This window comes from Sardina pilchardus, chromosome 6 (genome assembly GCF_963854185.1).
Source record: "Sardina pilchardus chromosome 6, fSarPil1.1, whole genome shotgun sequence".
Taxonomy (NCBI): domain Eukaryota; kingdom Metazoa; phylum Chordata; class Actinopteri; order Clupeiformes; family Clupeidae; genus Sardina; species Sardina pilchardus.
In genome coordinates, this window is record NC_084999.1 from 3,801,550 (window position 1) to 3,871,282 (window position 69,733).

The 69,733-nt window shown below is 44.6% G+C and overlaps 6 protein-coding genes across 7 annotated transcripts; 5 read left to right on the plus strand and 1 right to left on the minus strand.

Moving 5' to 3' along the window:
- Positions 1-3,921: 3,921 nt before the first annotated feature.
- On the minus strand, positions 3,922-20,115 carry rbfox1l (RNA binding fox-1 homolog 1, like). Of its 2 annotated transcripts, XM_062538165.1 has the most exons (13): positions 19,688-20,115; positions 14,366-14,602; positions 11,163-11,342; positions 10,730-10,783; positions 10,524-10,616; positions 9,992-10,049; positions 9,724-9,816; positions 9,504-9,572; positions 7,526-7,664; positions 6,433-6,472; positions 6,002-6,075; positions 5,792-5,873; positions 3,922-5,471 (listed from the first exon to the last, which is right to left on the minus strand). In XM_062538165.1, exons 1-13 carry the CDS (start codon positions 19,772-19,774, stop codon positions 5,427-5,429), a joined length of 1,251 nt encoding a protein of 416 aa, XP_062394149.1. In that variant the 5' UTR covers positions 19,775-20,115; the 3' UTR covers positions 3,922-5,426. The 2 variants fall into 2 exon arrangements, with proteins under 2 accessions (XP_062394149.1, XP_062394150.1); XM_062538166.1 differs by lacking the exon at positions 9,724-9,816.
- Positions 20,116-21,778: 1,663 nt separating this feature from the next.
- Positions 21,779-24,278, plus strand: rps9 (ribosomal protein S9). The gene is made up of 5 exons (XM_062538167.1): positions 21,779-21,815; positions 22,380-22,492; positions 22,575-22,697; positions 23,241-23,427; positions 24,013-24,278. Exons 2-5 carry the CDS (start codon positions 22,396-22,398, stop codon positions 24,188-24,190), a joined length of 585 nt encoding a protein of 194 aa, XP_062394151.1. The 5' UTR covers positions 21,779-21,815; positions 22,380-22,395; the 3' UTR covers positions 24,191-24,278.
- Positions 24,279-25,080: 802 nt separating this feature from the next.
- mboat7 (membrane bound O-acyltransferase domain containing 7) lies at positions 25,081-34,889 on the plus strand. The gene is made up of 9 exons (XM_062538168.1): positions 25,081-25,178; positions 26,034-26,140; positions 26,262-26,391; positions 27,375-27,501; positions 28,727-28,883; positions 29,716-29,911; positions 30,545-30,697; positions 31,071-31,247; positions 32,012-34,889. Exons 2-9 carry the CDS (start codon positions 26,065-26,067, stop codon positions 32,439-32,441), a joined length of 1,446 nt encoding a protein of 481 aa, XP_062394152.1. The 5' UTR covers positions 25,081-25,178; positions 26,034-26,064; the 3' UTR covers positions 32,442-34,889.
- Positions 34,890-35,243: 354 nt separating this feature from the next.
- tmc4 (transmembrane channel-like 4) lies at positions 35,244-47,805 on the plus strand. The gene is made up of 16 exons (XM_062538169.1): positions 35,244-35,427; positions 35,954-36,155; positions 37,085-37,221; positions 37,549-37,710; positions 38,570-38,655; positions 39,088-39,233; positions 40,394-40,541; positions 40,949-41,107; positions 41,520-41,677; positions 42,799-42,919; positions 43,535-43,632; positions 44,017-44,200; positions 44,459-44,589; positions 44,837-44,992; positions 45,986-46,064; positions 46,452-47,805. Exons 1-16 carry the CDS (start codon positions 35,385-35,387, stop codon positions 46,614-46,616), a joined length of 2,175 nt encoding a protein of 724 aa, XP_062394153.1. The 5' UTR covers positions 35,244-35,384; the 3' UTR covers positions 46,617-47,805.
- A 214-nt stretch (positions 47,806-48,019) lies between these two features.
- leng1 (leukocyte receptor cluster (LRC) member 1) lies at positions 48,020-51,745 on the plus strand. Its single transcript, XM_062538170.1, has 4 exons — positions 48,020-48,585; positions 48,982-49,200; positions 49,864-50,198; positions 51,328-51,745. The coding sequence occupies exons 1-4, from the start codon at positions 48,454-48,456 to the stop codon at positions 51,545-51,547; spliced, it is 906 nt and encodes a 301-aa protein (XP_062394154.1). The 5' UTR covers positions 48,020-48,453; the 3' UTR covers positions 51,548-51,745.
- Positions 51,746-57,914: 6,169 nt separating this feature from the next.
- On the plus strand, positions 57,915-65,888 carry LOC134082263 (serine/threonine-protein kinase LMTK3-like). The gene is made up of 11 exons (XM_062537912.1): positions 57,915-58,118; positions 58,999-59,146; positions 60,046-60,119; positions 60,889-61,007; positions 61,835-61,922; positions 62,281-62,429; positions 63,176-63,260; positions 63,770-63,891; positions 64,295-64,444; positions 64,864-65,722; positions 65,862-65,888. Exons 1-11 carry the CDS (start codon positions 57,915-57,917, stop codon positions 65,886-65,888), a joined length of 2,025 nt encoding a protein of 674 aa, XP_062393896.1.
- Positions 65,889-69,733: the final 3,845 nt, after the last annotated feature.

Genomic DNA, 69,733 nt, shown 5'->3' on the forward strand with positions numbered 1-69,733 from the left:
CTAATGCTACAATCACTTATGGGGAGCCATAAAGTCAATTCATGAAAGCAATTAATTACAGCCTCAGAGAATAACAAAGCAGCAAAAGCAAGGATGGGCAAAGGCTTAGCGATGGAAGAAGGGAGCAGACTGGAAACCTAGATAAATGCAAACATATTACGGAAGACAGGAAAGACAAGAAGAAGAGGAAGGAGGAGGAAGACAGAACTGAAAGGAAAAAGAGAAGAGGAAAAAGAAGTAGAAAAGGAAAATATGAGAATACAAAAGTAAGATAAACAAAGGAAGCGTCGTTAGAAAAGAAGACTGAGAAAGCTGAAAGACAGTAAGAAAGACAGAAACAGAGATGTGTGTTAATTAATAAAGGATAGGGACCTGTGTGTTAATTGATAAATATTCTATTGTGAAGTATAAGAGTTAAAAGAAAAGCAAGGTGACAAAGCAGTGGTGTAATCAACAACACCTTTTCTATTAGGCTACACGAGGAACCGAGATGAATAAATTGCCTCATGGTAATTATGATAAAACGCAATCGATAATACATTTACTCTCTTGTTTTCTAAAAGGACATGAATGAATGTTTGATAAGATAGTTGGACTCCACATTCACATCCAACGGTGAGATTTAAGAGAAAATAAAAGTCACAAAGATCAACAGCAATGTCAAACCATGCAGGAAAAGAAGTGAGAAAGACTGATAAAGCCTGCTAGATAGACACACAGAACAAATAAAGCATCAGCCAAGAAAGACGAGTATCGCCATGCAGCAGGAGTAAATGTAGGAAATAGCAGTAAGTGAAGGACAGAGAGAGGAGCCAAAGGAAAATAGCAGCATAAAAAGAAGAGAAGAATGGGCCTTCAGGGTCTAGAGAGAGAAGCAGGCAAACGGCAGGCTCATGAGAGGCCACAGAGTCTGTAGCACAGACAACAACTCCTCCTGTTTTGACTGCACAGTTCAGACCTTGCCCAGTCTCAAACCTGCAAACTTGCTGCATCTCGGACTGGGAGGCTGGTGTGCTAGCATGGAGGCTAAAACTAATAATGAGGGCTAGTGCCTGTGCTAGCACATCTCTTAAGGTGTTGGGAGGGAGGTTTAGGCCCTTACTGCACAGCTGTACCAGCTGGCTATACATGGTTAATGGCAGGTGTGCCAGCTGCCACCTTTTAATGGCGGGAGCTGATTGTAAGATAAATCTGGCCCGGATCAGCACAACATCACTAGACCCTAATGGATGGAAAAGCAAGAGGCCAGAAGGCAAGCAATAAGAAAAACAGAATAAAAGCAAAAGGAATAGCAGAAAGCAAAGCTGAGGGAAAAGAATAAAAAGTCAAGCTGAGAGGAAAACACACAGAAAAAGCAGAGAGAAAAGCAAAAGAAATGCAGGAAAATCTGAGGAAAAAGAAAAGCGAAGAGAAAACTGAGGCAAAGGCAAAAAGAAAAGCAGGAAGTAAAGCTGAAGGAAAAGCAAAAAGGAAAAGCAAAGAGAAAAGCAAGAAGAACAGCAGAGAGAAAGCTAAGGGAAAAGCAAAAAGAAAAACACAGAGAAAAGCAAAAAAGAGCAGAAAGCAAAGCTGAGGGAAAAGAAAAAAGTCGAGCTGAAGGAAAAGCACAAGGAAAATCTGAGAGAAAAGCAAAAAGAACAGCACAGAGAAAATAAGAGGGAAAAGCAAAAGGGAAAACAGAAAGAAAAGCAAAGGGAAAGGCAAAAAGAAAAGCTTAGAGAATGGCAAAAATAAAAGTTTAGAGAATAGCAAAAAAAGAGCACAAAGAAAAAGCAGACAGAAAAGCAAAAAGAACAGCCAAGAGAAAAGATGAGGGGAAAGCAAAAGGGAAAACAGAGAAAAGCAAAGGGAAAGGCAAAAAGAAAAGCTGAGGGGAAAGCGAAAAAAGAGCACAAAGTAAAGCTGAAGGAAAAGCACAAAGAAAAAGCAGAGAGAAAAGCAAAAAGAACAGCAGAGAGAAAAGCTAAAGGAAAAGCAAAAGAGAAAGCAGAGAGAAAAGCAAAAAGAACAGCAGACAGAAAAGATGAAGGAAAAGCGGAGAGTAAAGCTGAACTCTGCAGGACACTGGGGTTTTGTTTCACTATAATGATAAGAGCGTCATTGTATCATTTATAATTAAACTGTTTAATGCAAAACTATGCAAGCTCAAGTTTCTGGTAACATGTGGCAGCTACGTAGCTGATTGACATAAGAATAATTAAGAAGCGATAAGAAATAAGTAATACAGCAGTCCTGTGGCACAGCTTAGGAAGCAAAGAGAGATGAACAGCCAAGCATGCATGGAAAGAGTAGAGGAACAGAAAGCCAAGAGTAGAGAGTAATTAAGATCAGCAGAGAGGGCAGGCGTAGGAGGGAGACTAAGAGACACACAGAGAAAGATCAAAACATGCAAATAACATGCAGAGAGGGAGAAACAGGTGGCGATTAAAGTCAGAAGTCAGACGTGTAAAAATAGAGATTTGTTTGTGAGAGATATCTGAAGAAGCAAGTGTGTAAGGAGAGGGTAAGGGCACTGGACAGAGGTGGTGTAGATAGATTAAAGAGATTATTTGGATCTCTCTAACAGATGGTTTGGTAGGCTATAGGTGAATGACAATATTGGAGAGTGGACTGTACCATCAGACCATAAGCTTTTGAAAGTATCACATCCAATTCAACTGTGTTTGTAGCTTCTGAAGAACTTCTGGATTGCTGATTTTGTAGACTTGCACTAGTTGGTCATTTTGGCAGAACCTGGTTAAAAGCATGGAAATGCAAGGGGTTGTACCGCACCGCAGCCATTAGAAGCATGGAGCCTGGAGCCATGAGGAGAGATTTTAGACAATGTAGAGACAGCCAGGAGACAAGGGAAGAGAAGAGAAGAGAGGAGAGGAGAGGAGAAGAGAGAAGGGAAGAGAGAAGAGAGGAGAGGAGAGGAAAAGAGAGAAGGGAAGAGGGAAAAGAGGAGCTGAAGGACAGTACTAATATAGGGAGAAGGAAGTAAACAAAGCAAAATGCTGAAGATTATAATAGTTGACAATGGGGAGAGTAATAATAGGAAGGAAAGAAGGAAGAAGAAAGAAAAAAGAGAGAAAGCAAGAAAGAAAGAAGAGAAGTCAAATATACAGTATATACAAAGGATAGAGAGAAAAAGAAAAAGCACAGCACTCAGATCACCGAAGTTGGATAAAAAAAGAGGGAAAGTATAGGGATACCTATATAAGTATAGGTCTACCACAAGAAATGAGCAAAAAGTAGAGATTAACTGAGGGAGAAGCTAAACAGAAAGCGACCGAGACAAGACGAAGCCATGGAGAAGTGACGAGGACAACATGTGCTGCAATGTTTAAGCTTGAGCACTGAATAACTTGATTTCTATCATGTATCAAGTCAGGTCATTGTTATCTTCTCGACATGATTACATACAAGCATAATAGCTATGCTAATGAATCCATCCAAATAAAATATGTAAAATATTACATATTCAGATTATTAATCAAAATGCACATTCATTAAGTAATGATACAATCCAATATTATGTTTTGCTTAAATATTATCAAGAAATTACTAAATTGTATGGAAATGTAATAATGTTACCATATTTTAATGTTAATCTAATAATAATAATAAAATCTCTATAAATGCTAATCTGTTAGCCGACCGATGAAACCTGGCGAATCACTTCTTTTCCAGCCAGAGAGATGCAAGCTCAGAGACCTGCTCAGGGAGAATGATGCAGGAGAGCAGACTAGAACAGTGAGGGACTACCATAGACACTAGAACAGTGAGGGACTACCATAGACACTAGAACAGAAGGAGGACTGAGGAGTAGTTACCATAGACACTAGAACAGAAGGAGGAGTTACCATAGACACTAGAACAGAAGAGGAGTGACTACCATAGACACCAGGAAAGAAGGAAAAGAAAAGAAAAGAAAGGAGATAGGATGACAAAAGGAGGTTTTATTGAGAGAAATAAACAGCAGAGTCAAACACATTGAAGTATGTACAGTGTCCAAACAGCAGTCAGCTACAGAACAGATACGGGTTCAGCTGACCCAGCATGGACATACCATACCGCCAGCAGAGGTGTGCTCAGAGTTTATATAATGAGGCAAATGTGTTTTGTTTTCATTTTTCATATTTCTTTTGAAAAATGTCTTCACATTTTTGTGTGAATATTTCAAATTTTTTGTTAGTTTAAACTGTAACCATTCGTCCGGCTTCAATGTTTGTTCATCGAGAACTATCTCCTCAGATCATTTGTGTTGTTTGTAATGGTCGCAGTAAACTCAAAGCAAGGGAAGCCATGTTTGAAAATAAGGTTGAATGATTGCTATTTATAATGATTGCTATTTGGAACTGAACCTCATCTGTTCCTGCATCAACTGCTATTTGGAGAGAAAAAGGGGGATGAAGTATGACAAAGCAGAAAGAAGTGCACAGAAGGAAAGAAAGAATTAAAGAAAAATAAACAGAAATAGAAATAAACGATAGCAGTATAGTCTTGACACCAACGAGAAAAGTTAGTGACATTTGCTTGGCACCCAACAGCCATTTAAAATATTGCACTTAGGAACCCACAGCCTCTCAGCATATTTTTAAAAGCTTGTTGCTTGGCTGAACTACAAATACAAGATGAGTGTAAAAACAGCACTATGTTGAGGCGTGAACAACAACAGTTTAAATCAGAGGTAGATTTACAGAGTTCGTCTGAGGTGTGTGTTTCACACACTTCCTCTGCACCTGTGCAGTTGCTGTATCTCACAGTTTGTCATTTTCTGAGCGCTTTGTCATTTCACACACAAACACACAATCACACACACACACACACACACACTCACACACACACACACACACACACACACAATGACAACAAACCCACCCGTATAACACACAAACAGTGCCCTAAACATGTCAAAAGAAAGACAATCATCAAAAATAACTTGATCTTTTAAGGTTGTATAAAATGCATTATCCTATAGTGTTTGGCTCTTGGAGGGGAGAACTGTGTCTTAAAAACAAACTGTACAAAATGAAGCCCTGTCAGGTTGTGTCTACCTAATGCCTGTAGAGAAGTAGAGCTTGCCCCTCAGCTTGAGCCAAACAGTGATCTACGGGCTATGGAGGGATTGGAGTATTTAGGACGCCCCTATCAAACACAGATCTTCCAAAGTTCTGTTTTAATTAAATAATTATCCTTAGTCATAAATAATGTCATCACCCTTTCTTTGGTACTACAATAAATACTTTTCAATTTCCCTACAGTATGTACAGTCACATTAGAGTCTTTTTTTTTTTTTTTTGAGGGGAGGGGAGGGGAGGGGAGGGGGGGGGGGGTTACAGAGGCAAATACACCGCCATTTCCAGCACACACTTTCAGCACCTGTTGTTGGTTGCGCCGCGACATAAAGGCAGGCCTAAACGCGCGCGGGGCTGCCTGGGCACTCAGTAGGGAGTGAAACGGTTGTAGCCTCCTCTGTACAGGCTTGCCTGTCAACATAACAGATTAAAAACCACAAGATGGACATTACTACTCTGTAAAAAAAAAAATCAAGAGACAAGATTTGAAACATTCACACACAGATATTAATCCTCACATGACTGATTGACATATGGTACCAACAGGAGAGAAAAAAAAAACTAACTCTGAAGGTCAATTTGCTGTCTTATTGCTTGTTGCTATGGTTACAAAGGGTCTCAGCTGTGGCCTCCCGCAGACCAGTGAGTGTGAAATGCAGAGACGCCTGTGCAAACTGATTAAGTAGATAAATAAATAAATAAAGATGAAAAATACAACTCTAAAATCGCACCATGGTTCCAACTCCATAAGTTGCTGTTGGTCCGACTGAATGGTGATAGGGGTCTGTGGTTGAGGCGTACACACGTCCATACCTGCAGTGGGAAATGGTAGGGGCATTCATTTATTTGTGTGAAAACAAATGGTTTTAAAACACTTGTGTTGTTGATCCCAACGTGAGGGAGAGTCTTTCTGTGCTGATGAGGACAGTAAGCATCCTTACCCATCACTGTAGGCAGCTGTGGTGGCTGCAGAGGCAGATTGAGCCACTCTGTATGCTGCAGCAGGATAGCCTCCCTAGAGAGATGGAGACAAGGGAAAACAGAGAGAGAGAGAGAGAGAGAGAGAGAGAGAAGGGAGGGGGTGAGAGAGAGAGAGAGAGAGCGAGAGAAGGGAGGGGGTGAGAGAGAGAGGGAGAGACAGAGGGAGGGGAAAAGAAAAATGGTAGAGAGAGAAAGAGAGTGAGTCAGAGGGAGAAAGAGTTAACAAGATGTGGAGAGAGCGAGAGGGAGAGAGAAAAAAAGAGAGAGAGAGCGAGAGGGAGAGAGAGAGAAGTCAGAAGATGGAGGGGAATGATAAGAGAGATGCTGGTCCACAGCTAGTTGTTGGAATGAGTGAGGTGTTGCCATGGCAGTAGCTGTTTCATTGACTTACATAAACTTCGGTTCCATACAGCCCGTCCTGATACACTACCCTGGAGAACAGATGGAGGAGAGAGCATCACATCACAGCACAGCACAGCACTCACTCAAATCAAACACATCAAATATGTAGCCAAAACAAAACCTCACAGGCAGCACAGGCTTTAAAGGTATAGTCTACAATCCTGTTACCTATCAAAGGCAGCACAGGCTTTAAAGGTATAGTCTACAATCCTGTTACCTATCAAAGGCAGCAGAGGCTTTAAAGGTATAGTCTACAATCCTGTTACCTATCAAAGGCAGCACAGGCTTTAAAGGTATAGTCTACAATCCTGTTACCTATCAAAGACAGCAGAGGCTTTAAAGGTATAGTCTACAATCCTGTTACCTATCAAAGACAGCAGAGGCTTTAAAGGTATAGTCTACAATCCTGTTACCTATCAAAGGCAGCAGAGGCTTTAAAGATATAGTCTACAATCCTGTTACCTATCAAAGGCAGCACAGGCTTTAAAGATACAGTCTACAATCCTGTTACCTATCAAAGACAGCACAGGCTTTAAAGGTATAGTCTACAATCCTGTTACCTATCAAAGGCAGCAGAGGCTTTAAAGGTATAGTCTACAATCCTGTTACCTATCAAAGGCAGCAGAGGCTTTAAAGATATAGTCTACAATCCTGTTACCTATCAAAGGCAGCAGAGGCTTTAAAGGTATAGTCTACAATCCTGTTACCTATCAAAGATAGCAGAGGCTTTAAAGGTATAGTCTACAATCCTGTTACCTATCAAAGGCAGCAGAGGCTTTAAAGGCATAGTCTATAATCCTGTTACCTATCAAAGATAGCAGAGGCTTTAAAGGTATACAATCCTGTTATTTATATAGCCAGGAGTGTGTGTGTGTGTGTGTGTGTGTGTGTGTGTGTGTGTGTGTGTGTGTGTGTGTGTGTGTGTGTGTATATATATATATATTTGTGCACACTGAATGTACAGGTAGAAGACAATGGGCTTGACAATAAGTGAATTGTACACTCATACATCCACTTCAGCCACTGATACTCTATCCATCAAACTCTATAAATGACTTCCAGTGGAGCTGCTATGAACTTACCCTGGATAGCCTGGCACAGCAGTGGGTGTGGCTGCCGCAGCTGAGCGAATGGTGTTGTAGACCGCTCGGCCGCGGCCCCTTAGGGTGGGGCCTCTGTATGCCAAAGTGGGTGTGGGCACGGGGTAGGGGAAACTGGCAACTACGGAGAGAGAGAGGGGTCATGAGTGTGGGCACGGGATAGGGGAAACTGGCAACTACGGAGAGAGAGAGGGGTCATGAGTGTGGGCACGGGATAGGGGAAACTGGCAACTACGGAGAGAGAGAGGGGTCATGAGTGTGGGCACGGGATAGGGGAAACTGGCAACTACGGAGAGAGAGAGGGGTCATGAGACAAGGGAGGATGTGACAGGGTACAGTAAGATACATCACATATTACATGCAAACAGAAACGCAGTGACAAAGGTTTCATAACACAAGGCATCGCTCAGCGTTTAGGGCAAGACTACGAGGCAATCCACTGCGTGTCCAGTTATGTTTAAGCCACAAGGGTCACTAGGGTGTCTGGGTCAGCTGTAGAGAAGTGCGGTCCAGAAATGCAGAATGGGTAATAATAGAATATCCCTTTCATGCACGCATTATGAAAAAAAGTGTCTAGATTTTTTTAGTATTGATTTTATTACTCTATATGAGCCCAATATTGAAAATCAGTTGGAATTTTTTAAAAATATGCTTTTATAAAGAAGTTATGTTATTGTCCACGTATGTGGACAGTGTGCAACAAAGGGGTAAAAAAGAATAAAATGTAATGACAGAAAATGTGGAAACTATGGCCCTCTACTTCCTCCATACTACCCACCCAGCCCTCTACTACCCCCATACTACCCACCCACCTCTCTACTACCTCTATACTACCCGCCCAACCCCTCTACTACCCCATTATTGCTCACCGACCCTCACCCACCCCTCTACTACCCCCATATTACCCACCTCTACTACCACCACTACCAAACCACCCCTCTACTACATCCCTACTACCCACCCCTCTACTACTAATCCACCCACCCCTCTAGTACTCTCATACCCACCCCTCTACTACCCACCCACCCCTCTACTACCCCCATATTACCATACCACCTTGGCATTACCACATGTAATTAGGTCATTATTTATAAATATGTTCACCAAATGTTTGTTTCTTTGTAATTTAAAGCAATTAAAATCATATTTGAAAAAAAAAAAAAAAAAAAAGTCCTAATTACAAAATCTAATTTTTGGCCATTTAACTCCTCTATTGCGCAACGTCCACATACGTGGACAGTTGCTTTTTAGGGTCTACAAACTCCATTTTACATCCGATTTAATTTCTGAAAACATAGAGTTGTTCAACACACTCTCCTGTACAGCATAATATTTTTTTTACATGATTTTGCCTTCTTGAGTACTAGCTTTTTACAGATATGCCTGGAGCATTCAGCATATGGCCATTACTGTCACTCATGTTGAATTGATGATGTCATCACGCAGTCAATATTCCAAATATAAGATGATACATATTGTTAATATATTGCCAAGGACCTACTAAAACTGCCCTGAAGTGGATTGGTGTATATCAACATGATAAATAAGTAGAAAACAGAGTTAAAGTTACTGTCCACGCATGTGGACGTTGCGTATACTATAGAATATACTTTTATTGTCCCGAAGGAAATTTGTCTTGGACTACATTGCTACTGTACATGCTGCTAACATAAAAGTAACAAACATACACATATGACATACCTGCATACACGTACACATACATGCACACATACCTACACATAATATGCAGAAAATAAATTAATAAGTAAAATAAGATAAAAACAGACAAACAGACAACCACCATGATGGACCATCCTTAACCTTATTGCACAACACCTTTGGCCTTAGAAGCATTCAGAACTCTGACTGAAGTTGGGAAAAGTGAATTTTTAAAGCAGTTAAGCCTGCAGTGGGGCACTCTATAGCGTTTGTCTGATGGTAAAAGGGTAGACTGACTGACCTGTGTAGAGCTCTGGGCCACCCATCCCATACATGGCTCCCATCATCGGGTTGATCTTCCAGCCCGTGGCTGAGGGAAGAGGGGCGAGGGGAGGGGAGGGGAGGGGAGGGGAAGGAGAGAGAGAGAGAGAGAGTGTGTGTGAGAGTCATCAAGACAGCACGAGAGTGGGTTGGGGGGCGGGGAGGCGCTGTGGCGCAGTGGCTGGTGGCAGCGCCCGTACCATATTCGGGTCCACATGCCCACGGGGACCCGGGTTCAAGTCCAGCCTGGGTCATATCCTGCTCCCACCCTGGCACTCTCTCGTCTGGCCTGTCTGATTAGAGTATAACAGCCCCAACAAGATATTTACACAAAAAAGATAGCAAGAGAGTGAGAGACTCTCACTCTGGTGTAGAGAGTCCATGCCTGTTGTCTGTTTGCATGTGTGTGTGTGTGTATGTGTTAGTGCGCGTGTGTGTATGTGTTAACACATCAGAGTGCACCCTTACCATTCACCATTGGAGTCTGGGGCTTCTTGGTGACAACTCTGGCTGTAGCGTTGTTCACCTGCATGAGCAAGACACAAAAGAACAAAACACTCTCAGGCAATTGAGAATAAGACATAAAAACACTCTCAGGCAATTGAGAATAAGACATAAAAACACTCTCAGGCAATTGAGAATAAGACACAATAAAACTCCCAGGCAATTGAGAATAAGACACAATAAAACTCTCAGGCAATTGAGAATAAGACATAAAAACACTCTCAGGCAATTGAATATAAGCCACGTTAAGACTTCATGATAATCAGGACAGCAGAGGCCATGAGTGTAAGAGCTATCTACAGTAATTTACAGTATTAGCCGCGGCTTATACATTGGTTTTGCAACATTTCTTCAGCTATGAGGTTAATACACGGGGGCAGTTAATATGTTATTAATGTGGTTTTGGTGTTTTTAACTTGCATAAAACACTGTCCTGCGGCTTATACACAACGCGGCTAATACACAGGAAATTGCTGTACGCTTCTCTGCCTCTCACCTCGATCTTCCGCCCCTCAACGATGGTTCCGTTGAGTTTCTCCCGCGCTCGATCTGCTTCCATAGCGCTCTCAAAGGTCACAAACCCAAAGCCCTGCGTGGGAGGAAAAAAAAGGGGGGGGGGGGGTGAGATACACAGAGATGAGGAGGAGAGGAAGAGAAAGATGAGGTGAAGTGAAAAAATGGCGACTGTCGCTTCTTGTTCACCTTGGATCCTCTCTCGTTAAAGATGATCTCCACATCCAGGATTTTGCCAAATTGCTGAAAGACATCAAGCCATCACGTCCTGTTAATGATTGCTAACTGTGGTGTGTTACTAATAACAGCGATGTAAGGGATCTCTGTGTGTGTCTACGGAGGCCATCACGTCCTGTTAATCATTCCTAACTGTGGTGTGTGGTAATAACAGATAGATAGATAGATAGATAGATAGATAGATAGATAGATAGATAGATAGATAGATAGATAGATAGATAGATAGATAGATTGCCCTTTATTAATCCCCAAGGGGGAAATTAATTTGCTACCTGGCAACCACACTACAACAACACATCCATGGTGTGCACAGACAGACACAGGCACTGAGAGGCCAGTGTTGTGAGGGACTCTGTGTGTGTCTACGGAGGCCTGGGTCTCCTACCCCAAACATCTGGCGCAGGTCCGGGTCGCGGAAGCGGAAGGGGATGTTGGAGACGTGCAGCCGTTTGGGCTGGGCTTTGCCAGACCCCTCCTCCTCACTCCCACTTCCTGCTCCGCCCCCCGATGACACGGACACGCTCAGAGACTGAGGGTCAGAGGTCACTGGAGCCAAGGAGTCATCCTGGCGGAAGGAGGGATGGATGGAAGAGAGGCGGAGGGAGGGATGGAGCGAGAGAGGGAGTGGAAGAGCGAAGAAGTGGAGGGATAGAGTGAGGTAGCAGAAAGAGGGAAAAAGGGGAGACCAGTTAGAGGGAGAGAGTGAAAAGAGAGTTAATGCATTTTACCATTGCCACACTGCAGAAAACAACATGTTCTAGTTTTTGCACTACTTTCAAAAAATAACTTTAGACTTTTTTGACTAGACATTCACAATAAAAGTTTCAGCATAGCATCGCACTGGTAGTGCACCATCTGAGAGTGATCACAAACAAGTCCAACAGAGCATTCCCCATCCAGTGCTCCCTCTCAAGCAACGTGAGGAGGCGTCAACAAGTCTCCATTTTAGTGAGGCGTCCACATACATGCCCGTTAGAAAAGAATGACCTGGACAAATTCAGCTCAGAAGTGATCTTTACACTTGATATTCAGAGTGTGTCGTTATTTCTATTGTTTTACAGTGTGTGTCTAATCCACTCACTTCAACCTAATTCACAAATCAGTGGCGTGTACGCCACAGCCTCACCAACACAGACCAAGGGGGGAACTGCAACTCATTGCTATATTGTAAATATTTACAATATAATCAGTGATATCAGGAAGCATTCCCTGGAATAGGAACTTTTTTTGTGTGAAACTAAAACACCAGTAAAATGTCCTCATGCAAATCAACCCGTATGAAGGTAACGTGTGCGTCACACCCAACACATCCCATAATGCATCACGATGCCAGTGTGTGTCACAACCTATGTCATCAAACTCCACATAACTGTTACGCCGTCAAAATACAGGAGATTAAAGAAACCCAGAGAGAAAGATGGAAAATGTAGTAAAACATTGGTGAGCGTGAGCAGAAAAAAAAAACGAAGTCCAAAAAAAAGGAAAAGAAAGGGAAAAACAAGAAAAAGGCAAAAAAAAAAAGAAATCTCCTCAAGGAGGGCAGGCTGGACAGAGTGAGGTGAATTAGCTGCTTGAGGAACAGACCCTTTATGCAGAAAAGACCCAAACTTTTATTAGCTTAGCCTACAGTGAGGGGAGAGCAGTGAGAAAGGAGAGGAGGAGAGAACAGATCGAATGATAGAAAAGAAAAAGAGAGAGAGAGAGAGAGAGAGAGGAGGGTGCAGAGACAGAAAGAAAGAGCATGAATGAGTTGATGTTTAGTGCTTGCTCTTTGATAGCCTGCAGAACTTTGTGTTGATTACCATAGCTGCTCAATGAATTCCACCACAAGTCTGCACCCCTGACGCGCCTGTCTGCATCAGTGAGGGCGTTTCTGCTGTGGTGGGATTCATTCGGAGCGGATGGTGAACACGGCAAAGTCTATGCAACACGGAGACCAAAGGCGAAGTACTTAAACCCAGCTGAGTCACACTCAAGGAGACAACCAGAGGAGTGCAGAGGAGAAAAATCAAATGAAATCAAATGAAATGAGTGACACAGGAAGTGATCGGCTGCGCAGGCAGACAGTTGCGCAAAAAGCTGAGAGGTGGGTGGGCTGGGGTGATAGTTCAAAGGTCAGTCTAGGGTCACGGTGCTGCTTTTCTGGCAGAGGTTAAAGTTAATTACCCAAGATTCCGAAGGAGGGGGACTTGTATTAATAGGGACAGGAAACACAGCAGGGTAGACACACACATACTGCATCATGTACACACACACACACACACACACACACGCCGCACGCACACATACACATACACATAAACACACTGCGTTTATAACACGTAGGCTTGCCATGGCCATCTACAGTGGTTGAATAGGCTAATGTCACACAAACACTATCGAAACCTTGACCTCACACACGCAAAAACGCAGACACAATCTTAAGTGGCAGGGCTGGATTTGGGGGTGGGGGGGTGACACAGGAAAAGGGGGGTGGGGGTGTTGGAGGGAGGGTGGGGGGAGGGAGAGAGACAGTGGGGGGGGGGGGGGGGGGGGGTTCAGTTGGGTGGTGCTATCATGTCACGATGCAAAGTGTTTTCTGAACCTGGGCGATATTTCGGAAGGAGGGGTCTTCTGGTCTGCCGCCCCCCTCCTGGGCGACGTCTCAATGTCCGAAAATCAGGAGCAAGTAATTCTGGCAGTCTAGTGGTGGGATATATAATACATTTGACTATAACATATCAGTCTAGTGGTGGGATATATAATACATTTGACTATAAAATATCAGCAGTGAGGAGGCGTCACAGCTATGCTATCTGCTTCAGACGCCCACTTACTGTTTACAATGAAAATGCCATTTAAAACAAACAGAAAAAGAAAACAAAAAAACAACAACAGAGAACATGAGTTTGCTTAAAGCACACATTATGTGAAGACGTGTGGTGAAAAGTTTGGCTGTGTGGGAGAGAAAGCTTTTGGACACAACTCTCAAAAAATAAAAATTTCATTCAAATAAAAGTTTTAAAAATGCCAGAGTAAAAAAAAAAAAGAAATCTCATACAAATGTTACATGAGCCCTTACTTGTCTCAACAGAGACCCTTGTTTTCCTGAGATATAACATGTGGTGAGTTCACCTGTTGTGTCTATGTTCTGCCCTGTATTTATACAATGGCCTCTGTTGACAGCTGTTGCTTTGTATCAGATTATTTCCCAGCGCTGGACTCTTTATAAAAAACCTTGCCCTGCGTCTCTCCTCTCCTCTCCTCTCCTGTCCTGTCCTCTCTCAACGCCAGCTGGGATTGCCTTACATGGCCGCCACGGGGAAGGTGGTGTGCTATAAATAGCTCACACGGGACCCGACAGGGTGGTCTCAGCTACCCCAGATAGAGGCCGGCTCAGAACAGATAAGGCCCGGATCTGGCACGACCCCCTGAACTGGAGCTGGTCCAGGCGTCTGGCCTGAGCCTGGCTCAGATCCGGTGCCCATCCTGTTCCGATGTCAGCTGCTATGTGGGGTGTGTGTCCGTACGTACGTACACCCCTCCCCGACTCCCTCCCACCCCCAACCTTCTGATTGGTCAGAGACATGCCGGGTGGCTTCTTCTTACCGCGCCATTGGCTGAGAGTGAGTCTGGGACCTCGTGCTGGGAGCTCTGGAACACGCGGAGCTGGTGGTGCTCCTGGTAGTCCGCGCTGGGGTGGGCGGGACTAAAGTCCAGGGGCGGGAGCCTGCCAGCAGGAGTGGGTGGAGCCTGTCCAGGAGGAGGGTAGGATGGGGGCGGAGCATACACCTGGGGGAGGGTGGGGTCACCACTGGTTGGACCCACCTCCTGGGTGGGGGTACCCTAGGGAGAGGAAGAGGAAGAGGAATAGTATGGTGACAATCTGTGACTGACAAAAAAAAATGATGAAAACCTATCTGCGTTTGTTTGTCAACAAGATGAAGAATGACTGGGTTCTAACCTTTGAGCTGTATGCTACAGGCCACTCACTCAAGAGCGGAACATAGTTTGAGAACATTCTAATCTTGTGTGAGCTGGGCCGAGTTGACATACAAGTCAAATCATGTAGAGACCCTGACACTCAGTTGATCATTTAATTAAGTGGTATTTCGTGCTAGGATAAAGAAAAATGCAATTATATGAGTTAAATATGCCAAACAATAGCATTACAACATCATTATCATGGTCTCTCAATTTCAATAAAATTTAATTTCAATACAACCTCCAAACTACCTTTTTTGTGTTTGATTTCAGAGGAGAACAGTTCGACACAAAATACAAGAGAGTATACCAGCATGAACAAAACACTCCAAAGAATCATTCTACAACCAGAGCAATCCAAAGTAATGTCTAAATTAACCATCACCCTGACATTCTTCTCTGAACCTTAACATTCTTAAGTAATTACCAGACATATCAGATATTTACAGATAGTCACAGACTTCCAAATGACTCCTAAAACAAATGAGACCTTTTGTCTCTAGTATTGGGACTTCAGTGGAGTTTAAGCTTAACTTCTGAATCACGCGTTCATCTCCATGTTCATTCAGCTGCCTGGCAAGTGCAGGTACACAGTTAAATACAGCACAGGTGAACAGGTGAGGGAATGACTATTCTCTCTACAGCAACCAAAGTACGCAGGTGAGCAGAAGAAAACATGTTGTACACAACTACAACACCAAAGATGACAAAAGAACAGAGCCTAAAAGACTAAAAGATGAAGATCTTACCCCCTTACAGCATTCCACTCTGTGTCAGACCCAACAGCAGCTGACGCGTGCTTTAATGCTCGTCCCCCCTCCCGCCCTGCACAGCATAAGCCCCCCCCAGTGACCAATCACAGGCCTGTGTGGTCGGGAACAGAGAGGGTTTCTCGCCAGCTGCGGGCAGCTGTGCCTGTCAATTATCCTCCCTCCCCCAGACAAAGGCTGGGAGCCCGAGAGTGGACGGACGGGATGCAGACCTCTAAGACTTCACCCATCTTTAATCTAATCTCAATAAGGTGACATGAACGCCAGACAAGAGAGCAACCAAAAGGTATTTATAAACAATTTAACAGCACTGTTGTCATTTGAATATGACAACAAGATGCCCAGGCCCCAGTTAGAGGGCCTACTCATGTTTCCTATGGGACAAGCACAATTTACCATTATGGGGTGGTATGCCTCAAAGACAACTTCATAGCTACTAAAAACACAGGCTACATCTCTCTTCCCAAGTATTCCTTATATTTTTGTCTTCCAACTCTGGAATAGGTGTGTCTAGGTGAATCTGTTCTGGAATCCGCCACATTTAGACGTTTATCATATTGTTTCATAATAGCACATTATAATAGCTACACAATTATATAGTTAAACTTTTAATATCGTCCAAAGATGATGGAATTGGCACATAGTTTTAGTATAGTGCACACATGGTGCCTCTGTTTCGGTGTCAACCCAAAAGCCTTTAAAAAAGACCCTTGAAAGTCTAAAACTGTGGACTCATTCAACACTTGGGTCACAGGAAATAAGACCTGTGGCCTAAAGATGTTAGCTTGTAAAAATCCAGACTAAGTGAATAGATTCTGGTGACTCTTAATTGGGAAACGTTTGCAACACTTGCATCAACACGGACACTAACTTGATATCATTGGTCCAGCCTTACCAGTCACATTGACCAGAGAGTCCTGACAGCTTCCTACTTTGCCTGAACTTTACAAACTGACCATAAGCAGCACCAACAGCCAAGAAACAATGTATGTGAGGTCACCTCTATGGAGAGAATGTACGAGGGCCCGGTCCACTCTAAATAAATGTCTGCATTTTTCCAACTGCATTTTTTGATGTTTGCAGGTGTTGCTGCTTCTGTTTATCACAATAAGTTTTGGTTTCGTCCTCCTCCCTTGTCACCAATTGGTTTGACAATGTTCTTGTCTGAGAGAAACGGTTATGAACTATGGTGATCCAGACTAGATCTCCCTGCTGTCTGAGAGAAACGGTTATGAACTATGGTGATCCAGACTAGATCTCCCTGCTGTCTGAGAGAAACGGTTATGAACTATGGTGATCCAGACTAGATCTCCCTGCTGTCTGAGAGAAACGGTTATGAACTATGGTGATCCAGACTAGATCTCCCTGAAAGAAGATCTAGGTGAACAGGGCCTGATATAGATGTGGCCTAGTCTTGGAAAATCAACGCACAACACACTTGACTGACTCCACCTTGTGTTGCTCTCTCCCCACATGTGTTCTATAGCTGATGATATTTACATGTGACATGCAGAGACAGGCTGCCCTTTTGGTGTTGACGAGAAGGCTCAGCTAAATCACACTGGAGTAGGCCAAATAACTGGGACATGTATATGTGGATGGGGACATAGGACACACACATGGACAATTGCACATGTGTACACACACACACACACACACACACACACACACACACACACACACGCATGCACGCTCACACGCACGCACACATACACACACACACACTGAATACTACATCTATAGGTATAGAAAATGCACACCTGAAACACCATCATTCCCTCTTGCTCCTTCTGAAAATACACAAGTTCACAGACATACAGACTCAAACACTCCCCTTCTCCACACATGCGCACACACACGCGCACACACACACACACACACACACACACACACACACACACACACACACACACACACACACACACACACACACACACACACACACACACACACACACACACACACACACACACACACACACACACACACACACACTGTATTGTTGCCACCCCCTCTCCACCTTTTTAGACCCTCACCATACAAGGAGCTCGACAGAATGGTTGTGCTAGATAACCAAGACCAAATACCTCTCTCTCACACATACAGTAACAAACAAACACAGAAACACACACACACACACACACACACACACACACACTTTATTTATTTTAGCACATTTACATTCACACTTTCTTCTCCTCTCTTGACACAACGCCAACACACTCAATCATCTCTAGGTGTTGGGTATCTTTTCCTCCTTCTAGATGGCCATTTGGTGCCCCCTTCCCCTTCCCAAGTCCCCGTCAGCTGTCAGTGCGGGGGTCAGAGGTCAGTGGCAGCCTGCCAGGTGCATGCTGGGACAGCTGGAGGGGGTTACGCTGCTCAACAAGCGCTGTCACACTGGCCTTTAGAACAGGTTCACGTTACTCACAACAGCCTCACGCATACGAACATGCTGACAACCACACTCACACACACTCTCACACATTCTCTGCTCTTCACTACACCTAATTTAAACTCATGTATCTAGTGACACCTATGGATTACAAGAGGATATCCCTGTAAAACACCCAACCCTGGCATGAAAATACATCCAACACATTTTAAACATGTCCCTCTGACATACGCTGAAAATGTTGTTTCATTGTTACACATACAGTGCCACAATGTTCATTGGAAAACTCAACTATACAGTATTATACATTTCACAAAGGAAAAGTGATGCAGAAAAGTTTGAAACAGATCTCCATATACAAATCATATTCAACGTGTCCCTTGCCCTTGTTAAAGATCTCACTGAGATGTCCCAAATGTATTATCCTGTGCAATGAATTTGTATCTTGCATGTGTGTGTGTGTGTGTGTGTGGGGGTATGTGTGTGTGTGTGTGTGTGTGTGTGTGTGTGTGTGTGTGTGTGTGTGTGTGTGTGTGTGTGTGTGTGTGTGTGTGTGTGTGTGTGTGTGTGTGTGTGTGTGTGTGTGTGTGTGTGTGTGTGTGTGTGTCTGCACCCTGCCCTTGCCATAATCATGTCCTGGTGCCGGTGTGTGATGCAGGCCAGAGCTCTGATAGTGCTAATCTATGTGGAGTGGCGCTGGCTATAAATATGGCCACTATCAGAGAACATCGGGAGGGGGAGGGGGGGGGGGGGAGGGCACCCACTAGACCCCCAGACCTGGAATTCACTGACGGGACACACACACACACACACACACACACACTATTCACACCAGCACCCGGCTCCTACGCCACCGACCTACCACCCCCCTGGAAACAAACCTGTCTATAAGCCCCAAGCAGCGCACCCCACCCAGGCCCTCACCCCCCTACCTGACCAGCCAAATATAAACTGACACAGAGACAGTGTGTCCTTGCCACACACAACCCCCCCAGCCCCCCCCCCCCATTTCGCAATGTTGCAATGTTGATAAGTTTTGTGTGAGTCCAATATCGTATCATTCACCCTGTTCCAATGAAGTGAATGGTCTATTCCATGTTACCCATAGAACATGTTCAACTTCAATGTTGACGCAGAATTCTACAAAACTATGCAGCACTGTGCTGTATGAATAATATTGTGCATGCGGCGCTGTCACTTTAGCTTCTGCCTGGGGCTAGACTTTTCCACAGGGACCTTGTGAACTGTCTGATCAACAGTCAGGTTTGAGGTGTCATCATAGTACACAGGCTACTTTTTCTCATCTATGTAAAGGGCTAGTGGTCAGTGTCTTTTAATCAACCATAAATAACTGTTTAAAAGCCACATGTGCATTATCCCATGGATAGTGTATGTACGTGCTTATGAAAAGACACCACGAAGTAAATGCTGTATTTGACTATATTTCAGTTTTGGCAGCAGTGCAAATGAAAGGCAGAGTTGTACTGTAGCCCTTAAGTATTCTGCACAATCATTCCCCTCATGACTGAGGGGTCAGCAGCCAGAGCAAACAGCACTTTCAGCGGACGCAGGAACAGCATGAAGGCTAATGCCACTGGTCAATAGACAAAATAGAGCACAAAAAGAAAGCACTGTAACAGGGTATAGGAAAGAAACTGAGAGAAGAATTAAAAAAACGGGAAGTCAGAGAGTATTATGTGAAGAAAGAGAGAGAGTTAGAGAAGGGGGAGAGAGTTAGAGAAGGGGGAGAGAGAGAGAGGGAGAGAGAGAGAGGGGGATTACCTGTACAATGCCTGGGTAGCAGGAGGCCGTCTGAGGGTAGACGGGGAGTCCATACGGCTGAAGAATCACAGTAGGGGAGGAGAGCATAGTGCATAGCCAGACGCAGCAGAAAAGAGAAGAGGAACAAAGGAGGGGAAAAAAGATGGAAGGGAGAAGGAGAGGGTGGAATGCAGACCGAAAAGAGAGGTGAACCGGGCAAAAGGAGCAGGGCACTTAGAATCCAAGCAGGAGGGAAAAAGGGGGAAAGAAACAGAAGTCCGAGAATCTGAGGAACAGGAAAGGAAGGAGCTGCTTTCGGGTCAAAAAAAGTAATAATAAAACTGGAGTTCCATAGGGAAGCACACGGAGGAGCAGACAGAGACAGCCTGCCTTGTTGAAAGAGCAGGATATCGCCAAACTGACTGGGCTCTGGAGAGCTAGCTGGTGTGTGTGTGTGTGTGTGTGTGTGTGTGTGAGTGTGAGTGTGTGAGTGTGTGTCCATCTGTCATGCAGTTACTCTGACATACTGGAACACATGTAGAGAGTCCTGTTTCAAGGCTGTATTAATAGGCCCTCTTCTGCCTCCTCTGCATGCGAGTCTGAGGTTGTGCTCTTGCACTCTCTGTTCTCTGAAGGTCTGTCTCTGCTACAGAGAAAAACAATGGTGAACTGGTTAATCCTATACAATCCTATACACTTTCTTGAGTGTCAAAATGTGGCAATTAGGGATTTGCCCCCCTAGTTTTGGCAAATCCCCTTAGCCTTATTGATAGTAGCCTAACCTACATTGTGTTTTAACACCTCCACATGCAGGTAATTTGATCCTGGCTGTTACTTCAGACTGGTTGGCAAGCATAGAATCATGTTCTAGGGTAAAGAGCCAAAAACAAGCAGATAAACTAGTGTATTGACAAACTTTGACACGGCATAAGGCACTTATGAGGGCATCGATCTTAGCCAGTTGAGCTTAACAAGTTTGTATTACGTAGAAATAATGCATAGCTGTCCTTGAGTCCCTATAAATAGGCTATAAATTATCCAAGTGGATGTTGATGAAAATGATCAGAGAAAGATTGGATGTAGACCTATAGATAATGTGTAGCTAAGGTTTTACTAGCAGAGGTTCTCGACCTGTTTAGGGCTAAGGCATACAAAAGGTCCAACCAAAACGCCAAGGCACACCAGCTTAATATGTTTACTGATTATAAATTATATTGCACACATTATTATATGCTTATATCACAGGGATGTTCATTTCCAAGCCCATGTTTGTTTCTATACAAAGTGTCCATAAGCTGAGACCACGACACCACGTAAGCATAATAGGCATATGATTTTAAATAAGAAGCTGTACTGATGCATTTAAAAATAGCCTTTTAGTCTATTTCATGGATAAAGACATTGTGTTCCTCAAAATCCAATGGCACACCAGTGAGAACCACTTAGGCTTCAGCAAGGATAACAGGAAAGCAGACAGAATGGCCTATCCCTCCAATGCCAAATCTGCTACACTATTCTAAAACTGACTTAAATGGGGTTAACAAATGAACATAACAATGATCATCCCACACATACTGATATAGGCTACTGTAAATGTTTCTTCAAATAACACGTTCTGTTTTGGACAAAGGTTTTCAAACCACTCACTATTAGGTGTCTTAAGCTAACCAGCAGAGGGCAGCAAACTTGGTTTTTGAAGATCAGCTGCCTGACAGCTCCACAAAATAATTTAACCCACCGAAAATTGTTTTGTCATCAACTACAACTTCTTATACCTTGTCATTAAATGACAGGCCTTAAAAACTGCTCAAAATAATGCTATTGAGTGTTGTTTAAGTGTGAAAAGAAGCAAACAATTAAGATAGAACTGTCGTCTATCTATTTTAGATCATAGTGATAAAAGTTGTCATTTTGAGTCAGAGGCATATAAAAACTCTGTGCAAACCAAATGCGGTATATAAATAAATATATAAAAGCGAATTAGCCTACTTACAAAAGGAAAGAAGCAGATGTTGCCCTCCAAGTAGTCGCATGTTCATGACGGTCTTGTCGCGAGGGTTTATGGGAAATGTAGTTTCTTGTATCAATTATATAAAGGCGGTGAATCCTTCCATGCGGTCTCTTTACTGTTCGAGCCTGAGGAAGACAGGTAATGGCGGATTTTGCTACAGTTAAATTGTCCTTTCTGTAAAAACATGTGCTTCTCAACTAAATTACCGCAAGCGGATGTGTCTTTCCAAAACACTGATAGTTCTTTAGCGTTGAAAATTGATAGCTTTCGGTGTGTTTATCTAAAACTTTATGCATGTAATGGACAACGTGGTTTGATAGCTAACTTGGGCTAACGCAAAGCATGAGATGGCGCCTCTGCGGCCTTCTAGATTTACCAGGCGCCACCATGCCTTGTATTTTGTCTATACTTGTTATTTGTAATGAAATATACAACAACGCACGCATTGTGGTAGGCGAACCCTTGAAATAAGTTAACTAATTCGGCCGGTTAAATGACATGAATACCGTGCAGTGACTAGCAGCTACCGTAACGTTGACGTTAGACTAATGTAGCAGCTAGCTTGCTAATGTTAGCATCCAAGTTGAACCAATAACTGCTACATTAACGCCATGCTGAGCCTTGCCATCAGTCATTTGTTTTAGAAGTATGTGCCATAACTGAAGTGTTGAATTATATTAAGAGTGAATTCTGATTTTCCAGGCGTAAGTAACCCACCATGCCCGTTGCCAGGAGTTGGGTTTGTCGCAAGACATACGTTACCCCCCGCCGTCCCTTCGAGAAGTCCCGTCTCGACCAGGAGTTGAAACTCATTGGTAAGACTGACTTGACTGCTTTAAATGTCTAACTAGGGTATTAGTGTTTCCTTTGTGTACTAATTTTGTTTAATGTCCTCAGGTGAGTATGGACTGAGGAACAAGAGAGAAGTGTGGAGGGTAAAGTTCACTCTTGCCAAGATCCGCAAAGCTGCCAGAGAGCTGCTCACCCTGGATGAGAAGGATGCCAAGCGTCTCTTTGAAGGTAACAGGAGTCAAGGAGGCACCGAGTTGTGATTGCCAGGTTTTGTTTGTTTACAGGAGTTGTACATTATAGGTCACAGTTTATCTTTTTATCTTGCCATGCTTGAGAAACTCTTGGCTTACTGGTTTGGGTAGATTCAGTCATTGCACCACTGGTGTCATGAATTCATGCTAGTTCCATTCATTCTCAATTGAATTTGATTAGGGATCAGTTTACTCAGTTTTATTGTAGATAATTGTTCTTTGCCAGACCAATGATATGAAATACATTTGTCAGACTCCACCATGGTGTCAAGAATTCCTCGTGAATGAGGTCTGTCAAGAACACTCAGCTCTTAGCTTACATGATCTGATATTCAGATTCAGAAGTGAACTTTTGATATTCATGCAGGAAAGATGCTACATCACAAAATGAGGATACTTGTAATTTTTTTAATTGTCATTGTCAGTGGGGGGAAATGAGTATATGTACACTTGGAACCATTCATTCTGGAGGTTGACTGTCACTTTAGCGCCATTGACCTTTTTTTGTTTTGTCTCCTAGGTAACGCCCTGCTCAGGCGTCTGGTGAGGATCGGTGTGCTGGACGAGGGCAAGATGAAGCTGGATTACATCCTGGGCCTGAAGGTCGAGGATTTCCTGGAGAGGAGGCTGCAGACTCAGGTGTTCAAGCTGGGGTTGGCCAAGAGCATCCACCACGCCCGTGTGCTGATCCGCCAGAGGCACATCCGGTAAGCGCTGGGGAAGGTGCCTATGAGCTGGGCCGTGTGTGGCGGGAGGTTCCCCCTGTATGCTACGCTAGTTGGGGAATGCTGAAGTCTTCTGAGCTCTTCCTCAATGATGATGCTGTGACTTGCTGTGGGTCTTCATTGCCATTATCCTTCCTGTTTCTCGGTAGTGGCCCAAGCTTTGCCCCTTGCTGAGCGGGGGAATTAAAAGTATTTCCGCAAGGTCAATTCAGCAATTAAGCTGTATACCTTGTCAGTAAGACTGCCCAGACCCAAAGCAGATGACCGAAACTTGGGGGCTATAATGCCATCATGGCTTTTGGGCTGTCAGGTAAGGTATACTGGTCATCTCATGTGTTCCCCTCTGGAGTGGATGTTGAGTTTTTATTTTGTAGATAATTGTTCTTTGGCAGACCGATGATATGAAAAAAATAAGTCAGACTCCACCATGGTGTCAAGAATTCCTCGTGAATGAGGTCTGTCAAGAACAGTCAGCTTTTGACTTGCATGACTTAATGTCTCAGAAGTGAGCTTTGGTGTGGATGCTGGTGAGATGCCCCTGCTCATCCTTGTCTTTTCTCCCCTCAGTGTGCGCAAGCAGGTGGTGAACATCCCATCCTTTGTGGTGAGGCTGGACAGCCAGAAGCACATCGACTTCTCCCTGCGTTCTCCATACGGCGGCGGCCGCCCTGGTCGCGTCAAGAGAAAGAACGCCAAGAAGGGCCAGGGTGGAGCCGGAGGTGCTGACGACGAGGAGGAGGACTAAGCTGGAGCTGGGGGAGGGGACTGAACAGCTGGACATTCCTGCCTTTCAGAATCCTCAATTTTCAATAAAAAAAGAAAAAACTTTGAGATTTCTGTTTTGAGTCTGTTTCTTCCACAAATAGATTTCTGGTTAAAGTTTAGTAGTGGTCATGAATCAGTGTTTGGGTTGCTGTAACACTGCCTGCACAGGCCTGGGCTGGTGCAAAGCATTCCATATCTAAAAGCCTGTAAATGTGGGTAAAGTGAATGCATGAAAGTTCGAAGTCCAAGCAGCTTATGTATAAAGCAAGGTAGAAATCTGGAATTTGTATTCTGGTTGTTGAGGGAATGATCATGGCTGTGTTGGAATGTAAACCCATTGAGCTATGAGCATGGCTATGAGCCATTATAGACTTTACATGTACAAAGTTGGGTAATGCCAATGATTGCATGTTTCTCAGTAGGCAACTAAATTGAGAGTTCTACTGATGATGCAAGGCTAAACTTATGCATGTTTTCATAATGCTGTTCTCAATCTGCTCAGAATGAAGCAACCTACAGGCCTTAGAGTTCAGGCGTGGTGCCTGAATTCAGGCTTGAGCTTGGCCATGTACTATGTCAAAGGCTATTCTCTATATTGTCTGAATGTATTTGATCAATCCAGGCAGAAATAATTTCCTGTTTTATCATCCATGCACTTATTCCATGAATGAACCATGACGTTCTCATGCTCTCTTAAAAGCTTATTTCCCTGCTATTTCGTGTTATGATAACTTGCGTAGGCATGTGTCTGAAGTTGCATTGTATAACTACATATTAATGCAGGAGGAGATGGATATTGTCAAATGTGAAAGGGTGGGACGATGGTATGAGTGACACTTGTTGACGTACTGGTGTGGGCGGGGACAGTAGAAGGAAGTGGCGATCCCATCAACCTCTGGCACGACTGGAGACTCCGAAACAAAATCGGGCTGAGCTACGATTGTTAATTTGACAGAGCCGCCTTTACAGTGAGTATTGATTAAAAAGAGAATTTATGAGTTGGTACTAGGGTGTATATGAAGACGGCGTTTTCAGTTGATTCAGTGGCGTTTGTCGATATATTAACATTGACGTCTGCTAGCTACTACACCAGTTCAATTACTGGAATGTTGTGAGTCGACACCTTTTGAGAGATGGGTTTTGAATAGATAGATATCACTTCAAATATGCAAAACATCTGAAAGTAATTTTCATCGATCGGGACTATAGGCCGTGCTTGATTTCAGTTCTGATTCACTGGTGCACAAAATGATTTTGCTCGGGAAGTCATGAATGCTTGCGGAAATTAAGCAAGACCAGTGAATGAAGTGTTGATGAAATGTAGCCTTCCGTGCGAATTGATGACGTTACACCAGATACTTTACACATGAGGTTACTGCACACTGACACAGCCTCCGATGACATGAGAGTGTTTAACAGTCAGTGTGTTCTTGGCTGTGATGGTACCCACGGTACACATGCACAAGTGCTGTAAAGCTGTCATCAGAGCACAGGTCTTAACGGATTTAAGCTAACCGTTGCAGTGCAATGTTTGGCTGGCTTGTAGTTAGTTTGTCTGCATTGGTCATTGTTTTCATTTTGCAACATCAAGTTGTTTTGTTTACCAGAACACGAAAACTGTAATTTGAGAGGAAGCGTGCCATGGGCGGTTACACACAAAATATTGAGTTCACATGAAATATTAAACAGTTTGAAACCAGCCTAATCTCTAAGCTTCTTGCTCTCTGCAAATTTGTTTGTTAGTGAAATCATGCATGTGTTCAGAGAGCAGTATGATTTGTATGTGTGGATACAGTGTCCCTTTGTGTGTTTTCCCTCCCCAGGTTGTGGGTGGTTTCTTTGCATGATACAGAGATGTCACCAGATGAACTGGTCTACCTGGGATTCATTGCTGCCTCAATACCTGTTGGGTTCCTTTTCCGATATCTTAGTAAGTGCAGGTGTTCTTAAACGTCACAGAATTCATGTATAGCCTACTTGTAAATGAGTGTCATATACTGTAGTGTACTTCGAAATGTTGGCCTATAAAAGTGTGATTTGTTTGTTGACAGGCCCTCCAGTGAAGCAGGGGGCCGCAGTGCTGTTAGGTCTGACTATAACCATAGTTACCTGTAGAATCCACACCCTGCATTCTCTGATTACGGTTTTGGGAACATGGGCCATCATCAAGCTGAACTGGAGGTGAGTATGTTTCCCAAACATGTTTTACATAACACTGCATCATTCATTCTCCCTCTCTCTCTCTCTCTCTCTCTCTCTCTCTCTCTCTCTCTCTCTCTCTCTCTCTTACATAACCACATGTGTGTGGAGAGAAATCTCCAACCAGGAACATATTGCTTGTAGAGGATTTCACAGTTTATTTCTAGAAACCCTCCAAGGGTGAGTGTTCAGTCGGTTGAAGTTTTTTCTTCTTCTTTTTTTTTTGCAAGGCACTCACTCAGGAAAATGGGCCCTCTGTGTCATACAAACTCTAACCTCAATTATACTCAGGGCTTAAATTAGATCTTAACCAGAGATTCGCCATTCAGACACTCACATTTCCGGCCTGCCTGACACCCTTATCATTGCCAAGCATCCCTATCCGTATTTAAGTCATATGTGTGTCCTATTCACATATGAACAAAAGTAAATAGGAATGGTTTTGAAGGTCATTGAACTTACCTCAACCATAAGTTGTAGTAGTAGTAGTAGTATTAGGGCCAGCTAGTGAGTAACATTGTCCGATTGTACAGTCGTTCTATGAAACATGGGGCTGGTTTCCCATATATGGATTAAGTCTTAGATTAAAAGAGAATCTCAATGAAGATCACTATTGAAAAGGGGAGCGTACCTATGTTCCCCAGGTCCTATGTTCCCCACTTTGTCTGGGACCGAGGAACATGGGACCCTTTTTTTCTAAAACTTTAGAAAGGGTCCTATTTTCCCCGCTTTTCCCAAAAAGGGTCCTATGCTCCCCGGTATGTATTGCAACCGGGGAACATAGGACTCTTTGGGGGAAAAACGAGGAACATAGGACCCAGGTAATATAGGGATGACCCCATTGAAAAGAGCTTTTGGCCTTTGTCCATGTGTGGGAAGCTGGCCCATAATGACCAGATGGCCAATGGGCATCTTGCTAGCTGACCAGTATGCATGTGTATTGAGATGTGTCTGTTTCCTGGCAGGAACGCCCCCGCCATCACCCTGGGCTGGACATTCCTCTACCTCTTCGTCTTCCGGCTGGCCACATGGTTCGGCCTTCCTCAGCCCACGCCCTTCTCCAATGCCATCCAGCTCATCCTCACTCTCAAGGTGTGTGTGTGTGTGTGTGTGTGTGTGTGTGTGTGTGTGTGTGTGTGTTAGGGTGGGGTTTTGTCTATCTGTGTGTGTGTGTGTGTGTGTGTGTGTGTGTAAGTTTGTATGGTTTTTGGTCAGTATAATCATGAGCACAGAACAATTTCTCGGGAAAACATTAATAGGACATCTCTCCATCTCTCTCTCTCTCCATCTCTCTCTCTCTCTCTCTCTCTACGAAGAGTCATCAGGCTTTACACTAGTGTCGTGCATTCTTCTTTAATTATGGAACCTACAGAAGAGTTTACATTAATGTTGGGTTGATCAATAATGTTGGAGTTTGCCATGCTTTGTGCTCTGCAGGCTCTGACCTGTTGTATGTGTGCTGAATTTAGCCATGACCCCAAAAGCTACGACTTAGATCTGCATGTTTTATAGAAACAGGAAGTTAGATAGGAGATCAGTGTCGAAGATATCTCTCTTTCAAAAGCACAGAGCTATCCCAACAACGGTGTAGTTTCTCAGTGTCTGTATTTCTTGTAGAGGAAAGTAGTATGAATAATGAATTAGCTATTAGCTACCTAGCTGGTTTGATTGGCATTGAGCTCAATGAGCATCAAACCAGCTAATAGGCTAACTGAAAAAACACCATGCCAATTTTTAGGTGTGGTAAAGGGTATGTGATGATGTGGGGCTATTTTAATTCCAAAGGCCAAGGAAACTTTATCTGGATGCATAGTATTCTGGATCCATGAAACAACCGACCATTAAAAATAAAAATCTGCCTGCCTCTATGAGAAATTAACATAGGGGTACGAATACTTGTGAACCCTGTATTTTAAGGAAGAACATTTATTTATGTATCATACATTAATCATTCACAAAGAAAATTTCTGTCCTTAAAGGTTGGATATTTCATGTTTGTTTTACAAGATCGGCATTAAGATCAGTTTCCAAGAGATGATATTATATTCCTCTTTTTAGTCAACTTTGGCATGGGTTCAAAAGCGTATGAGCGTAACTGTATGCCTACTGTATATCACCTATATACCTGGGGGCATGCAAATCTTTGAAAAGAAAGCTAAGAATGGCCTTCTAAGCTGCACTTGCACAACACAAACAGGTTTGTCAGCGCACTTACGGTTTATGTTTAACCAAAACCAAACGCCTTGCTGTGCTCTGTCTGACCTGCTCAGCGGTCAAAGAAGACGTTTGTAACATTTGTTTGCTGTGGTCTCTGCAGATGGTCAGCTTGGCCAATGAGGTGAAGAGTTTTTACCTAGAAAAGAAGAAGGAAGTGAGCACATTCTCCAAATCACCTGTGGTGGGTGTCATTCCCCATGAGCCTTCCCTCTATGACATCATATCCTATAGCTACTGCTATCTGGGTATAATGACAGGTGCGTGTTATTTGCATTTGTGTGTGTGTGTGTGTATATTTATTTACATGGTGCACGGCTGTTGCTGTCAGTTAGGGATACCCACTGTTCTTGTGTTTGTGTTCAGTGTCACTGTAAAGCTTGTTGTGCTACTGTTTACTAATGTTTAATGTTGTCTTTTGATTTAAATATTTTAACATGTGCAATTTGTGTCTCCTATTTCTGTCAGCGTGTCATCGCACGTGATGTGTGATGTGAGTTGTCTAGCTTTTTTTTTTAACCAATTCTCTTCCCTCTCTGTTTTCTCTGTGTTGGTCTGTGGTGTTGAACCATCTCTCCTCTGCTGTTGGCATCGTGCTATGCTTCTCCTAACTGCTATCTCCTCCATCTTTGTTGTGGTTCATGTGCCGCTGCTGTGCTTCTCCTGACTGCTATCTCCTCCATCTGTGTTCTGGTTCACGTGTCGCTGCTGTGCCTCTCTGGTTCATGTTGTGTCATGTCCATGCTTGTACTGCCTGCTATCACGCTTACGCCACTTTTTCCTCAAACTCCTTCTCTCCTTCTTCTGGGCTGACACTTTTCTGACTTTCTTAATCCTCTCTCTCTCTCTTTCTCTCACACGCACACACACATATATGCACACACACTCCACCCCCCCACCCCCCCTTTTCCCACCCTTTTTTGCCTCTGCACTATCTTCTCAATCACTCTCCTCTCATCTGGCCTCTCTTCCTTTCTTCCTCTTATCTCGCTCCTCCTCTCTCTCTCTCTCTCTCTCTCTCTCTCTCTCTCTCTCTCTCTCTCTCTCTCTCTCTCTCTCTCTCTCTCACTCCATGGTGTTGCGTGGTCTCAGGTCCTTTCTACAGGTTCCAGACGTATGTGGACTGGCTGCAGCAGCCCAGTCCTCTGTCTCTGCCGGGGAAGGAGCCCTGCCTGCTGCGGCTCCGCATGGTGCCCGTCTACGGGGCGCTCTTCCTGTCCGTCAACTATGTCTTCCCCCTGGCCTACGTCCGCACCGATGAGTTCCTGGAGCACAACTTCTTCTTCAGGTCCGTGCCTGTAGGCAGGGGCAGGAGACTCTCTGTGTGTGTGTGTGTGTGTGTGTGTGTGTGTGTGTGTGTGTGTGTGTGTGTGTGTGTGTGTGTGTGTGTGTGTGTGTGTGTGTGTGTGTGTGTGTGTGTGTGTGTGTGTGTGTGTGTGTGTGTGTGTGTGTGTGTGTGTGTGTGTGTGTGTGTGTGTGTGTGTGTGTGTATGGGTGCCTCTCAACATCTCTCCTCGATGCTCGATCCTCAAGGGGCATTCCCACTGATCTATAGCTAACACTGGATAGACTATCCCATTGTTCCCGCCCCATCATTCTTTATGTAGATCAGTGAGGATCGAGGCCTGGGGAGGGAGGATGCATAAAAGCCCAAATGAGAGGCACCCCGCGTGTGAGGAAGCATTTTGGAGGTTCTTTTAAAATTAACTCTTTTAAATTGTAAAGGGATCCTATGTTCTATAACACTTTGGTGTTGTCTGTCTTGTTCTAGTCAATCATGTACATACAAGTACAAGTACAAATACACACACACACACCCACATATACACAAACACATACACATACTGCACACACACACACACACACACACAAATACACACGCGGATGCATGCTGTTAATAATGGCGTCTATGTCTCTGCAGGTTCTTCTATATGATTGCTGTGTTCTTCGTGTTCCGGATGCGGTTCTACTCTGCGTGGTGTGGGGCGGAGGCCGGCTGCATCAGCGCAGGACTGGGGTGCTACCCAGCGGGGGCAGAGGCCAAGCCTGGGGGAGGACCCACCGTTCAGTACAGGTCAGTCTTAAACAGCATTAACACCAAGAACGATAACTATAACTATAACTATAACGATAACGATAACGTTAACGTTAACTATAACAATAAAAGTGTTCACACTGACCAACATTAAAAAAGTCTCCCGTTGTGTTAATGAATGTGATGGCTAAAATGTGATTGGCTGTTAGCTTTTTATCTTTCTCAAAATCGCTCTGAAAGTGATCCCAAACTATATCGTTCTTCGTGTAGTTATCATTATAGTTTATGTGTCAACAATGTCATTCATATTAACGAGAGAGATGTCTGTGTGTGTGTGTGTGTGTGTGTGTGTGTGTGTGTGTGTGTGTGTGTGTGTGTGTGTGTGTGTGTGTGTGTGTGTGTGTGTGTCCAGCCCTGACCCTGACGCCGCAGAGCAGTATGACTTTAAAACCATCCAGAACATTGACTGCTACAACACGGACTTCTGTGTGAAAGTGAGGCACGGCATGCGCTACTGGAACATGACGGTGCAGTGGTGGCTTCACCACTACATCTACCCCAATGCCCCCTTCAAAGCCTACGCTCTTAGGTGAGACCACACACACACACACACACACACACACACACACACACACACACACTACATCTACCCCAATGCCCCCTTCAAAGCCTACGCACTCAGGTGAGACCACACACACACACACACACACACACACACACACACACACACACTACATCTACCCCAATGCCCCCTTCAAAGCCTACGCACTCAGGTGAGCACACACACACACACACACACACACACACACACTACATCTACCCCAACGCCCCCTTCAGAGCCTACGCACTCAGGTGAGACCACACACACACACACACACACACACACACCTACTGTCATACACACGTAACACTAGCATACAGGAAACAGACACTCACACACAAATACACACAGGTAAGCATTCAAACATTCTGTGTTACCTCATCCTATGTTTTTTTACAACCAACTCTAAATTGGACTTGAACGACATTATGACAGATAGTGTGTGTGTGTGTGTGTGTGTGTCTCTCTCTCTCTCTCTCCATCCCTTTCTCCCTCCCTCTCACTATCTCTCTCCATCTCTCCCTTTCTCTCTCTCTCCATCTCTCCCTCTCTACCCCTTTCTCTCTCTCTCCCTCCATCCCCCGTCTTTTGCTCCCCTCTTTTTCTTTCCATCCTCCCACTCTCCCTTTCACCCCTCCTCTCTCTATCTTTCTCCCTCCCTCCCTTTCTCTCCCTCTCTCTCCCTCTCTCTCCCTCCCTCTCTCTCCCCCCCTCTCTCTCTCTCTCTCTCTCTCCCTCCCTCTCTCCCTCAGGGCTGGCTGGACCATGCTCATCAGTGCCTACTGGCACGGCCTGCACGCGGGCTACTACCTGTCCTTCCTGACCATCCCGCTGTGCATCGCGGCCGAGTCGGCCATGGAGGGCGCGGTGCGCTCGCGGCTGGGCCCGCGCGGCCAGAACATCTTCGACTGGGTCCACTGGTTCCTCAAGATGCGCGCCTACGACTACATGTGCATGGGCTTCGTCCTGCTGAAGGCCAGCGACACGGTCCACTACTGGACCTCCATCTACTTCAGCATGCACGTGGTCGCCGTGGGCTGCATCGTGCTCGGGCGACTGCTCAAGGCCGGAGGAGGCAGGAGGGAGAGGAAGGGAGCGAGCGAGGGAGAGAAGAGCGGTGCGGCGGAGGAGGAGAAGAAGAAGACAGAGGAGCAGGGAGTCGTGAGGGAGAAGAGCGAGTGATGCTGGGTGTTTTGATGGCCCATGGTGGGGGACTGACTGACTGGTGGGGGAGTGGTGTAGTGCGGTGCGGTGAGGTGTGGTGTGGTGTGGTGGGGAAAATATGTTTACTCTTGACATAAGACCTGCAGGTCCTAACATGCACTGTCAACATGCTACAGTGCAGTTTAAACGCTGCAGTGCGCTTAGCCATGTGCTTTGTGAACAGCGATATCAGGTTACGTGTGTGTGTGTGTGTGTGTGTGAAGCAGAGGAGAAGACTGAAGAATGTGAGGTTCCACACATGTCAGTCTTACCATGGGCATGGCTGGTGCAAAGGATCATGGGAATGTTTATCCTGGCAAAGCCTCAGTGCATCTGTAGGTCATCATAGCACAAAATAATTAATTTATTAAATAATTAAGGCAAGGAAACAAGAAATCTGACCTACCTGGTCATATTTTTTTTATCATCTCCAAAACTAATCCAAATAGTGTGTGTGTGTGTGTGTGTGTGTGTGCGCGCACTGTGTATGTGTGAATATTTCTGACTGTGTGTATAAATATAAATATATATAGTATATCACAAATTAATAACATCTTAGAAATTCACCAAAGCTCATAGCAATGTCTCACAAGTGTCAAATACGATGGCAAAAATGCCCATGTAACAAAACACAATGATGTACAACAGACCTGTATGTTTTTCACAAGATCAGCTAAGAGGATGTGGTGCCTGTACGATATTATTACACGTTCATGAGACGAGGTTACCTGACGTCTCTGTAAACCCCGAACTCTAGCGGGGAGCTACAGCAGCCTCAGAGGCAGCAGGCTGAAACCTTAGTAGCAGGATGCAGCCATACTGTACTGTACTCTCTCACGTCTGCCCCGCTGCATGTTAGAATATGTATAGTGTATATACTAGGAAATACATGCATACCATACATTCCAACGCCAATACACTCTGTGTACACCGCACTTGAAAAGATCCTTCTTTTTCTGCTCACCCTTCTTAGTTGTGTACATATAAAGTATCTTTTTGTTTGTAAAAAGTGGCTTTGACTTGGCCCAGATCAGGTTAGGGTCAGATTTGTGTTAAAGCTATTGACAGAAATGTCTTTCTAAGTTAGACAGAAGGATTTGTAATCCTATTTGATTTATCTGATGATTGACGAGCATTATGGTTTTGATCGTGATGAGCTGCAGATCATCGCTAATGTGGTGAACAAGAGTACAGTGCTCCATCAGGCCACATTTTGTCATCAGCGTTTCAGATTTTATAATACTGTACTGAGCGTACAGAGACATACAGACAGGCAGGTTCATGATCTTAATGTTGGCTGAGATATTAAACTGAATGTTAACCTGGGTAAGAATGTTAAAATCTTAAAGGTACAATTATTTTGTACAGTGTACTTTGGAATATTTGTTTCCCCTTTTCCGTTTTGATCAAGAATTTCAATTCCAATTTCAAGAATGTAAATATTAGCTATTGTTTGTGTCCATATCAGCTGGGCAGGAAAAATCTAGACTTTAGGTTTGTCTTTGAGTTTGTTTTATCTTTATGCTAGTCAATTGCATATTTTCACATCTGGGTAATGCTGCCATACCTTTATGTATAACTTCTCTGATTTCTGTTCTCATTGTGTGTGTGGGTGTGTGTGTGCGTGTATCTACGTATCTACAGTGGTACATCTCCTCTCTCTCTCGTAGTTCCTTGCTGCCATATCACATGCTTGGCCCATGTGTGTTGTAGACCAATAGGCACTTTACAACAGCTCTGACGCCAGTCATCTCCTCACTGAAGCCTGAAGGTCTCAGCACACTGCAATGTAATGTAACGTAATGAGGTAGTCGTGGCCTAATTACCTGGCAGCAGAGCAGGTCCATTCCAACTGTTTACTGGTATCAGTCATGATCACAGTGTTACGACTAGGTTGTTGCATCATGGTTGTGATTGCTAAACCAAGACCAATCATATTTCCGTTGGCCATGGCTGGTAATTGTTGCCTGGAAGACAAGTTTACATTCTTAACCTGGCTTGGTGTTGGTGTTGGTGTTGATCCCTATCCTGTGTGTGTGTGTGTCTCTCTCTCTCTCTCTCTCTCTCTCTCTCTCTCTCTCTCTCTCTCTCTCTCTCTCTCTCTCTCTTTCTCACTCTCTCGCTCTCTCGCTCTCTCTCTCTCTCCAAACCCTTTTAGAGGCAGTAACTTAATTTGCTTGGGGCTTACTGTTTGACAGGAATTCAATATAATATCCCTATTGTGAGAACCAGTGTACATTTAACACTCCTTTGAACATTCCTTGGACACCCGTGCACATGCATTGTCTGTCATTTCTTTCCTGATTCTATCCCACGTCCATTTCCAGTTTTACATCAGTGGTTCATCATTTTGCCATGATGATTGTAACATCCCCTGCCTTATAAGAGTTTTACATTGTTATAAATAAAGGACATCTTTGCATCCTTGATTGGTTTGGGGTCATCACTGCATCTACAGATCAGGAAGAGGAAGTAAGTAGAGCCCACTGAAAATCCTTTACGTTGTTCCTAAACACACACACACACACACACTACAAACCTTGCATTAGCTTATCGAAAGCTTGAACTTAACAAAAGAATAATTTTCTTTTTCTTTGAAGACTTTTTCTTTTAAGTTGTTACACTTGGGCTCCATGACTACTGCAGTGTAGCTGAATACACAGTGTGAAAACCAGAGTTGTGGGCGTTGTTGAATGGGTTAACCACTCAAGGAAGTTGGCTGCCTGGGAAAAGATTGTTTGCATGAAGCACAAAGTCCATAGGGACGTTGTTCCTGGCTGAGGAGAGTCAGTCTTCGATGTGGTCTGTCAGACATAACAAACCAATCATAGTAATGTCAACGTAGTTACCTCTGTATTGTACATTGAGATTATTGGTTAGCCTTTTTTTTTTGTTTGTCTGGAGTCTTATTAGCCCGACACAATGGAGCTGAATGAATTTCACCGCAACGGTGTTGCCACAGCAGGTAAGTAGTGAGTTCAGTTTACAGGTACAGTAGCCTCTCTTCCTGGTTGTAGCCTAGGAGTTAGGGCTTTCAAATGTAGTGCTCATACAGAGTCTATAACAAAGTAAGGTGCCTATAACGACACTGTTGTGTGTGGCGTACACTTTATATAGATTGTGGGTGCTTGGGCTGTTTAGTGTATGTAAACAAACGGGAGAACCTTGGGGAGCTGAACCACAGCTTTGAAAGACGCTGTCTGGAATTGATCCATTTGATAGTTGGCTGCTATGTGTGAGATCAGTGTCGGGGTTGATCTGACCCAATGTTTGGCCTTATGTGTGAGATCAGTGTCGGGGTTGATCTGACCCAATGTTTGGCCTTATGTGTGAGATCAGTGTCGGGGTTGATCTGACCCAATGTTTGGCCTTCAGATGTGGCTCCTGGCGAAGACAACCCCCTTGTACAGAACATCCCGCCCCTGTAAAGGAAAATATGTTGAGTCTGCTGAATTAAATGAGCTGAACTTACAGTATGTCTTCTCTTAAAGGCTCTGGCTATTTCAACTCTGAGCCGTCCCTACGGTTAAGGAGACAGCCATCAATGTCCAATCAGCCATCAGTGTCCAATCAGAATGCCTCCCCTCACTTTGACTGGGCCCGATCGTCTGAGGGGGGTGAAGATGAGGAAGAGGAGGAGCCACGGAACGTGAGGGAGCTACCCATGCCCTTCCTCCTGAGGAGAGCAGTCCGGTATGTCCGAGGGCTTCACTGGGAACGGCTAGTGGGGCATGTCATAGAAAGAACACCATCATGTTTCTACTGCATTTGGATTAATCATTTATGTTTGTTAATTCTGTAACCTGTAATTCTGTAGTCATGATGTGGTTAGGTAGGGTTTTTTTCACAGGATGTCTTTGCATTCATGCTCAGGGTCTACTGGGCCTGATTTGCCCCCTTTTCATCCAGATTTTCACAATTCTGTTCCATTGGTTTATGTATAAAGTGACTCAAAGGTGAGGTTCAATTTAAGCAAAACAGCACATCAAAGAGAAAACATCAAAAGAAACGTGCTGTGCTTCGACTTCACCTGACTCTTTGCCAGTTAGCTCAGGGGTGATGGGCTAGAGTGTGAGTGAGAAACTCAAGGGCCAGGCTGAGCTAAAAGAAAAAAGGGGGAAATGTATTTGTTAAGGATAAGATGGTAGAAGTGTGTCTGGCTTTCATGTTTGATGGCTATAACCTATAACACTGCCTGCCTACAAGGCACAGTAACAGCAGCAGGTCAGGCCTGTTGCATAAACACTTGGTGTCTTTAAACCATCCGCTGGACAGGTCTGTCTTCACACTGGGGAGGGAGGGACACTGTAAAATGAGTCTGTCTGAGTCTGAGGCCACACATGGCCCTTAGGTGAAGATGCTTGACTGGACTGTCATCACATCAAAGCATTTCTACTTTTCCCTCTGTCTTTCTTTTGCTTTCTGTCTGTCATCCTCCGTCTCTCTAAAATCCCTATCTTCCTCTCTCTCTCTCTCTCTCTCTCTCGCTCTAAAATCCCTATCTTCCCCTCTCTCTCTCTCTCTCTAAAATCCCTATCTTCCCCTCTCTCTCTGAATCCCTATCTTCCCCTCTCTCTCTCTCTCTCTCTCTCTCTCTCTATCTCTCTCTATCCCCCCCTCAGGCAGGTTCAGCAGATGCGTGTACCGGTGGACTCCGGGCGGGCGCGGAGGTCCAGAGCCCTGAAGCGCTTCTCCAAACAGGCCAGAAACGCTCTGGACCTGGTCACTCTCTGGAGAAAATCCATACACAAGATAGGAGGTGACCTACCTACTCACACACACACACACACACACACACACACACACACACACTCACACGTACAGAGAGAGAGAGAGGTTACAATGACACACTCAGAACACCAATGTGATGCCACAAAGAGAATGTCTTACCTGTCACTACAATTAAGTAAAAAACAGCTCTCTCCATATATTAACAATACTAACTTTCTCCATTTATTAACAATACTAACTCTCTCCATATATCAAAAATACTCTCTTCATACTGTATATGTATTAGAAATACTAACTGAAAATACTGACTCCTTCCATGCCATTGCATCCATCTCCTGTCCTGCTGTCTTCTCAGGGCACTTTGGTGGGGGTGTCCAGTCCTACTTTGTGTTCCTGCGGTTCCTGGTCGTCCTGAACTTCCTGTCCTTCCTGCTGATTGCTGGGTTCGTCCTCATCCCTGCCATCGTCTTCAACTCTCTCGACCTCAACACCACCGCCCCAGAGACCAACCTCACAGGTGACCTGCCAGCGTAACCTGACCGCAGTTTTAAGTATGATCTTGCTCTACTGGCCTTTGATGGCAATCTAACGCAACTCTCCTCAACTCAACTCACCTCAGTACGATTTACTTGAATGAATGAATGAATGAATGAATGAATGAATGAATGAATATATACTTTTTTGATCCCGTGATGGAAATTTGTTTCTCTGCATTTAACCCAATTTAACCGAATTAGTGAACACACACAGCACACACACAGTGAGGTGAATCACACACTAACCCAGAGCAGTGAGCTGCCTGCCCAACCAGCGGCGCTCGGGGAGCAGTGAGGGGTTAGGTGCCTTGCTCAAGGGCACTTCAGCCGTGGTGGGCTGATCGGGGATTGAACCGGCAACCCTGCGAGTATTAGGCCTATTTTCTGTAGCCTTGCTACTATGTGTTTGAAGATTTTTGATCAGTCTGTCTTGTTTCATACTGTCAGTCACCATCAATTGTGTCTGTTTTATTTGTCCTCTGCAGCCTAATTTGTCCAGTAGCAACTGTCCCCAGGAGTCAAGAATTACCGTCATGTCAGCAGAGATTTCTCTCTACCAGGATAAATTCACTCGCTACTAATTAGTTCAGACGAGATGTGGGTCTGGTTCAGACCAACAGTTGCGGGTTGCTGTGCTAGTTTCCTAGCAACCTTCTGTCTGTACTGAGTCTGTTAAACTTTAATTATGGTGGCTGGCACTTAGTAACTGACAGCGATAAAGATCTGTTAAAGTGATGGAGTCCAGATCGTTTAGATGTAATTAAAGTGCTTTTGTTGGTGGCTGGTGTGGAGTCTCACCCCAGATGATGATTTTATAACTATTTTCTGTTTTATTATCAGGAAAGGAAGAGTGCCTGGTCTATGACACTAGCCCCAATGCACTGACAGTGTTCTACACATACTTCCTGGACTTGTTGTCGGGAACGGTAGGTACCTCCTCCTTCCTTAAGCTGATAAACTGCCCAGTGATGGCATGCAATATTGTACCTGAATCTGGCTCTCGACTGATTACTTGACATCAATGACAGTGATGTGAGGCTAAAGTTCAGTGGCAAAGTATGTCAACTGTTATTATGACTATTCACTGTGCTCAGTGGATGCAAAGCCACATTCTTGTAAACAAACAGGAAATGAATCAGATGTTACTGATCGAACACAGTGTCTTTATACGTATGTAACTACTTCTCCTTTTCAGGGTCATGGTAGAACGTGTTTGATATAGCTTTACAGTTATATACTGTATACAGTTATCTGTACAAAACCTGTCAATTCAATAAGACACTGACAGAAAATATCTTTAGCTATAAGTTAACAGCCATGACACACATATCCACCACGTTGTTTGTGTCCCATTGCAGGGCTTTATGGAGTACTCTTACATGTTCTACGGGTACTACAACAACACGATGATCGTGACCAGCGGCTTCTCCTACAACATCCCACTGGCGTACCTCCTGACGGCATCCTTCTACTTCATATTCTGCCTCATATGCATCGTCGTCAGGTCAGTTTTAACACCTCAGATGACCTGGCCCAGGCCTGAGTTCTTTAGAGCTTCAGAGAGAGACCTTTATATATTCATATTCTGCCTCATATGCATCGTCGTCAGGTCAGTTTTAACACCTCAGATGACCTGGCCCAGGCCTGAGTTCTTTAGAGCTTCAGAGAGAGACCTTTATATATTCATATTCTGCCTCATATGCATCGTCGTCAGGTCAGTTTTAACACCTCAGATGACCTGGCCCAGGCCTGAATTCTTTAGAGCTTCAGAGAGAGTCCTTTATATATTCATATTCTGCCTCATATGCATCGTCGTCAGGTCAGTTTTAACACCTCAGATGACCTGGCCCAGGCCTGAGTTCTTTAGAGCTTCAGAGAGAGACCTTTATATATTCATATTCTGCCTCATATGCATCGTCGTCAGGTCAGTTTTAACACCTCAGATGACCTGGCCCAGGCCTGAATTCTTTAGAGCTTCAGAGAGAGACCTTTATATATTCATATTCTGCCTCATATGCATCGTCGTCAGGTCAGTTTTAACACCTCAGATGACCTGGCCCAGGCCTGAATTCTTTAGAGCTTCAGAGAGACCTTTATATATTCATATTCTGCCTCATATGCATCGTCGTCAGGTCAGTTTTAACACCTCAGATGACCTGGCCCAGGCCTGAATTCTTTAGAGCTTCAGAGAGAGACCTTTATATATTCATATTCTGCCTCATATGCATCGTCGTCAGGTCAGTTTTAACACCTCAGATGACCTGGCCCAGGCCTGAATTCTTTAGAGCTTCAGAGAGACCTTTATATATTCATATTCTGCCTCATATGCATCGTCGTCAGGTCAGTTTTAACACCTCAGATGACCTGGCCCAGGCCTGAATTCTTTAGAGCTTCAGAGAGAGACCTTTATATATTCATATTCTGCCTCATATGCATCGTCTGGCCCAGGCCTGAATTCTTTAGAGCTTCAGAGAGAGACCTTTATATATTCATATTCTGCCTCATATGCATCGTCGTCAGGTCAGTTTTAACACCTCAGATGACCTGGCCCAGGCCTGAGTTCTTTAGAGCTTCAGAGAGAGTCCTTTAAGCCCTGCGGTGGCAAGAGAAGTCACATGTTTTTGTTATGGTTCCGTCAACATCTTGCTCGATCTTGGATGTCAGGATGGGAGGTGTGTGGCGAGTTGCCGTGACAACGGGTGGAGGCGCTGCCGGGGGTTACAGTATGCTGGTGTTCACTGGTTGGGACTATGGTCTCCAAGGAGACCGCGCCACCAAACTGAAGCGGAACAACATCCGCTACCAGCTGCAGGTACGCACACCACTGCCTTCACGATGACTCACCCAGGACAGAGATGTCACCCTATCACCTGAAATAACCTGAGCTTTTCATCCTCTCTCTCTCTCTCTCTCTCTCACACACACACACACATACTCCCTTCTCTCTCTCTATTTTTCTGTCCCTTTTCCTCTCTCCGTCTTTCTCTTTTTCTCTCTTTCTCTCTCTCTCTCTGTCACTCACACACACACACACACACACACACACACACACACACACACACACACACACACACACACACACACACACACACACACACACTCTCACACACACACACACACACACACACACACACTCTCTCTCTCTCTCTCTATTTTCTCTCCCTTTCCCTCTCTCCACATCTCTCTCTGTCTCTGTCTCTGTCTCCTTCTCTCTCTCAGATGGACCTGGAGGAGGAGAGGCTCCAGTTGAGGGCTGCGTCCCTGACTCTTCTCCAGACCGTGGGCTCGTACGCTCTGCGGATCTTCCTCAACCTCGTGGTCCTCGGGCTCATCGGAGGAGCCTTCATAGGCATCGCTTTTGCAACACAATTCAGCCAGGTGAGCAGACCCCAAACTCTGTTACCATGGGACTGGTTGTCACTGCTGGTGTTACACCTAGACTCTTCCCCATTCATAGACAGACTGGTAGCATCTTGTTCTTAGTGTTTCACTGAATTAGTTCCCCCTGTCTTGATTGATTAACTGATTTGATTGAAATGTCTTTAATGTGGCCAAGGGGCAATTCAGTTCACAACAGGTAGCCAACACATTCACACATCAACACATAAAAACATGAAGTAATATTATGAATATAAATACACATGTACACTATACTCGTGTGCTGTGACGTGGTCAGGGATGGCAGGTTACCTACTGTATAGTTGGAGATGCTGATGGGACACATACACATTAACACCCAACACTCTTTGAGATGCTGATGGGACTACGTTGCCTTGGTTTCACTGAACAGACCCAGGCCACTCAGGAGGGGATAGTGGGCCTCCTGCTGGAGTACCTGCCCTCCATCGTCATCACAGCCAGTAACTTCGTGGTTCCCTTCCTGTGTGACCAAATTGCCCTGCTGGAGAGACACAGCCCCAGCACCACCGTCATCCTGGCCCTCCTCAGGTAGACCATCTGGGCAGAGGAGGGCACATCTGAGAGATGGAGCAGAAAACAGGGAATCAAATACAGCAGAAGATGATGCTTTTGATAACAGTGTCAGCTAATCGACTGAATGTAAAATGTAAGATAGAATAGAATAGAGTAGAGTAGAGTAGAGTAGAGTAGAGTAGAATAGAGTAGAGTAGAGTACAGTACATCAGAGTAGTGTAGTGTAGTGTAGAGTAGAATAGAGTACAGTAGAATAGAGTACAGTAGAGTACAGTAGAGTAGAGTAGAGTAGAGTAGTGTAGAATAGAACAGAATATGTAGAATAGGACATGCACACGTACACAACTGCATAGGTGAGGCAGATAAGAACGTTCAGTGTAACAGGCCATGTAATCCTCTCTGACTGCAGCTAACTCTTGCTCTTCTGGCCTTTGATGGCAATTTAACGCAACTCTCCTCAATTCAACTCACCTCAGTACGATTTACTTTCATGACTACTCAAAGGAAAAACAGTGTTTCCTGAGAACAGAGCAACCCAAAACTACCGTCTTTATGGGAGTTTCAATTATCTGGTTTGGTTTGCTTTGATAGTCACGTCTATCCAGTTCTTGCTATTGGGTTCTTTTCAGCAGAACAGCTAGTTTCACACTGACTTTAAGTTTGAAGATTTTTTTTTCTTTGATCAACCACAGAATGAGAGGACAAAGATGGTAGGATCTTTCGGTAGAATTATTAACTTGACTTCCTGCTATAGTCTGTTTCGATCTGTTGGAGAGTTTGAAACATTCAAAACCAGTGCAACTTTGAAATGATAATAAATCGTACTTTAGTGCAATGCCCTACAAAACGTTTTTTGCCATTTTTGTTTGTCTCCAGTTTACCATCAGCTCAATGTCTGTTTCTGTGCCACCAGACATGCCTTAGGATGTGTTTGTTCATGCCGTTGAGAGGGTCTGTAGCCCTGAATGGCCAGTCTGAGCATTTGTAGTTTTCCTGCACTGTTTCACCCATTTGTTTATAATTGGCAGTGCTGAACAGCTTTGAGTGGATTAGATTTGATTGACTCCATTGATTAGACCGCCTACTTTACGTCTCTGTCATGTCCGCAGTTCATCTTGTTTCCTCTCGCCAAACAGAGCCGTGTTCCTGCGGCTGGTGAGCTTGGCAGTGCTGCTGTTCACTCTGTGGGAAAACATCACCTGCTACGAAGACAAGAGCGAATGCAGCCCCTGCAACTACAACCACAAAATATATCAGGTATGCAGGTATACATGACACAGTTTATGGTATATCACCTATCAGCGCATATATCAGGTATGCAGGTATACATGACACAGTTTATGGTATATCACCTATCAGCGCATACTGTATATCAGGTATTCAGGTATACATGACAGTTTATGGTAAATCAACTATCAGCGCATATATCAGGTATGCAGGTATACATGACACAGTTTATGGTATATCACCTATCAGCGCATACTGTATATCAGGTATTCAGGTATACATGACACAGTTTATGGTAAATCAACTATCAGCGCATATATCAGGTATTCAGGTATACATGACACAGTTTATGGTAAATCACCTATCAGCGCATATATCAGGTATTCAGGTATACATGACAGTTTATGGTAAATCACCTATCAGCGCATATATCAGGTATGTAGGTATGCATGACACATTTTATGGTATATCACCTATCAGTGAGTGCAGACAGTCATACTGATAAAGATCATTGATAAACTGGCTTTATTTTGATAGAAATAAAAAGGTTTTATTTTCCCTCCTCTCTCTCTCTCTCTCTCTCTCTCTCTCTCTCTCTCACACACACACACACACACACACACACACACACACACACACACACAGTGTTGGGAGACCCGGGTGGGACAGGAGATGTATAAGCTGACGCTATTTGACTTCCTGACGACCATTGTTGTGCTAATTCTGGTGGAGTTCCCTCGACGGTCAGTCCTATTTACTCATCTCATACCATCATCACAGTGTGTGTGTGTGTGTATGTGTGTGTGTGTGTGTGTGAGAGACAGACAGAGAGAGAGAGAGAGATGGCCAGTCCTATTCACTCATACAGTCATCACTGTGTGTGTGTGTGTGTGTGTGTGTGTGTGTGTGTGTGTGTGTGTGTGTGTGTGTATGGTATTGGTATACATCTTTGCATGGCTATAATCACTGAGTCTGAGCATCAAGGTGTGCAAGATGTCATGATGCTGTGAGACTCTATATGTGCCATATGATTGGTCCATGTCATGATGCTGTGAGACTCTGTGTGCCATATGATTGGTCCATGTCATGATGCTGTAAGACTCTGTGCCATATGATTGGTCCTGCAGCATGGTGGTGGACAACTGCTCCTGGTCCCTGGTCCAGTGGGTGGGTCGTCAGGAGTTCCTGGTTCCGCCCAATGTGCTGGGGCTGGTGTACGCCCAGACCGTGGTGTGGACAGGCACCCTGTTCTGCCCGCTGCTGCCTCTGGTCAACACCATCAAGTTTGTCATCATCTTCTACTGTCGAAAGGTCAGTCAGGGCTCCTGGTCTTTACCCCCATTTGAGCGATCACTCGCTCACTGATCTCGATTCTGTTCCCAGTCGTTTCTCTGTGTGTGTGCGTGTTGGTGCGTCCATGCCCTGTTTGCTTGTTGGTTGTATTCATTTCATTCACCGTCTCTCTCTACCTCCCCCTCTCTCTCTCTCTCTCTCTCCCTCTCTCTCCCTCGCATATAAGCCTCTTTAACCCATTTCAAATACCTCATGTTCACCATGTTCCCCTTACAGATCACCCTGTTCCAGAACTGTCGCCCAGCGGTGAGGACCTTCCGCTCCACGAGCTCAAACGTGGTGTTCTTCCTGGTTCTGCTGTTTGGCTGGAGTCTGGCCACCACTGTTCTGATCTACAGTATGGCCGAGTAAGTGCCTGACAGAAAACACAACAGTCGTGTTCACTGACATGCCACTGGTTTGATGGCTTATGTTCAGGCCTTCATTCTTTTTTTATTATTATTATTTATCCAAAACAGTTATTTGTATTCAGCTAGATATCTGCCAGTAATATAATCATTTACTAGATTAAATGATTGCATACATTGTTATTAATTCTGGTAGTCTTTTAAAATAAAACTTCTCACCTTGCCTCTTGGTTCCGGTAAACTGTAGGCTTCACCCCTCCTATGGCTGTGGCCCCTTCCGGTTTTCCACAACCATGTGGAGCCTCGTGCCCGAATCATTCCGAGGTCTGTCCCAATCCACACAGGATTTCCTGCGCTACGTTGGCTCCCAGGCCTTCTCCATCCCACTCTTCCTCTTCTCCTGGTCAGTACATACTGTATACTGTAGGAGTTGAACTCCATTGCTCAGTACATACTGTATACTGTAGGAGTTGAACTCCATTGCTCAGTACATACTGTATACTGTATGAGTTGAACTCCATTGCTCAGTACATACTGTATACTGTATGAGTTGAACTCCATTGCTCAGTACATACTGTATACTGTATGAGTTGAACTCCATTGCTCAGTACATACTGTATACTGTAGGAGTTGAACTCCATTGCTCAGTACATACTGTATACTGTACGAGTTGAACTCCATTGCTCAGTACATACTGTATACTGTACGAGTTGAACTCCATTGCTCAGTACATACTGTATACTGTAGGAGTTGAACTCCATTGCTCAGTACATACTGTATACTGTAGCAGTTTAACTCCATTGCTCAGTACATACTGTATACTGTAGGAGTTGAACTCCATTGCTCAGTACATACTGTATACTGTAGGAGTTGAACTCCATTGCTCAGTACATACTGTATACTGTAGCAGTTTAACTCCATTGCTCAGTACATACTGTATACTGTAGGAGTTGAACTCCATTGCTCAGTACATACTGTATACTGTAGGAGTTGAACTCCATTGCTCAGTACATACTGTATACTGTAGGAGTTGAACTCCATTGCTCAGTACATACTGTATACTGTAGCAGTTTAACTCCATTGCTTTTGTCAGTACTTATACTGTAGGAGTTTAACTTCATTGCTTTTGTTAGGAACATGAATTCCTATCTATGCTACTTAATGTCTTAGTACTTCCCTTGTACTTGCCACTTGGCTCAATACTTGATGAGGCATACACTTCTAAGGTGCTTTGAGTGCATTTATGAAGTAGTTCATTGTAGTTCAGCACACATTTATTTACCAGTTTACTGATTATGTTTTGGAAAACACAAGTAGATTAAGAGTGCTGGTATTCGATCTTCTGGTTGGACAAGCCTTGATAATAGATCTGTGATCATGTTTCTTCCCTCTCCAGTGTGGTACTGTGTTACGTGGCTGCACTGGCATCCGTCTATGGCAACAGCGTGGCTCTGCTCCGAGCCCAACTCAAACTGGTACAGTAGGCACACACTCAGAGAGAGCAAGTCCACTGGTCAATGTGTGTGTGTGTGTGTGTGTGTGTGTGTGTGTGTGTCTGTGTGTGTGTGTGTGTGTGTGTGTGTGTGCCCAACTCAAACTGGTACTGTAGGCACACACTCAGAGAGAACACTTCCCTCGTGTCACTAAAGTCCACTGATCAGTGTGTGTGTGTGTGTGTGTGTGTGTGTGTGCCCAACTCAAACTGGTACAGTTGGCACACACTCAGAGAGAACACTTCCCTCGTGTCACTCAAGTCTACTGGTCAGTGACAGAACAGAGTATTTCTATGATTGATTTTATGTCACCCTAACCATCACGCGTGTGTGTGTGTGTGTGTGTGTGTGTGTGTGTGTGATTCTCAGGAGGGACGAGACAAGCAGTTCCTGGTAAAGCAGTTGGAGGAGCTCACTCAGAAGCAAGGTGTCCCAAAACTTGACCAGGAGACCGTTCCGAGGGATCGCATCCCCATGGCCGCCGACCCCATGAGGGCGAGTTTCAGGCCCCCGACGCAGAACAACTACAACTAGACTGCCGCTCCGCTACCTCATGCTCTGGACTGAATCCCAAAAACGGTTCACAAAGACCTCTGAAGATCCAAAGCTGTTATCTTTGCCCATATAGGGAGATCTACAAGGATACAAGGGGGTGTATTTGTCACATGCATAACATTACTAGTCAAGTCCAATTTTATTTCTATAGCACACTAAAGTAAAGAAGTGCAGTGAAATTTGTCGGTTCCTTCTCCTGTTGTGCATATGGGCCGTAAGATGAATTGTAAGTTAGCTCTGGGATAGCAAAAATCAAAGTTTGTGGTCTTAACATACCGAAGATCACAGTATCCACTTGAAGGCAGTGGATAAAAATGTGTAGAGCAAATTTCTGATTTCTTTGTGAGAGTTTAACAGGTACGATAATTCAAAATCCTTATTGTTATTTTTGCATAGGAAAAATCGCAAGATAGCGGATCTCCTTATATGGCCAAAGATACCAGCTTTTTTGTAAGCAAACTTAAGAGGTCTGCAGCTGACACTCCAAGAATGACTATGAATTGGTGAAAAATATGTCGAAATCATTTCAGTGGTTGACAAGAATATGGCCATATGGACTTTCTACATGCTTCCACACGACAAAGGGATTATAATGGCTTATGCAGTGTTTAACAAAAAGAATGTGAAGAATTTTGTAAAACAAACTCCTTGTTCAATAGTAGTTCAATGTATGTATATAAGCAATGGATTAATGTTGAAATGTATAGATCATTCACGCTAATGTATGGGCTGTGAAAGTCCACAGGAGTTCAAGAGAGCTCAGAACATGGTTGTTGTATAGCATTCTGATATACATGTAGCTTATCAGTGTTGCTATTGTTTATGTTTATGGTATCAGGCAGACGCTTTTGTACAAAGCGACTTACAATGACAATCGATGAACACTATAGGCCTACATTAACATTAAAATGAACTGTTTTAGTCTAATCAACCAGCTTAAAAATATAAATATTATAAATACCCTAGACTAAATACAATGTAACAGAACAATAACCATAAACATATACAAACTCTAACTGTAAGGATAAATCCATTAGTGAGAAAAGAAAAATTAATTATTGTCATCATAATGTATTATTATAACCATAAATGTTGTATTGATATTGAAGTTATACATGACATAGATATATATTTATAAAAATGTTCAAATTACATTAAACTGAACACAATTTCCTGAAACCTGACTGAAATCTGAGTGAAATTAGACATACTCTAAAATCTAGGTTCAACAATAAATATCAGTAGGCCTACAAACATAGACCTAAAAGAAGGCCTACAAAGCTGTATGAACCAGTACCAGAACCAGTAGGGCTCCATCTGGCGGTGATAATATGGTTTTGTTGTTGTAATACGTAATGATGTCATACGTCGATCAACTTCCTGTTGTGATATTACTCTCTTATGAAGCTTGTGGAAGATAGCCGAATCAACTAGATATTGTAAGAAAACCCGTTTTTAACGCGATATGTAATTAACTAGTAATATAAGACTCATGTTTAGGCCTATCCGATGCCTATCGTGCTAGCATCATGGCTCGTGTATGAAAGGGGAAACTTTATAGTCTAGTAGTTTGGTAGCTAAAGCTAATTCACATTGACTGAGTCCAACTGTAATGTTACATTACCTTGAATTAATGAATTGCATGTTTTCTCATAGCGATAAGGAGCACACAAGTAAAGAGCCACTTCATTCTCAACCGTAATCATCAAGCTCTCTCTCTTAAACATTGGTCCACAGTAGTAGTTCAGACTTGATGTTGATTAAGTTTTTGCGGCGGAAGGGTTAAATTTGACCTCCTCGGATTAAATCCCTGAAAATGAACATTTTACCCAAGAAAAGTTGGCATGTGCGCAACAAGGACAATGTTGCTCGTGTCCGTCGAGATGAAGCAGAAGCGGCCGAGCAAGAGCGTGAGATTCAGAAGCGCATTGAGCGCGCCGAGCAAGAGGTGAGGAACATAAGGGCAGCTTCTGTGTCTGCTAAATAACTTTTGAACATAATGGGGCATTGTAGTCTGCTAAATACAATGACTTCACCATTTGTCTCCCTTCTGTGTGTGTTGTTTCATGTATTGAATACAGTAGTTAAATTGTAACATGCATACCATTGCATGGTGTCTTGTGGTAAAATGCACTGGGCTAAATGTTCCTTAATCCAATTCATACGAATTCCCCGGCTTTTTCACGTGAAATGTGTTATAGTTGCAATTGGTCCACAATTGATGTTTTGGTTCACAATTTATCTTGTGGTCTCATCATCTAATCTAATGTCCAGTTGTAAGGATATGTTTTGGAATGCCTTGGCATCATGATGATAACCATAACAAACTCCATATCTCATACAGGCACGGACCCAGTTCTTGAGAAACAAATCTCGAGCTGCCCTTGGGCAGAGTGGGGAAGCGAGTGAGGATGGAGATACAGGAGGAGGAGGAGGAGGAGGAGGTGGAGGAGGAGGAGAAGAGGGGAAAGCAGCGCTGGAGCTCCTGAACCTGTTTCCCCTGGAAGATGCGTCTGGGAAGAAGGGCAATGAGGACTACCTGAAAGAGAAGAAGGAGGAGAAGGTAGCCCTGCCTCTAACTGCTCTGGATTATTTTAAGTTAGAATCTTTAACAGACCAGGGACGCGTTTCCCAGATTCGTTAAGAAGCTCTTAAGTGCTAAGAACTTCTTAGAAGCGCTCTAAGAACGCTCTAAGAGCGCTTCTAAGAACGCTCTAAGAGCGCTTCTAAGACGTTCTTAGCACTTAAGAGCATCTTAACGAATCTGGGTAACGCGGCTGGGGTCTGTTGTTGCTACTCAAAAGTCGCACCTAATCATGTCCATTGCTGTATTCTTCAATGCCGTTGGGAGGTTGTTAATTAAACAGGCCTTAGGCCAATATACAAAGTTTGATTATTTACACTGACTTGTTGTCTAGACTAGAGCAGCCATTTGCCTCTCTTGAACATCTGTAGCAAAGGTGGACATCAGCAGATGGGTACCCAGCAGCAACCACTCATTAAATTCATCACACTAGCTATGCATGTGATGGTCATATTGCTGAGCTGTTAAATCTCTCCAGGTCTTTTGTAGAGCATGGATGTGTCTGTTTTACTGTTAACTACTAGCTATGCATGTGATGGTCATATTGCTGCTCTGTTCAATCTCTCCAGGTCTTTTGTAGAGCATGGATGTGTCTGTTTTACTGTTAACTGCGCCTGTCCTCGCCCCCTCTCATACCCCCAGGAGAAGCAAGAGCGAGCCATCGGCCTGCTAGTGTCACTGGGCCCCGCGCCAGGCACGGAGGCCACTCCCTGGTACCTCAAGAGTCGGAGTGAACGAGAGAAGAAGGAGGAGGAGGAGGAGGAGGAGAAGAGGGGGAAGAAGGAGAAGGAGAAGGACAAGCGGAAGCACAGGAGCTTCACGGCGGAGGAGAAGGAGAAGAAGGACCGCAGGCTGAAGGACCGGCTGGACCCGCTGGCCGAGATGACCAAAGCCTTGGCCAAGAAGGGCCACAAGGAGAAGAAGAGCAAGAAGAGAGAGCGGCCGTACCACGGAGGGACGAGCAGCGGAGGACCGAGGTGAGTGGTGCAGGCTGTGGTGCTCCTCGTGGGATGATGTCCAGCGAGACGGGGACTGGGTGTGGGGACAATATGAGCGTCACCTCTGAAACAGGGAGACAGAATGGTGTGAAATAGGAGTGAGAGGTAGCAGCCATAGCTTTTAGGAACATTTCAGTGCATTGACAGCAGCACTGTTCACTAAATGCTTTTTTGTCAGTCATAATAGATGTAGCTATGTACAGAATAGCCGCACATAGCAAAGAGTCAGCTACATGCAAAACATAGTTTTACACAGCCAAGGCTTTTTAGACTCCTCATGGGAAAGCTTTTAACTGTAGACAAAAAACAGTATCTAAGAATTATACCAAGATATCAAAGCATTGATATCATATTCCCATGACCTAAGAACTATGTCAGTCAAATAGAGCTCAAACAAACTCATAATGTTGTCATAATAATAGCAGAGTTTTCCTATTATAATAGTCTGAAGGGCTGTTCACACCAGGAGCAATAACTATGATGATAACGGCAAAAAGGTATCGCTCAAGCTAATATGAATGGCCACACACATAAATAGTGACCACATGAAGAACAATGTTATCACTTTCAGAGCTATTTTGAGAATGATTAGTAAAGATGAATAACTGACAGCCAGTCGAAATCCGTAAAATTGTAGACATCACATTCATCAACATGAGGAGAGGCTTTCCTTTCCTTTCCTTATGCTCCCATCACTATAGTGATATAGTGTTATCTTTGTTATTATCATTCCTGCTGTGAGCAGCCCTTTACAGTAGTGTTATGTCATTATCCTGAAGGCACGCTCTGGTTCCTGGACTGCCATCTTGGCCTCGTTTAGCAGTGCACATGGGAGAGTACCTGCTGTAGTAGAACTGAGCAGCGGCTGTTAAATGTAGCATGAGCGAGAGGGGAGAGTGCAGTGCAGTGCAGTGCAGCGCAGTGTAGCGGCGTCAGTGTGTGAGTCGCGGCCCTCTAACATTCCCGTTTCATTCTGTAACATTCCCTCTAACATTCCCGTTTCATTCTGTAACATTCCCATTTCATTCTGTAACATTCCCTGTAACATTCCCGTTTCATTCTGTAACATTCCCTCTAACATTCCCGTTTCCCGCTGACCCCCGAGCAGCACGCTGGAGAGGCTCCGAGCAGAGCGACTGCAGAGAGAGGCGGAGGAGAAGAGGAAAGCCAAAGCCCTGCTGGAGCAGAAGAGTGGCGGAGGGAAGGAGAAGGAGCCGGAGAGGCCGGTGGGCGAGAGGGAGCGGCCCTACAACAGCGCCTACTTCCCTGAGCTGGCCCGCAAGAGGCAGAGGAGGGACCGCGACTACGACTTCTCTAAACCCCTATAACACCTGGACACCAGTGTGGAGAGCAGAAGGGAACTGAGTCTTCCTAATCTGGACTCTTCAAAACTTTGTGTGTCTGTGTGTGTGTGTGTGTGTGTGTGCGTGGGCTGAGTGGGAGGTAGCTGGAGATCAGGGGGTGTATGCCCACCCTGTATTCTGTCATATGGCTGATATTTTAAATTAAAATGATGTTCTGTTGTTGACCTTGTGTGTGTTGTGTGTGTGTTGTGTGTGTGTGTTGTGTGTGTTGTGTGTGTGTGTGTGCACGCACACGCACACACTGCAGAGTACTGCTGACAAATTTCCACAGCCCAGCAAATTAAACATGCACAAACACTGTAACAAATATGCTCTTTTTTCACAGTTCAGTTCTAGCTCAGTTGTGTGGATTCAGAATCTGAATTTATGAATATCAGCTGTCAGACAGTTACAGTGCCTATAGAAAGTTATCATACCCTTTTGAAATAGTTACCTTTTTTGTCTTACAGCCTGAAATCAAAACCCATTTTAAAAAAAATCTTTTCCAGTTTTATTTACAAATGTAGCTGTACAACATCAAAATAATGAAAAAAAAACTCAACAATTCTGAAAATTAATAAAAAATGAAAAACTAGAATAACAGGGTTGGAAAAGTCATCATACCCCTGACTTAATACTTTGTAAAGCTTCCTTTTGCTTTCATTACAGCCATCAATCTGTTTGGATATGTCTGTATTATAGCTTTGCACACCTAGATAGGGGAATATTTGCCCAATTTTCCGTACAGAAATGTTACAATTTAGTCAAATTCTGTAGGGAATGGCGATGGACTGCTCTCTTCAAGTCAATCCACATATTTTCTATAGGATTTAAGTCAGGGCTCTGACTTTGCCACTCAAGGATATTCACCATCCTATCCTTAAGCCACTGCTTTGTTCTTTTGGCAGTATGTTTAAGATTATTGTCGTGTTGGAAGGCGAATGACCTCCCCATCCTCAGCTGTTTAGGAGAGGGACGCAGGTTTTCCTCAAGAATTTTGGTGTACTTGGCAGCATCCATTTTCCCTTCTATCCTGACCAATTGCCCAGTCCCCGCTGAAGAGAAACATCCCCAAAACATAATGTTGCCCCCACCATGCTTCAAAGTAGGTATGGTGTGTTTTGGGTGTGTTTGGGTGTGTATACTGTGTTTGGTTAGCGCCTGGAGCTCAGTCCAAAAACTTCAATCTTAGTCTCCAAAAAGTTCGATCTTAGTCTCATCTGACCATATAAGCTTTTTCCACATGGTAGCAGAATATTCCAGATGTGTTTTTGCACTGAACTCCAAGCGCAATGTTTGGCGAAAACCAACACAGTACACCTCCCAAAACACACCATACCTAGTGTGAAGCATGGTGGGGGCAACATTATGTTGTGGGGATGTTTCTTTCCAGCAGGAACTGGGCAATTGGTCAGGATAGAAGGGAAAATGGATGCTGCCAAGTACACCCACATTCTTAAGGAAAACCTGCGTCCCTCTCCTAGACAGCTGAGGATGGGGAGGTCATTCGCCTTCCAACACGACAATAATCTTAAACATACTGCCAAAAGAACAAAGCAGTGGCTTAAGGATAGGATGGTGAATATCCTTGAGTGGCAAAGTCAGAGCCCTGACTTAAATCCTATAGAAAATATGTGGATTGACTTGAAGAGAGCAGTCCATCGCCATTCCCTACAGAATTTGACTAAATTGTAACATTTCTGTACGGAAAATTGGGCAAATATTCCCCTATCTAGGTGTGCAAAGCTATAATACAGACATATCCAAACAGATTGATGGCTGTAATGAAAGCAAAAGGAAGCTTTACAAAGTATTAAGTCAGGGGTATGATGACTTTTCCAACCTTGTTATTCTAGTTTTTCATTTTTTATTAATTTTCAGAACTGTTTACTTTTTTTTCATTATTTTGATGTTGTACAGCTAAATTTGTTAATAAAACTGGAAAAGATTTTTTTTAAAATGGGTTTTGATTTCAGGCTGTAAGACAAAAAAAGTAACTATTTCAAAAGGGTATGATGACTTTCTATAGGCACTGTATGTGTGTCATGTCTCTATTCTAGTAATGAAACTAAAATAGAAGACATAATCAAAGGCAGTGATTGTGTGCAACATTTCATGTTAGTATTATACATTTTGACAAATGTATCCACGATTGCACTTGAAACAGTACAAGTCAGATTTCTGGTATTCAAACAAGAGACAATCATATTGTGCAAAATGTCAAAATAGCCTTTTTAATGCAGTAACTGATCATAAAAAGCAAATGCAGGAATGACAGGTTTTAAATATAGAACTTTGACCTCTTGACAAAAACATTTCTTGAAGGCACACGTTATTACCACCAATAATATTATAAGTCCCTCATGAACACTGATATTCAGTATTTATTGTCATTAACACATTTGGGGTTTATCATGTCTTTTGGCCTGCATAACTGAGGCTCATTATGTAATCCCTGCTCATGATGTAATATGTTTACATTTACGGCCCTATCGCATTGGAGTTATCAATAGGTAGACTGTCCACTGTCTATAATTTGGATTTCAGAAGAAATATGATCAAGGTCTACCGTCAAGGCGTTTTGGAATTAAAAAAATAAAGCAATGTTAATTCCATTTAATCCAAATAAACATATTTATATATTACAATAACTTCACAAGCATCACAGTACAACATGATGGTAAGCTCTTGGGATCTGTTAAAAATGAAGTCATGGTGTCTATGGCGGTGGAACTGTAGAGAGCATGTCGCGCAACAATGATACAGCAATGTAAGCAGGCGCGTTCTGGGACCAGACATGAATTAATGGGAATCCTTGACGGCAGAAGAGCGCGGAGAAGAGAGAGGTGACCGCACACCACCAGTCACCGGCTCACCGAATGGTCACATATTACCAAATCACACGCGTCTGACGTAGGCGCCGATTTTAGAGGAAACACGCGAACCAGAGAGGAGCCAAAACGAACATATAGGCTAGCATATCCAATGGAATGACCTTACTGGGTGTTTGGATTTTTTTCAGGCTTTAGGAAAAACCTACTGTAAGTCGCGACGTAGCCTATCCAAGGTTTAATGTCTATAGCCACTTTATTATACGTAATGTTCGTCGCTGGAAACAGCGGAGGGTGGCTGCACAAAAGAGCATCTCGCATGGCGCGTTTAATTGCGGATTAAGGAGAATCAGACGGAGAGCAGCGGAGAAGCACAACAACAAGGACTCGGTTTCTTTATTGGTGGGAGTACTAGGCGGCCGGATCGGGAGAGACGAACTAAGGTTGGGATCATCGCTCGGATGGTGGTTCGGTGGATCCCGCGACCATGCGACGACGGTGCTGGATGATAGTACTGGTGGGGATGATGTCCTACTTCAACCCGGAGAGGGCTTTAGGAGCCCCGCAGAGAGAAGGTGAGAGGTGTCGGTGTGATGATAATGATGCTGAGGAGAAAGACGGAGTGGGGGGTGGAGAGGGGAGGGGAGGGGAGGGGGAGGGGGTATGAGACGATGAATAAGGGGTAAATATTGTGGCCGTTTTGCAATACAACCACATAATAGCCACGTTTGTTTTTGTGCTTTATTCCAACGAAACACAACTAGGCTATTATAGGCTACCGTTGGCCATTAAATCATATTATTCATTCATTCTTGATCTTGGGAGATCATAATGCAGCCTTATCAACGCAGAAAATGCTTCCAATATCTAACATGGGTAGAATTCGGACGGGGATAATGGATGCTCATGGTCAAAACTGCCTTTTAGCCTAGCCTATATTAGTCGAAAATAAGCGAAACGACGAGAAAAATGCGGGTTTCCCTCCATGGCTATGTCTTTACGTGAGGTAGACAGATTGAATATTTAAATCCTGTGGTTTGCACTTGCCTTTGTTTTCATAGTCTAGGCTATATCAAGCTAGGCCTATGTTCCAGTGGACAGCCTGAGCCCACCATGAGATGAAGCTCATTTAGGGTGATATTGGTAGCCTATTGGTATTGTTATGATAACGTGCAAGGATGCCTCGCCTCACAGGCCGCGCGTGTTTATTTGTCTGGATGTACACCCCTGCCCAAAGCAGAGGCAACGCTCGCATAGCCCATATGCACCATCGCCATAATAAAAGAGTATATGGAAAAATGCTGTTTAATAAGATAACAATTAATTTAATTCGTTTTAAAATTTAAACGGTCCGGTTTTAGTGGTTTTCCTTTTCCATGGTGAATAGGCCATCGGCATAGCCTACTGCTAAATAATAACAGCAGTGATTATATTTTTGTTTTAGTAAATGTCAATAGCCTATGTGACTGCGTTGCGTTAGTGTTGGTAGGCTATTTCAGATAACATGCAGCTAAGAATTCCAGCACAGGCCTATTGATCGACAATCAGAAGTAATGAACTTCAAGATTCAGGAACTGGAGTTAGTCGTGGAAGCTCGGGGACTGAGAACAAAGTGAGCTCCTATTTTAGGGCACTGAGACTGAGAGAAAGTGCTGCATCAACGGCGCTCATATATGATGGCCTGCATGGCTGACTCGTGGAATTTCCAGGAGCGTTCCAGCTGATCGCATCCTCACGTGCCTTCTGATGGAATCCCGCGGATTATTAATCATTTATAATAGGTCCATGTAAAGATGCAGTGAAGACGACGAGGGCCTCTAGGATTCCTCGTAGGCTATTTGATGTTGGAGTTGACATTGTTTGAAATGGGACATCCATATTTAACGTTAGGCACCAATAGGGGTTGTGTTTATCAGAGGTTTGTGTATAAGAAAGATCAGGTTCATGAAGTCTGTGTTGTTGTGCTTACACTTAATCACGTTTCACCTTGGTATTACATTTAAGTGTTTCTAATGATTTTGCAGCTGTAACATCTGGTTTGGGTGCCTTCTTGGTGTGAAGTAGTTCTACTCAGTTATAGCCTTTGCAGCATCTGGTCTAATGTAGGCCTGTAGGGGCTCTTTGGTAGGCTACACTCAATGAGTAAGACAGAGCCAATGTCACTGCACGTGTTATGACTGGACTTACCAACTAGTCTTAAAGATACTATAATTCAGTGCATGTGCGACTTGGTGACATTCAGTGTTCCTTATATCATGTCGATAGGCTACGTAGAGGCAAAGATACACAGACGCCCCCTTTCTATAAGAGTGATGGTTTACGGTAGGCTATGGATGTGCAGGAATGCAGCAGCGACTCTATACGGTGACAGGTCTTTTAACCATCAACCCTCCCGCCTTCTCTTTTTGTTCACAGATGCCTCAGTCCCACAGTCAGCCATGTTGAGGTACACTATTAAAGCTGCCCCTCCTCCCCCTCTCACCTGACACCTTCCCAGTATTGAAATCATTTTCTCTCTCTGTTCTCCAAACTCCATTCCTTAGCGCCCCTCCCCCCCTTCTCCTCTCTGAAAGACAAGCCCTCGCTCTAAAAAAGCCTTTTTTTCCAATAGCACCCCACCCTAATCCTCCCTAACCAGAGTGACTTCTCCTGATTTCAGCTTCTGTGTGGTACTCTCTCCTCCGTGTGCTTCAAAGCTCCCTTCTCACCCTCTTAGAAGAGTCTTGTGCTTCCTTCTTTGAATGAGCTCCCCAATGAGACGAGTGCATTGGGTTCGTCTGTTTCCAAACTCACCTGTACTACCTTGTTACCGTAACCCAAGGACTCTTCTCTTCTCCTCCTCTTCTGACAGTGTGCGTCTGGTCCGACCTCCCAGCTCTCCTGCCTAATCCACTCTCTGCACCTCTCTTTGTTTCGCCTTCTACTCCAATCTACTCCTCTCTCTTCTCTTCCGCTCGCTTTTATACGAACATGCTCTCCGCTTCTCTTGCCTCTCTCTCTCTCTCTCTCTCTCCCTCCCTCTCTCTCTCTTTCCCTCTCTCTCTCCCTCTCTCTCTCCCTCTCCCTCTCTCTCTCTCTCCCTTTCTCTCTTCCTCTCTCTCTCCCTCTCCCTCTCTCTCTCTCCCTCTCTCTCTTTCTCTCTCCCTCTCTCTCTCTCCCTCCCTCCCTCTCTCTCTCTCTCTCTCTCTCTCTCTCTCTCTCTCTCTCTGCGCTGTTGTCTGGGACTGTCCTGACCACTGAGGGCATAGAGGGCACAAACAGCAACTGACTCTGGAACAGATTTGGCCCTGATCCGTTTCAGAGCCAGCTACTGTGCGTGTGTGTGTGTGTGTGTGTGTGTGTGTGAGTGAGAGAGCGTGTGTATGTATGTGTGTGAGAGAGTGCGTATGTCTGTGTGTGAATGAGTGTGTGTGAGTGAGTGTGTCTTCGTGTGAGTGTTGTGTCTGTGTGCATATGTTTGTGTGTGTGTGTGTGTGTGTGTGTGTGTGTGTCTGTGCATATGTTTGCGTGTGTGTGTGTGTATGGGAGGTGTTAGAGGCCTACTGACCCCATCTGCTCCTTGTCTCCTCTTTGTCACCTCCTCCTCCTCAGTCTCCTCGTCCAGCAGCGGCTCTCTGTCCCCTCCGCCCTACGCGATCATCCTCATCTCCTGCTCCTGCCTCGTCTCCTTCGTCCTGCTCCTGCTCACCTGCCTGTGCTGCAAGAGGGCCGGAGTGGGCTTCAATGTGAGTAGCTGCGCAATCTTCAATATGCGTGTGTGTGTGTGCGTGTGTGTGTGTGTCTGTGTGTGTGTGTGTGTGTGTGTGTCTGTGTGTGTGTTTGTGTGTGTGTGAGTGTGTGTGTGTGTGTCTGTGTGTGTGTTTGTGTGTGTGTGAGTGTGTGTGTGTGTGTGTGTGTGTGTGGACTCTGGACACGTGGACAATTTGAGTTACTGAGGCTGTATATTGTGCATGCTACACACATCCTGCATGTGGACTATGGGTTTGTGAGGTGTGAGAGAGGGAAAGGTAGCAAGTCAATTGGCTTAAGGGTTTTCATCTTGAGTGTGTGTGTGTGTGTGTGTGTGTGTGTGTGTGTGTGTGTGTGTGTGTGTGTGTGTGTGTGAACTCTAAGTTCTCTAAGGAGAAAGAGAGAAAAGGTAGAGAGAGGGAGATACAGTATATTGGTGAGTTCAATTGGTGAATGCACAGCCCAGTGATACGGATGTGAGAGTGAATGTTTACATCCCCTGCGAGGAACACAAAGTGTGCTTCACAACAGATGGCACTTATGTCACAGTGTACTGATTGCCCCCACTCGCTCCGTTCCTCTCTCTCTCTCTCTGTCTCAATCTCTCTCTCTCTCTCTCTGTCTGTCTTTGTATCTCTCTCTCTCAATCTCTCTCTTTCTCTCCTTCTCTCTCTCTCACACACACATACACGCACACACCTCTTTCCCTTGTGTTTTTATGCATTCTCACACACATACAAATGTGTTGTTGTCACATTTTACTTTCCCCTGTTATCCTCTCTCTCTCTCTCTCTCTCTCTCTCTCTGTGTGTCTTTGCTGTGTATTTATTTCTCCCTGTTTCTTTAGCGTGGTTAATTCTTTTTTCTTTCTGTAAGGAGTTTGACAATGCTGAGGGCGAGGAATGTTCTGGAGCCTCTAGTCCTCTGCCTGAGGACAGTCTCTCCTCCTGCCCCTCGCTGCCTGAGGTCTACACCCTCCCCCTCAGGGACCGGACCAACTACTCGGCCCTACCCAATGGCACGGGTATGGCACGCACACACAGGCACACACACGCACACACACGCACACACACACACACACACACACACACACACACACAAACACACACACACACACACACACACACACACACACACACACACACACACACACACACACACACACACACACACACACACACACACACACAACACACACACACACACACACACACACACACACACACACACACACACACACACACACACACACACACACACACACACACACACACACACACACACACACACACACACACGCACACACACACACATACTGTACACCAGGGGCAGCCGTGGCCTACTGGTTAGAGCTCCGGGCTTGTAACCGAAGGGTTGCCGGTTTGATCCCCGACCAGTAGGGCAAATGTGGTTGGGGTAAGTGGTTGAACACTGCTCTCCCATGCCCACATCCACACCTGAAGCACCCTTGAGCAAGACACCCAACCTCTCACACACACACACACACACACACACACACACACACTTGAGCAAGGCACCTAACCCCTCACTGCTCTCCGAGCACCACTGTGGCAAGCAGCTCACTTCTCCGGGTTAGTGTGTGCTTCACCTCATTGTGTGCTGTGTGTCACTAATTCAGGGATTGGGATAAATGCAATTTTCCAAATTTCCCTCACGGGATCAAGAGAGTATACACTTATACTATATACCATACACACACACACACACACACACACACACACATACACACACACACACACACACACACACACACACACACACACATGCGCAGACTTGCACACACACACACACACACACACTTTACATACTGTACATAAAAAAAGATATAATACAAATGTATATGTATTCAACAGCACAGAACTGTACAATCTTTTTCTCTTTATTGCTTTTGTCTCTTCATAGACTCTAAATCCCAAAGTGTCAGACGGCACGCGCTCAACTATCTCCAAGAGATTGGAAATGGCTGGTTTGGAAAGGTAGATGTCCCCCTTGATTCCTGGGTGCACTCTTGCATGAAGTGCTAGTCACAGGACATGCACATTAGATGGATTCATTTCACTGCGTTACATTTGTTTTGTATTTGTGTGTGAAACCATCTCTCTGCTCAATATTCATGCTTTGGTGTAGTTAACTGTGTGTCCCTCTCACTCAACTATCCTATTCATCTTCTTCCCAATTTTCCTCTTCTGTCGGCTCCGTCGAACAGCAACATTTAATCTACTCGGTCACACTTTCTGCGCTAGGCAGAGGTTTCTATTTTTCTCTCTCTGTCTCTCGCTCTAACTCTTCCATGGCAGAGTGACCTGGATATGGACGCTCTGATCTCTGAGGTCCATCTACTAACTGCTCACAGTTCCACCGTCCTCCATCACAGTCACACACAGCATCTCCCCATTACAGCCGCTTTTAAATGACCCAGTATTAAAAACGTACATAACATCATTTCAACCACGTTTTCACTTTCTCTCTCTCACTCTCTCTCTCCCTTGTTCTATCTCTTTCGATATATATTTTAATTTTCTTTATTTTTACTTTTTTTTCCTCACTCTCCTAATTTGTCTTCTATTTACTCTCTTTTACTACTTTAATGCCCCCCTCCCCCTGTGTTGTTCTGTCTTTTTTTGCTATGCATTTTGTTTTTAATTTACTACTTACTGTCCTCCTCTGTCTTTGTTGCTATATGCATCTCCATGTACTCTCTTTAACCCTTTAACCCTTTAACCCCCGGGCCGCTCCTGTCCTCAGGTGATCCTGGCGGAGGTGCTGGGGGACTGTGGCTCCGCCCAGGCCGTGGTGAAGGAGCTGCGGGCCAGCGCCAGTCCGCTGGAGCAGAGGAAGTTCCTGGCCGAGTCAGAACCCTACAGGTCAGATGACACCCATCACGCAGCAGCCGCCATGTTGGCTCAGCACGCGCAGCCGCCATGTTGGTTCAGCACGCGCAGCGCCATATTGGCTCAGCACGCGCAGCGCCATATTGGTTCAGCACGCGCAGCGTGTGGCACTTTCAATAACTTGATTAGTTCATCTCGGCCATCCATGAATGATGGATGAGTACATGAGACTCCAGGTCATGCTCTGTATCCACTGAGGTATTTTTAGGCTTACTGCCATATGATAATCAACTCACATTTTACAGAGGAGTAATTAATATGATGATGCGACAGCATTTTAATTACCCATTGTTTTATTATGATTAACTTGGCTTTTACGGATAGATTGCGCATGATAAACGTGTGCAGGAGGAGCCATTTGACGACCTTATCGTGACACATTTTAGACTGTGTTTCTGTGTTCTCACATGACCTATTTCTTCTGCTCAAGTTCGAGCTTAATTACATCCGGCCCGCTGTCCTTCTCTCTCAAATCCTCGGCCGTCCTCTTCGGGCTCTCTCTGTCCCTGCTGTTCTCTCGTCTTGTCCTTCCCCTATTTTACACCCTCCCTCGGGACGCACCAGCCTGTCTGCCCCTTTTACCCCTTTGCGTTTGTCTGTTTCATGTGACCTGTGGATGTTCAGGGCGCACAGGTGTAATTTGTGTGCGTTTGTGCTGTGTCCGTCTCTTTGTTTGTGTGTATTCATGTATGTGCACATGCCTCTGTGTGTGTGTGTGTGTGTGTGTGTGTGTGTGTGTGATTACCCTGTCATCTGGTCTTAGTCTAATTGCCATGCGTTGTTCTGCTTTTGATTCCCAGAAGCCTTCAGCATCCAAATGTCCTGCAGTGTCTAGGGCAGTGTAGTGAGATCGCCCCCTATCTGCTGGTCATGGAGTTCTGCCAACTGGTGAGACAGACAACACAAATAAACACAAACTCATGTGACCGTGTCTGCTATGAATCCAATTAACACTTCCTAACACGGGCCCTCTTCAAGATTTCTCGCATTACCATGAATTTAACCCCTTAAGATGCATGATGTAGCAACTATTTCACTGTAATTTTATCAGCAGAGTTATCAGATATGAACTTGATTATTCATGAACTAATCATTATATGCATAATATTCATGCGTTGCAGTAGCATACCCAGGCAGCTGTACTAGCTGTCTCGTGTGACCTATAAGCTCCCTATCTGATAGCATCATCGACTTGATACACATGAATAATTCATGGCTCACTTAGGCCTCTTAATGTGGTTTCCAGGGTGACCTGAAGAGGTATCTGAGGGCTCAGAGGAAGTGTGATGGCATGACCCCTGACCTCTTGAGTCGTGACCTGCTGACCCTGCAGCGGATGGCTTTTGAGATCACCTCCGGCCTTCTCCATCTGCACGAGAACAACTACATCCACAGGTATGAGAATAACTACATAACTACATCCATAGGTATGAGAATAACTACATCCATAGGTATGAGAATAACTACATGCATAGGTATAAGAATAACTACATGCATACTGTAGGTATGAGAATAACTACATCCATAGGTATGACAATAACTACATGCGTAGGTATGAGAATAACTACATAACTACATCCATAGATATGAGAATAACTAGAGTACATCCATAGGTATGAGAGGCACAGGCTGTTCAGCAGTGCCCAGTTCTGGGTACAGCAACGTCTTGTAATGGCAAGGTGGACTTTGAACTTTAGACTTAGTGATTAGGTTGTACACCTACAGTGCCCCTATTAGATAGCAAAATGAGTTGTGCAGCATCTCAACTGATGCCTTGAAAATGCCGTCTTTAGCTTTAGATATTGCATTAGGATCCATCACAGAGTAGGAATTCATGCATTATTCTTAGGACAGCGATCCCCATATCTGTTGAAGTTGCTTATCAGTCTAGTCAGTTGTGCTGTGTTCAAATTTTCAGTTTAATTTAGCCAACAAGAGAGGCACAGGAATCTCCAGAGAATGTATTCAGAGGATCTAATTATTTAATAGCTGTCAGAATACAGTACAACAAGAGAGTATCTCTTAAAGCATGATTTGATTTTCTAATATCGCGTCTCCTTTTGTCTGATATCTGCCGCTTTTCTTTCTTTTTGTCTTCCTTTCTTCTTTTCTTTCTTTCTCTCTTTTGTTTGTCTAAACAGTGACATGGCTCTAAGAAACTGCCTCCTCACATCCGACCTCACCGTTAGAATAGGAGATTATGGTCTGTCACACAACCACTACAAGGTATCCGACTTGTCCCTTACGTATCCTCATCATATACAGTACATATATACATTATATTAGACATAACATACCCATATACGCCATGTGCCATAGACATCTAGGTCATATCCATAGTATTTATTTTAATGGATGTTTACAAAGAAACATATCAGTCTATACAATAAATGGCTTTAACAAAATAAAAGCAAAACTAAGCTGCAACTGAAGCATGAGTATGACCATGTCATATTAGTATTATTATCATCATATTATATATATTATTCATGTTTACAATATAATCCATATCATTAATATTATTTTCATATTACAATACACTATCTCCCAAGAGTGTCCTGTTCTTCACACATCTCCGTGTACTGTGTGTGGGTGTGTGCCCGCATTAGGAGGACTACTACCTGACGCCAGATAAACTGTGTGCTGTGTGTGTGTGTGTGTGCCCGCATTAGGAGGACTACTACCTGACGCCAGATAAACTGTGTGCTGTGTGTGTGTGTGTGTGCCTGCATTAGGAGGACTACTACCTAACGCCAGATAAGCTGTGGATCCCTCTGCGCTGGATTGCCCCTGAGCTGCTGGAGGAGTACAGAGGAAGTCTGATTGTCACTGACCAGACAAAGACCAGCAATGTCTGGTACGGAACAAATACTGTTGTCTTATTGATGTCCGTCTAATATAGTCACGATGCAATTTTGTCACATATTACAGTCTTTACTATTGTATGTGCACTATTACATATACTTTATCTTAAAAATAATAAGAATGATATGATAACCATTCTACAACAACAACAACAACAACACATTGCATTTATAGAGCTTTTCACAACACTCAGAGCGCTTCACAGTGAAGGGGGAACCTCACTAACCACCACCATTCTAGTGTTCTGAAAGATTTTCTGTGTTTCAATGAATGTTTTAGTGGCCTTAATGAGCCTACTCTTTGTTTACTGTTGGTTAGTGTTTTGCTGAATCACTGTTCCTTGTTGCCTATGAGCATCACCATCAACTCTTCCCTCTCTCTCCTCCACTCTGCAGGTCTTTAGGTGTGGTGATCTGGGAGTTGTTTGAGTTCGGCTCCCAGCCCCACAGGCACCTGAGCGATGAGGAGGTTCTCACCTTCGTCATCAGGGAGCGACAGATCACACTGGCTCAGCCACGACTCAAACTCTCCCATGCAGACTACTGGTCAGTCCAGCATTGCAATGCCATGAATGCATACAGTAGAGTGAACACACACAGTAATTACATTGTATCCAATATGCTAATTATTAACAATAAATATGTCATAAATACTTTCCTAAATGAACATTAAATATATTATTTAAAAATAGAATGTTTTAAATGTAAAAACCTGTAACAATACATTCGTAATAGTCTGCCATGAAATTGTTAAAGCATGGCATTAACGTAAAGGCAAATCTTTTTTTTTTAATTGTTCACTGTTAATTTAATTGTTGTATTGTTTTTATTTGTTGTCGCTTTAGACAAAAGCGTCTGCCAAATCCCATACCCATAAAGCATTGCATTATTGTTGATATATATCATATGTCTATGATATCATGTTTTCTCCAATATGTTAATCTTGCTGTTTTGTGTTTGTTCAGGTATGAGGTCATGCAGTCTTGCTGGTTGCCATCATCTCAGCGTCCCTCGATCGCCGAGATCTTCCTCCTCCTGTCGTCTCTGCTGGCTGCAGAGCGCAGAGTGAGCCGCAGAAGCATGGGTGATGACGAGGATGAGGAGGAAGAGTACGAGGAAGAGGATGAGAGAGGCAGAAGAGGGGAGAGCGAAGATTCGTTTGAGAGGCGGTGGGATTCCCTCCGCCCACCAGCCTTCCAGACAGTGGCAGGGGAGAGACGGAGGGAGAGAGAGTACGAGAGGGAGTACGAGAGGGAGTACGAGAGGGACGATAACGGCTACCGGGGCCATAACGGCTCTTTCCCTCTGCTGGACGCGGTGGGAAACAGCATCGCCCCCTCTTCTTCTGAGCTCGACGACATCCTGACCGTGACGGAGACCAGCAAAGGGTTAAACTTTGAGTATTTCTGGGAGAAAGCCCACGGAAGGAAAGGTTACAAACCACTCCCGCCACCTCAGCCAATCCCAACTCCCAATTCAACGCACAGGCAGTCCTTGGACACACCTACCGTTGTCCCGGTGATCAGTGCTCGGAGCCCCTCCCTTGCTAGCGAGTACTACATCAGGCTGGAGGAGCACACTCCCCAGGACAGGTCCCCCACTCTTAAAGGCAAAGCGCCGTCTCAAAGGTCGGAGTCGTCCTCCCCCGGGGACTTGGAGCTCGTGGAGCTTCGGAGCGGAATGCTAGGGAAGGAAGAGAAAGGACAAGGTTCTGTCCAGACGGTACAAACCGTGAGGTCCAGCGAGATCCAGGTGCTGGTCCCAAACACCGGCGTGGTGGAGTTCAGCAAGGAGAGCAGCAACAGAGTCACAGACTTCACCGTGGTAGACATTGGGGAAAGGGGTAGTGAGAGGGAGGGGAGATCAAGGCAATCCCATGGCTCTCATGGGCCCATCCTCCCCCCAAAGCCCCGCACTGTGCCACCCACTGCGGGTAACCTCCTCCACTCCCGTCCCCTGCCAGCACCACCTGTTGGGTACCACCGACTAATCGGACTGGGTCACTACCCTGGCACCTCCTACCCACTTGGCAAGGGGCATGGAGGAAGTTCCTCAGTGCCAAAGGCAACATTTGACCATTTAGGCCTGCACCGCCATCGCCAGACTATGCCCCCCTCACCCTCTCTCTCCCCCTCTATACCCCAGTCCTCTGGGGGGCAATCTATATACCCCCCGCCCCAAACCTGTCCCCCACCCCTCCCTCCCCATTACAGAATTCATAGGGCTCCTTACTACCCCGGGGAACCTTACACCAGTCGCTATAGTTCATTGCACTTACAAAGAGACCCACTGTCCTGTGATTATCTCGAGAAGAGGCCCCTTGACAAAGGATTGACACGTTCACAATCTTTGTACAATTCCAGGGGGGCTTCAGAAGCCCAGTCGAGAGACATAGAATCCCCTGTCCACCAAGACTCTCCTCGTTCAAAAATGACTCGCTCCCAGTCTGCAATTCCTACAATCGAAAGACATTCCTCCTCCAGCCCAAACTTCTCGGACGAGGACGACTCGCCATTCGAGTCCCCAACCCGACTCCACGGAGGGACCACCGTCCAACACACCAGCCTGACAACCGAACGTGACTCTGCCACTTTCGAGCTACTGTCCCGGGGGATGAAGCGTACACAGTCCCGCCTCGCCACCATCCTGCCGGCCATATGGAGAGAGGACGAGGAGATGAGGGAGCGCGCAGAGGCGGCCAGGAAGTCTCCCATGCATCTGTTCCTGACAGAAATCTCGAGCGTAAGCGAGTCCACAGACTCCAAAACAGAAGACACAACATGGGGCCCCGATGGTCAGATGAGACAAGAGGCCAAAGCAGAGAGAGAGACCCTTGGGAACATTAACTTTCCTCTGCGAGGGATGCGCCGCTCCCAGTCTTTAGTGACAGAGCTCGGGTCTGCAACGAGGACATGGGACAGCGACCTTCTGACAAGCACAGACAGTGGGAAAGGATTCGTCAAGAAGGACTTGTTCCTCACTGAAATCAACACGGAGAGGAGGGACAGTGAAGACGTGGGCGAGGACAGCTACGAGAATGCCAATCTCTGCCCCACTGGTCTGCCCAGTTATGCCGAGGCTGAGGAGGCTTTCTCAAGAGGAATGAGGAGATCACGCTCTCTTCTATCAGAGATGTCTGAGCAAGGAGAGAATGAACCGAGCAGGAAAGGAGAGATGACCAGAGAGGAGTTCTTGAAAGAGATCCAGTCTGCTGAGACGTTTCTCACAGAGATCATTACCAGACAACGCAAGCAGGAAGAAGCTTTGGCCTCAACACCTCCCACATCTCCTGAGTACGAGTCCATATGCATCGATCCAGAGGCTGGACAGACCATAACTTTCCAGTCTGAGAGACCAAGCACTGGGACAAACAATGCACCCACAGATATGAAGGAGGCCATTTATGCTCAAGTTACCAAGCGTGCAAAAAGGAGCGAAATTAAAGTCGCCATTCGTCCAGATATCCCAGTACTACAAATAGGTTCCGAGAAATATGCTGCCAAACTGGAAAGGAAAAGTACCAGCCCTGGCTCTTCCTGCCCCACTTCTGAGTCAGGGAATGAAGGAACATTTGGCAAAGATGCAACCAGTCCACATTTTCCATCAAACCACGAAACTGCCATCAAACCCAGAAGCTTGGAATTATCTGGGGTTTCACCTAGAAATGGTCATTTTCCTGGCCAATGTCTGCCTGGTGCGAAAGAAGATTCAGTTCTGGAGAAGAATTTCCCAGAGACCAACACGACACAGGGCAGTGAAGTACTGCCATCAGAGGAGGATCAAGAGAAGACACGTGTACATAACTCAAGTGAAAGTACTGGAGAAGATGTAAGAGATATTGAGGATGTGTTTAGTTCTAGATTCCCTCTTAGCCCTCCACCAGAGATCATGCTGGCAGGCAACAGCACCAGAGTACTAGAGCAATTTGATGCAGTAGAGGGAAGCGAAGAGGGTAATAACGCACAAACCATTAACATGTCAACAGTAATAGACATCACAGCCAGCCCTGAAAACACTATCGAGAATTCAAAGCATTGTGTAAATAAGACCACATTTCTAGACCTGTCCAACAATAAAAGTATGGCTGATGCTGAGGGCTGTGATGCAGAAATGTGCACTGAGATTGGTCAACAACAACACATGAGATCAGATCACCTCAGCTCACCTACCTGTGACTCATCATATTCTACAGCCAAGCCATCCTCTGTAGATTCTGCAAAAGATTTAAGCACAGTATCTCCTCAGAAAGAAAGGGATGATGTACACACTAGTAGTTCTGTGTCACCTATACCTAACCGGCTGCCCTTGGATTTGAAACCAGACTGTGACCAGAAGCTTTCCAGTCAACAGATTAGACCTGCAGATCCCTGTTTCTTACCACTAACCTCTCCACACCAGCCCACAGCTAACCAGCAAACACGTACTGAACCCACTTTCTTCTCGTTCATGTCCAGCCATCAGACACCTACAGACTCCAGCTTCTCTCCCTTAACATCCACTCAGCAGACCCCGACCGACTCCGGCTTCTCCCCACTAACATCCACTCAGCAGACGCCAACAGACTCTGCTTTCTCAACCCTAACCTCGGCCTCCAGCTCCACAGACTGTCTAACAGCCGGAGACCTAATGATGGCGGGTGGGTCAAGCAGTGGGTGGAGAGCCTTGGGTACGGAGACGCCTCACAGGGACTCGGCTTACTTCTCCGACAGCGACTGGGAATCGGGAGAGGGAATAGGCAGAAGAGTCGGAGAAGGACTAGGCTTGGGCCGCCCAGGCAACAGCCGAGGAGGAGAGAGGGGAACACTGGTGGGGATCGAGGAGAAGATGGAGATTGAGGATGAGAGAGGACATGATGGCAAAATGCAGGATGAGGCTGTAGTCATCAGAGAGGAGGACAAGATGGAAACCGATGGGGGAAAACACAACCAATGGTCTGAAGAAGGGGAATTTAATAAGGACAATATTATAGAGAAGGATCTGGTTACCTCTGAGCGTATTGATTATGGGCTCAAAGAGGTAGAGGAGTCAATCAATGAATTGAAAGACACTCAAGGTAAAGCTAATGAGGAGTTTATTGCTAAGTTGTTCTCCAATTTCGATGATGAACCTTTCAAAGGGTTTCCATACAGATGTAACAGCCAACTAAGCTATGAGGCATTTTCACAAATGGACACAACGGAGATATCCAACATTCAGTCAAAAGACAACACATGCTATGACCCATCTGAGGCCAACCCGTTGTCAGTTCCCTCGAAAACAATCCCTCCGTTTGAGCCTCCAAGTGAGACTCATCTACAACAGCTGTTGGATGAAGAAGTCAGAGAAATTCAGCCAGATGTGAATGAGGTGACTTCAGGTTCAGTTTTGAAAGAATTAAATAGTGAGGAAGGCAAAGAAGGGTTACTGGGGCCAACAAGCACGGATCCTGACAGCAGTGAGTCTAGGCTCTCAAGGTTTTACAATATCAACACAAATGACTCCAACCCCAGTAACAATTCACAAGAGAATGTTGAGGATCACATGAGTGATTCAAAAGATGATGCCTGCAGTTCCCTCTTCTCTGAGAGAAGTGGTGATGTACCCACAATAGAGGACATTCATACATTCGAAATGCAGAATGACGATGCTAATGAGCTTGGTCTGAGGAATCTGAGTTACTCAGAGGACGTTAACGAAGTGAAAGCTATGGCGAAGTCGGAGAGTGAGAAACAGTTGGCAGCTGGAGAGCTGTGCTTTTCAATGAAGGAGGTATCACGAGGTGAGAGAGATGTTCCAGTTACTCAAGACGAGCCCTCAGGCCCAGCAGAGACATGTGAGGTAAACAGCAACGGAGAA

Excerpts from the sequence above, each read along its gene's own strand:
- LOC134082263 (XM_062537912.1), top strand. The coding sequence starts at position 57,915 with ATGGGAGGTGTTAGAGGCCTACTGACCCCATCTGCTCCTTGTCTCCTC. Across the intron at positions 59,147-60,045 it reads GGCCCTACCCAATGGCACGG|ACTCTAAATCCCAAAGTGTC; the intron begins GTATGGCACGCA and ends GTCTCTTCATAG. Across the intron at positions 61,923-62,280 it reads TCATGGAGTTCTGCCAACTG|GGTGACCTGAAGAGGTATCT; the intron begins GTGAGACAGACA and ends TGTGGTTTCCAG.
- rps9 (XM_062538167.1), top strand. The coding sequence starts at position 22,396 with ATGCCCGTTGCCAGGAGTTGGGTTTGTCGCAAGACATACGTTACCCCC. Across the intron at positions 22,493-22,574 it reads CCAGGAGTTGAAACTCATTG|GTGAGTATGGACTGAGGAAC; the intron begins GTAAGACTGACT and ends TAATGTCCTCAG. Across the intron at positions 23,428-24,012 it reads ATCCGCCAGAGGCACATCCG|TGTGCGCAAGCAGGTGGTGA; the intron begins GTAAGCGCTGGG and ends TTCTCCCCTCAG.
- rbfox1l (XM_062538165.1), bottom strand. The coding sequence starts at position 19,774 with ATGCTCTCCTCCCCTACTGTGATTCTTCAGCCGTATGGACTCCCCGTC. Across the intron at positions 14,603-19,687 it reads GCTACCCAGGCATTGTACAG|GGTACCCCCACCCAGGAGGT; the intron begins GTAATCCCCCTC and ends TCCTCTCCCTAG. Across the intron at positions 7,665-9,503 it reads TGGCCCAGAGCTCTACACAG|TTGCCAGTTTCCCCTACCCC; the intron begins GTCAGTCAGTCT and ends CTCTCTCCGTAG.
- mboat7 (XM_062538168.1), top strand. The coding sequence starts at position 26,065 with ATGTCACCAGATGAACTGGTCTACCTGGGATTCATTGCTGCCTCAATA. Across the intron at positions 26,141-26,261 it reads GTTCCTTTTCCGATATCTTA|GCCCTCCAGTGAAGCAGGGG; the intron begins GTAAGTGCAGGT and ends GTTTGTTGACAG. Across the intron at positions 26,392-27,374 it reads ATCATCAAGCTGAACTGGAG|GAACGCCCCCGCCATCACCC; the intron begins GTGAGTATGTTT and ends GTTTCCTGGCAG.
- leng1 (XM_062538170.1), top strand. The coding sequence starts at position 48,454 with ATGAACATTTTACCCAAGAAAAGTTGGCATGTGCGCAACAAGGACAAT. Across the intron at positions 48,586-48,981 it reads TTGAGCGCGCCGAGCAAGAG|GCACGGACCCAGTTCTTGAG; the intron begins GTGAGGAACATA and ends TATCTCATACAG. Across the intron at positions 50,199-51,327 it reads ACGAGCAGCGGAGGACCGAG|CACGCTGGAGAGGCTCCGAG; the intron begins GTGAGTGGTGCA and ends ACCCCCGAGCAG.
- tmc4 (XM_062538169.1), top strand. The coding sequence starts at position 35,385 with ATGGAGCTGAATGAATTTCACCGCAACGGTGTTGCCACAGCAG. Across the intron at positions 38,656-39,087 it reads TGGACTTGTTGTCGGGAACG|GGCTTTATGGAGTACTCTTA; the intron begins GTAGGTACCTCC and ends GTCCCATTGCAG. Across the intron at positions 41,108-41,519 it reads TTGCAACACAATTCAGCCAG|ACCCAGGCCACTCAGGAGGG; the intron begins GTGAGCAGACCC and ends TTCACTGAACAG.